Raw genomic sequence first — 72,089 nt, 5'->3', positions numbered from 1 at the left:
AGGACTGCCTAGACTGAACCTTTCAGTCATTTTTCAATGCAAACAAACTATTTCAAACAATGCTGGGGCCTTCAATCAGTGGCAAAGTATCAATTAGTCATGCGACATTATTAGCTCGTTTGATTCATTAGTTATAGAAACTAATCAACGACATTTATCGAGTCGACTATACTAATTATAGCAGGTAATAATCAGTCGCTCACATAAACAATATGTTCAGGGACCTAAAGGGCTTCGGACAACTTGGTCAGTCACTAGGAACCTATATAAGTTTATTCATGCGACGACTATACTAATCGGACATGCTTATCATAGGATACATTTAAATCATACACAGAAACCAATCGACCAAATAAAAGGTCTTTACAGAGATGAAGAAATCCGAATGAAAAATAACAAAAAATAACAAACAAACACAACGAAACATGCTGACCACTTAATCAAAACTAACACAAAAGAAAGGAAAACTTACCGAAAATGTTTAAATCAAACAGACCCAAATCTGATTCAACTTCGAACTTTTGAGGCCGAACAAACTTTAATCAGGGTGTTCTCACATGAGAACACCTTGATTAAGGTCTATTAGACCTCAAACCCATGTCCAAACCGGCCGGGTTCCCCAGGTGCATGTGTTTCAAGTTCTGGATTTCCAGATCTGGATTTTTAGGAGTTGTGGGTAGATTCGGACCAAACCAAGCTTGGTTTGGTCACGAGGAAGGTCAGGGGAGTGTCTGGTATGAAGATGGGATGGTTTGGCATAGATCCGGGTTCGACTCAAATCTTCAAATGAAGATTCGAGACGAACGGAAGTGATTCGAGGCTCGTGGTTAGTGGATTTGTGTTCAGGACAGTGAGGTGGTCCTAGGGTGTTCAGGAGGTGGCCACCGGCGTCCATGCCGCCGGGTTCTGGTGAAAGGGAAGCTAGGGCGGCTGCTAGGGTTTGGGGGGGCTTCAGTGTTTGGATGAAGACGATGAGTGGGGGGGGTTAGAATAGGGGGCGTGGGGTGTGATAGGAGGCTTATATACGGGGAGGCTGATTCAATCCTGGCCGTTGGATTGATTAAAATTGATGGCCAGGATTGGGGAGGCTAGACCATACGGTGCCGTTTGGTTAATCAAGGGGTCGGTCAAAAACGGGAATGGGTCGGGTCATGAGGGCTAATAAGGGCCATCGGATCAATGGAAATGAACGGCCCAGATTAACCGTCCCTGAAACGACGTCGTTTCAGGAGGTGCCTGGGCAGGCCTGGTCTGGACCGGACTTGTGCTGGTTTGGGCCCATTTTTTTGTTTTATTTCCTGGGCCTAACCCGTTTTTCAATCCCTCTTTTTGTTTTCTATTTTATTTTTTCTTTTAAAACAAAAAATGAAATAACAAACAATAAAATAATGAAATTAAAACCAACAACAATGCAACATTTTAACACAATTATCACAAAAAATATTTCGGTAAGTTAACTAAAAGCCTAGAACGAACGATGCACATATATTTTTTGAATTTTCTTTTACTGACCGAATTATGGTTTAATCACCCTGACATGCATATTTTGTATTTTGTTTGTTAATGATTAAATGCAAAATGGACAGATCCACAAATGACTAACAACACATGTCACGAAAAACTCGAACAATTGTACAGCGAAATCATTTGTCACTATTTTTATTTTCTTTTGGAGCGATTGCTCGTAAAGCAAAAATCACGTGCTTACAGCTGCCCCTCTTTGCACGAAGACACGAAGGGTTTTCGCGCAAATATAAGCGAGCGATTTTTGCCCGTCCGAATACTCCGTGTGAAGCATTTTTGAAAAAGATTTGACCGAACCTTTGCTTCAGAGGTTTCCTACATATCCTGGGCTGAAAACAGGAATCAGGTCAATGTAGTTCGGGAAATTTGGTAGCTGGGACTACCGTGTGACTGTAGTGCTTGTTGTTGTTGTGCGCTGTTGTATGCTGATGTAGGATGCTACTGCTCAACCGATCTCCCTATTACATTGCTCAAAGGAAAACAAGAAGCTAAGCTAAACTGAGGATCCTGAAATCTCATCCATCTTCAACTTGTTCTTGTTGCCTTGCTTTCTTGTCGGCTACCACTTTCCTCCGATGCCTTTATCTTGTGACTTTGGGAGATGATGCTGGTCCTTTGCTGACGTTTGAATGCCAGTTTCATCACTTTGCTTGATCCGCTGGGGACACGACTTTCTTCTTTAAATTTTCCAATGGTTTCTTCAGTGGTATGTTTCTTCATCAGCATCGTCATACTGGGCATGCTACAACGCTCCCAAACTGCTTCTTTTGAGATGCGTTCCTTTTTCCTTTTGAATTGCGCGCTTGCCTCTGCAGTTGTCTGCTTCTTGGTGCTGGGGATTTTATGGTTTCCTGCTTGGGGATCTTTGTTGTAACCTTCCGTCTTCAGGTGGGGCTACTGATTCCAAACTCTAGAGCTAAAATATATTCCCGCATTATACTGGTGGGCGACCTAGAACTTAAAAATGTATTCTCGCATTATACTGGTGGGCGACCTAGAACTTAAAAATGTTCCCGCATTATACTGGTGGGCGACCTAGAACTTAAATGTATTCCCGCATTATACTGGTGGGCGACCTTGAACTTAAAAGTATTCCCGCATTATACTGGTGGGCGACCTATAACTTAAATGTATTCCCGCATTATACTGGTGGGCGACCTAGAACTTAAAAGTATTCCCACATTATACTGGTGGGCGACCTAGAACTTAAATGTATTCCCGCATTATACTGGTGGGCGACCTAGAACTTAAAAATGTTCCCGCATTATACTGGTGGGCGACCTAGAACTTAAATGTATTCCCGCATTATACTGGTGGGCGACCTAGAACTTAAAAGTATTCCCGCATTATACTGGTGGGCGACCTAGAACTTAAATGTATTCCCGCATTATACTGGTGGGCGACCTAGAACTTAAAAGTATTCCCGCATTATACTGGTGGGCGACCTAGAACTTAAATGTATTCCCGCATTATACTGGTGGGCGACCTAGAACTTAAAAGTATTCCCGCATTATACTGGTGGGCGACCTAGAACTTAAATGTATTCCCGCATTATACTGGTGGGCGACCTAGAACTTAAAAATGTTCCCGCATTATACTGGTGGGCGACCTAGAACTTAAATGTATTCCCGCATTATACTGGTGGGCGACCTAGAACTTAAAAGTATTCCCGCATTATACTGGTGGGCGACCTAGAACTTAAATGTATTCCCGCATTATACTGGTGGGCGACCTAGAACTTAAAAGTATTCCCGCATTATACTGGTGGGCGACCTAGAACTTAAATGTATTCCCGCATTATACTGGTGGGCGACCTAGAACTTAAAAGTATTCCCGCATTATACTGGTGGGCGACCTAGAACTTAAATGTATTCCCGCATTATACTGGTGGGCGACCTAGAACTTAAAAATGTTCCCGCATTATACTGGTGGGCGACCTAGAACTTAAATGTATTCCCGCATTATACTAGTGGGCGACCTAGAACTTAAATGTATTCCCGCATTATACTGGTGGGCGACCTAGAACTTAAATGTATTCCCGCATTATACTGGTGGGCGACCTAGAACTTAAATGTATTGAAATTGCTTCCCCGTTTTTCGAGAAGATTTTCGACAATCGGCAGAAAATTTTCTGCCCCGGCTTTTGGTGACTTCCATGGCGTTGCATCTTGCTGCCATCATCAATTCTTTGCTCTCCTGCAACAGACAAAAGGATTTAGTCAGTTTTAATCGTGGTGGTGCCTTTCTGGCGAGCCATTTTTCTCTCTTCCCCCTTTCTTGCTCTTTGTCCCCATAATTGGTTGGCGGGCAAAGTTGCCTGTTGGGGGTCTCTAGCCTGCTGGGGATTGGTTTTCAATTTATCCCCTTTTCTGCTTTCTCTTTAAACACATGATGTGGGAGTCTGCTTCTAACTCCCGAAACCACTCCCTTTTGGAGCTTACTTCTTCCAAAATTTCCGGGCACAATCCCTGCATTGCCTGGGACCGGCCTTTAAGACTGTTTGTATTATCCTGCATTGGATGAATTCCCCTTTGGTTTCTGGTAGTAAGCTTTGAAAAATCCTTTCAAGACACATTTTAAGGAAAGAAATAAAAGATACGGAAAGGAGAAAATCTTTCTGAACCAATATTTTTTGTGGGAGGAGACAATCAAAAGAACTTATCTGGAGGACATGACTGGTCCCCGTGATCATGACGTGCACCATAGATTCCCGACCCAGTCTATTTGTATCAATCGATTTGCCGGATGGTCTGACTTGCTGGGGATGATAAAGGAGTGTCCGTTTTAGATGTTGTAGCTTTTGCCGATCTGTCTTGTCGCCTCATAGTGCCCTTCGAGGGGTTTTCACTAATGAGACTCTCTCGTTTCTCTCATCTCCCGGCGCCTTATGGTGCCTGTGAAGGTTTTCATCGATAAGACTCTCTCATTTCATATCCCTCATCTTACATCGCCTTTCGGTGCCTGTGAAGGTTTTCATCGATAAGACTCTCTCATTTTATTTCTTTCGATGAATCGGGGCGTTGTAGATACGACCCTCTCTTCTGGAGATTCCTTTGACTATCAATTCATTCTCAGTCTCACGATCCTCTTCTTTGCTGGGGATCAGTGTATTATTCTCGGTCTTATTTGCCGGATTTGGCATCTCTCGAACATTGATCGGGAGGTCTTTTGGATGTTGACGTTGGTTTTGGTGTGGGATTGAAGAAGGGCTATAAAAATGAAAACAACTTGAAGGGTGATGTGCTACAACTTTTGGAATCAGACCTTTGTTGGAATTTAAAACATAACCTCTGCCCCGGTTTTCTTGCTTGGGGAATTTATTTTTTACGCTTATGTTGAGTTACGTGCGTTGCGCACATTGTGCTATATTGTGCACACTATGTACATTATGCATCCTATATTTGCTATGATGCATACTATGTACATTATGCATCCTATATTTGCTATGATGCATACTATGTACATTATGCATCCTATATTTGCTATGATGCATACTATGACCGAGCCGTGAGGCGCCTACGTATCCTCTTTGAGGAATCAGGTCAAACGTAGTTCCCACGGTTTTGTATTTCTTGATTTTTCTTTTCTTTCTTTTCATTTTCTTTTCCTTTTTTCATGTCTTTTTCTTTTCTTTTCTTTTCTTTTCTTTTTCTTCTTTTTTTTTTCTTTTTTCGTATCTTTCCCATTAGTGATTCCAAAATAGGGGTATTGAAAGAATTTGCTTAAGGCTCAAAGGGGGAAGCAAGGGTTAAACAGTGTTTGGGTAGAAGAAAGAATTGCCTCCGTCATCTCATTATCCAATAAATGCCAAATACAAACAAACAAACCGAATAATTGCCATACTTAAAGAAATTACGCATAATATCTCTTGACTGCATCTGAATTGATAGCCATGTCGACACATCTACCTTCGACATCTGTCAAACACAAAGCACCGTTGGACAATATTCTGGTCACGATATAAGGCCCTTGCCAATTTGGGGCGAATTTGCCTTTTGCCTCGACCTGATGTGGGAGGATCTTCTTTAATACCTGCTGCCCTACTTCAAACTTCCTGGGGCGCACCTTTTTATTATACGCTCTTGCCATTCTCTTCTGGTACAGCTGACCATGGCACACTGCTGCCAATCTTTTCTCATCTATCAGGCTCAACTGTTCCAAGCGAGCTTTGATCCATTCATCATCATCAATTCCGGCTTCAGCGACAATTCGGAGGGACGGAATTTCGACCTCCGCTGGTATCACGGCCTCAGTTCCATACACCAACAAATAAGGAGTTGTGCCTATGGAAGTCCGGATGGTAGTGCGGTAACCCAACAAAGCAAAGGGTAATTTCTCGTGCCATTGTCTGGACCCTTCCACCATTTTTCGCAGTATCTTCTTGATATTCTTATTGGCTGCTTCGACCGCTCCATTCGCCTTGGGACGATATGGGGTGGAATTGCGGTGTGTAATCTTAAATTGTTGGCATACCTCTCTCATCAAGCTGCTATTAAGATTCGCACCGTTATCCGTGATGATCACTTTTGGGATCCCAAATCTACAGATGATATGGGAGTGAACAAAGTCCACCACTGCCTTCTTAGTTACTGATTTGAAGGTTTTAGCCTCAACCCATTTGGTGAAGTAATCAATGGTCACTAGAATGAACCTATGACCGTTGGACGCTGCTGGCTCAATGGGCCCAATGACATCCATGCCCCATGCTACAAACGGCCAGGGTGCTGACATCGTATGTAACTCTGTTGGCGGAGAGTGAATCAAGTCTCCATGTATCTGGCACTGATGGCATTTCCTCACGAAAGTGATACAGTCGTGTTCCATGGTGAGCCAATAACACCCTGTTCGAAGGATTTTTCTTGCCAATACATATCCACTCATGTGTGGCCCACAAACTCCAGCATGTACTTCTGCCATAACCGTTGTTGCCTGCCTGGCGTCTATGCATCTCAACAATCCCAGATCCGGGGTTCTTTTGTACAATATTCCCCCACTGAGGAAGAAACCATTCGACAAACGCCGGAGGGCTCTTTTTTGGTCTCCAGAGGTATGTTCTGGATATATCCCCATCCTGAGGTATTCCTTGATATCATGAAACCAGGGTTCGCCATCTGCTTCTTCTTCTATGGCGTTGCAGTAGGCGTGCTGATCACGGACCTGGATGTGTAGAGGATCAACATACATTTTGTCAGGGTGGTGCAGCATTGATGCCAAGGTGGCCAAGGCATCCGCAACCTCATTGTGAACTCTCGGGATGTGTTTGAACTTCACCGATCGAAATTGCTTGCTCAGATCATGCAAGCATTGTCGGTATGGTATGAGCTTTAGATCTCGTGTTTCCCATTCACCCTGAATTTGATGTACCAAGAGGTCCGAGTCTCCCAAGACCAAGACGTCTTGGACATCCATGTCGGCAGCCAGGCGCAGACCCAGAATGCAAGCCTCATATTCGGCCATATTGTTGGTGCAATAGAAGCGCAGTTGAGCCGTAACAGGATAATGCCGTCCTGTTTCAGAAATGAGTACTGCTCCTATTCCAACCCCTTTTGCGTTCGCAGCTCCATCGAAGAAAAGCTTCCAACCCGGTTCCTCAGGTAATTCCAACTCATTCGTATGCATCACCTCTTCGTCAGGAAAATACGTTCTTAAGGGCTCGTATTTTTCATCAACGGGATTCTCTGCCAAATGGTCTGCCAGTGCCTGGGCTTTCATGGCCGTCCTCGTTACGTAGATGATATCAAATTCTGTGAGCAGAATTTGCCATTTTGCCAACCTTCCCGTGGGCATAGGTTTCTGAAAGATATACTTCAACGGGTCCAAACGGGATATGAGATAAGTAGTATACGAAGACAGGTAGTGCTTCAATTTCTGAGCTACCCAAGTTAGGGCGCAACACGTTTTCTCGAGTTGAGTGTACTTGACCTCATGCACTGTGAATTTCTTGCTAAGATAGTAGATGGCCTGCTCCTTCCTTCCTGTGTCATCATGTTGCCCCAGTACACAACCAAATGAATTTTCTAAAACCGTCAGGTAAAGGATTAGAGGTTTCCCGGGCTTAGGCGGGACCAATACGGGTGGATTAGACAGATACCCTTTGATTTGGTCGAAAGCCTCCTGACACTCTGCCGTCCAACCTACTGCAGCATCCTTTCTCAGTAGCCGAAATATGGGCTCACAAGTTGCTGTGAGTTGAGCGATGAACCTGCTGATGTAATTGAGTCTACCCAGCAAACTCATTACCTCTGTTTTGTTCCTTGGCGGTGGCAAGTCTCGGATGGATTCAATTTTGGATGGGTCTAACTCAATCCCCCGTCGACTGACGATGAAGCCTAGCAACTTTCCTGATGGAACCCCGAATGCGCATTTGGCCGGGTTAAGCTTGATATCATACCTCCGGAGTCTTTGGAAAAATCTCCTTAGGTCTGCTACATGGTCCTCCTGACGCCAAGATTTGATGATCACATCATCGACGTACACCTCAATTTCCTTGTGTATCATGTCATGAAACACCGCAGTCATTGCTCGCATGTACGTTGCCCCGGCGTTCTTTAACCCGAACGGCATTACCCGATAGCAGTAGGTTCCCCATGGCGTAATAAACGCTGTCTTCTCAGCATCCTCTTCGTCCATTAGGATCTGATGATAACCCGCATAGCAATCCACAAAGGATCCGATCTCGCGCCCAGCGCAATTATCGATCAGGATATGAATGTTGGGTAACGGGAAATTGTCCTTGGGACTTGCTTTGTTGAGGTTGCGGTAGTCGACGCACACCCTGATTTTTCCATCCTTCTTTGGGACTGGTACCACATTGGCCAACCACTCGGGATATCGAGTGACCCGAATGACCTTCGATTGCAACTGCTTGATCACTTCTTCTTTGATTTTTACACTCATTTCTGTTTTAAATTTCCTTAGTTTTTGCTTGACCGGAGGGTATGCCGGGTCAGTGGGTAGTTTGTGAACCACTAAATTGGTGCTCAATCCAGGCATATCATCATAGGACCATGCAAAAACATCTTTGAATTCCCTGAGAGTTTCGATCAATTCTGCTTTGACATTCGGCTCAATGTGGATGCTAATTTTGGTCTCTTGGATGTTATCAGCGTCTCCTAGGTTCACAGCCTCAGTGTCATTTAGGTTAGGCTTGGGTTTCTCTTCAAATTGGCACAGTTCTCGATTTATTTCTTCGAAGGCTTCCCCTTCGTCACATTCGGATTCATTATCACAAACGACCTTTTGCATCATTGAGTCAGTTTCAGATTGATTTATTAGACTAGGTCGAAGATCCGCTGTGCATGCCATGTCATTAGGACCAGTAAAAAGAGAACTGTTCAGAAAGAAAAAGAACAAAACAAGAAATCAAAACGGGACAAAAGAAAAGAACTTTATTAAATTTGCAGGATAAAAGGGGTTCACACTTTTACAAAACGAAAGTAAAATTGGGATTACACCCTTGAATAATCCGATCAAACAAACAAACAAACAAAACATTAATCAAAGCCTACTACCAAGACTCCCCTCGGACAGGAAGAGGAGTAACCGTCCAATTGTTGGTCTTGGCCTCAGGCCCCACAAATTGTATCTCTGCCCTGCTGGAACCCTCTCCAGCTTCCACCACACTGACATCCGCGAATAGTCTCTCAAAACTCTGATTCAGGTCTTCATTTATGCCGATCAAAGGTCCTTGAATCTTTGGGATCGCTGACCCCTTGGTACTAGCTTTAACAAAAGACCTTGAGAGTCGTGGCACTGGTTTAGGCAGAGACCAGACCCTCTTCTTCATTTTTCGCGCTTGCTTCCTGTCTGCTGTGGTTGGTTTGAACCCCAACCCGAAAGTTTCCAGATTCTTAGGAAGGGAGACAGGTTGGACTATCCCTTGAAGTTCAACTCCCAGGCCTTTTCCCGGCACAAACCCATTACCCAGCATTTCTGATACCATCATGACTGTTGCGGCAGTCACCCTAGGGTGCGGGATGATTTCTCCTTCAGAAATTTTGTTGGCCGACCCTGTATCGAGAATCTGGTAGACCCAGGGACCCTTGTCATCAGTGGTCTCTATGAAAGGCACAATGGTTCCGCCCATGGTGCATGTCGTATCCTCGCCGTGCAACACGACCTCTTGTCTTTCCCACTCGAACTTCACTGTCTGATGTAGGGTGGAAGGCACCGCTTTAGCTGCATGAATCCAAGGTCGTCCTAACAGCAAGTTGTAAGATACCGTGGCGTCCAACACCTGGAATTCCATGGTAAATAGGACCGGACCAATGGTTAATTCAAGTACAACATCCCCCACAGTGGCGGTTCCGTTTCCGTCAAACCCCCGGACACAGATGCTATTCTCCCGGATTCTTCCACGGTCAATCTTTAACTGGTCCAGGGTGGATAATGGACAAATATTGGCGCTTGAGCCATTATCCACCAATACTCGGGTTACCACCGAGTCTTCACATTTGACAGCTAGGTATAGAGCTTTGTTATGCTCCGTACCTTCCACCGGCAGGTCATCATCTGAGAATGTCACTCTGTTCACCTCGAAAATCTTGCTAGCAATGGTTTCCAGGTGGTTTACAGAAATCTCACTGGGTACATGGGCCTCGTTCAATATCTTTAACAGGGCCCGACGATGTTCCTCGGAATGGAGGAGTAATGACAATAGTGAGATCTGGGCAGGTGTTTTTCTCAGCTGCTCAACCACAGAATAGTCTTGTACTTTCATCTTCCTCAGGAAGTCTTCAGCCTCTTCTTCTGACACTGGCTTCTTGGTTGCCACTGGGTTGGTTTTTCTTAACTCCACCGGAGCAAAGCATCGACCTGATCGAGTCAGCCCTTGCGCTTCACAACTGACTTCTTCCACCTGTTTTCCTTGGTATGTCACCACTGCTTTTTCATATTTCCAGGGCACAGCCCTGCTGTCAAGCATTGGCAGTTGGACCACCGGCTTTATGGTCACCCGTTCTCTACATACCCCTTTCAACATGACTGCCGGTGTGGGCAGAATCCCTGGTATTACCAACTTGCTTGGCTCGGGTTTGCTTGCTATGACGGACGGGCTCTTCCCCCATATTACTACCAGCTTGACGCCTTCTCCCTGCGACTGTACATTTGTTCCTCCACTGGTTAAGACTTCTTTTGGGGCAGCTTGGATCATCATCACTGTTTGTGAGGGTTTTCTTAATTCTCCTCCCTCACACACCAACTCAATCATGTGAGTTTCGTGGTGCGCTGGCAGTGGGTTTTGGTTGATGTTAGGAGCCTCTGGTGTCTGGACCTCGATCTTATTGGTGTCAATAAGATCCTGTATGGCATGCCTTAACTTCCAGCACTTCTCGGTATCGTGCCCGAGCATCCCTGAACAGTATTCACAACTGATTGAACGATCCAAATTCTGAGGCGGGGGATTTGGTTCCCGAGTATGGACAGGACTAACCAAACCCAATTGCCGCAGCTTGTGGAACACAGCGGTGTAGGTTTCTCCCAATTCGGTGAAGGTTCTTTGCTTCCGCAACCTGTCATTCCTAGCATCTGGATTTCCCCGGAAACCTGCCCCTGAAGGATTTCTATATGCCCTTGGTGGAGGGTAAGTGTTTTGTGGTGGTGCACATATGTTCTGGGGAGCCGGTGCGCGCCATTGTGGGCGAACCGGAGGCTGAGTGTATACCTGGGCTTGGTGTACGGAACAATGTGGTTCTCGAGGTGGATAGAAATTTTGTGGTGGGTTGTATGGGTAGTTTGACCTGTGAGGCCTGGGTTGGTTGTAGTGTGGCCTGCCAGCCCTGGACCAACTGCCTGCCTCGATCGTGGCAACCTCTTCTTTCTTTCTTCTTAACGCACCTCCCGTGCCGCTTTGAATAGCCTGGGTTGTGGCCTTAAGTGCCGAATAGTTTAAGATCTTGTCCGACCTCAAACCTTCTTCTATCATGACCCCTATTTTGACCACCTCGTTGAAAGATTTTCCAACCGTTGTCACCAAGTGACCAAAGTAGGTTGGATCCAATGTCTGCAAAAAGTAGTCTACCATCTCTCCCTCTCTCATGGGAGGATCGACCCTAGCTGCTTGTTCTCTCCAGCGGAACCCGAACTCGCGAAAACTTTCCCCGGGTTTCTTCCCAGTTCTCAGTAACGTGAGACGGTCAGGAACTATCTCCAGATTGTACTGGAAATGACCTGCAAAAGCCTGCGCCAGGTCATCCCACGTGTACCACCTGCTGAAATCCTGCCTGGTATACCATTCCAGTGCAGATCCGCTCAGACTTTGGCCGAAATAAGCTATCAAAAGCTCATCCTTGCCTCCTGCCCCTCTCATTTTGCTACAGAATCCCCGCAAATGTGCCATGGGATCACCGTGCCCTTCATATAAATCAAACTTGGGCATCTTGAACCCAGCCGGGAGTTGGACATCTGGGAAAGGGCACAGATCTTTGTATGCCACGCTGACTTGATTGCCCAGCCCGTGCAAGTTCCTGAAGGATTGCTCCAGGCTTTTGAACTTTCTTAACACTTCATCCTGTTCAGGGGCCTTAACCGGCTTCTCAACCTCTGCCGGTACTTCCAAATGGGGATTGTAAGCCTGTGGTTCCGGTGCGTGGAATGTAGGCTCAGGGGGATAGTATTGTGTATCGTGAGCCTGAAACAATGGCTCACTGGTCGTTCGCTGCAAAGGGGCTGATGCAGGTCCCACAAAAATGGGAATATTGGGTGTTGGGAGAGGTTGATGGGGTGGTGGAGCTTGGGAGTCATGAGGGCTTCTTTCTTGATGATAGAGGGGATTTGGGCGGCTTGTGGAAGGGCCAGAGTGAGGGTACTCCGGCATGTGTCCCAGTGTTTCAGGACTCTTTTGTGTTTTGGCTAGGGCTAGCTGCATTGCATGCATCTCTAGTCCCATCCTTTCAATCTTTTCCATTGCCTCTTTTAGCAACTGGCTCATCGGCCTTTCTTCCTCATTACTATTCTCTGAAGTAGTCATGCTTGTTGCTACCGGTCCTTTGGATCTGGTTTGGTATGAATGTGTTGCCAGAATTCTTTAACAACTAACTGTCTGGTATCAGACAACAACAAACTTTGTTAGTGTTAGAGCTTAACAGATTTGATCATAACACATAGAGGATGCAATGCACCTAAGCAGTTAACCGTTTCTACATGCTTTGCTTCAATCCACATGCGTCATCCCGGTTTGTTCATTCGTCTCTTTAAAGTATTTTGCGAAACCCTGCGTTTTATTCTATTTACATTTTCTCTTTTTTTTTTTTTTTTTTTTGAAAGCGGTCGAATCTTATGGGGATTGCCTACGTATCACGTCCCCGCGTGAATCAGACCAGGCGTAGTTCTGCCTTAAAGTAAAGAAACACACAATTCTTGTGAAATCATTGAATTCATTCTCAAAATTTTGCTATTACAAATTACATCAAGCAAGGAATAGCAATAGTACAGACTCCACGGTTTTAAACTCGGTTTAACGAAAAAGAAAACAACATATGGAAAAACAACCAAAGCCAAATAAACAGGACTTGACCAAAACTAATTCTCCAATTTAAGGGGCCGCGAGGCATCATCCGGCCTTTTCGCGGCTCTAGGTGTAAGGTCTCTTTGCAAGCTCTTCAACTCGTTCATAATCCGGCGGACGCAGCCCATGATGGAAACAAGGAGGGTCTTCCGAGGTGTTCGCTCATATGCCAAGCATTTCATGTAGATGTAATGCCCTATTTCATCAATCCTTCCCCGGATGTTGTCCCTTTCTGTGAACAAATGCCTTATCTGTTGGTTCTTCAATCCCAGTGTTTGCGCATTGTTGGCAAGCTGATCCTGGAACATCTCCATTTGCCTTTCCATTCTGGTCATTGCATCGTAATATTGCCTTCTGTCGGCTTGGGCATTTCGTGTTTGCTTGAGGATCCTTTCTCGAAGAGAGGCATTCGTTTCCCTTAATGTCCCGATGCTCAGTTCATACTCCCTTATGACTTGTTGCAGGTGCTGCCTCCGAGCCATCGCACCCTTTGCCCACTTGGTTTGCAATTTTGCTGTGCTGGCCCTGGCTTTTTCCAAATCTTCCTGGCATTCCGCAACCTGATCTTTTAACCCTGCTATCAATCTTTTATCTGCCCGGCTTCCTAGCTGGCTATTAGCCTCTTTTTTCATTCTCCGGATCTGAGCTTTGAGGATCTCGCCTTCTCTGATTAACTTGTTCTTTTCTCCCTTGTGGGCAGCAGACTGTAATTGGCACTCAAACTTCATATCCTGAACTTGTTGCTTCAGTTTGCCTGCTTTGACAAGATATTCCTGCTCTTTGGCCAACCAGCCCCACTGTTCTTGTGAAGATTTGGCAAATTCTTGCAGGTGAGGTCTTTTGGTCGGTCTTCCAGATGATGTCTCCCCTTTGTACCAGGCCTGATACCCGGGCGAAACTTCCCCTTTTGCCCGATTCATTACACAAGTATTTGCTTCTAAGTATTGACATTGGCTCCAAATTTGACGAACCCTTGCTTCAGGAAACTGGCCGTCGGGACTGATCTCGATTACCTGGATGCTCAGATCCTCGTCTTTCGGCACTATCTGATACCTCCCAAGTTGCCTTAAAACCCGATGCGGCGCGTATGGTTGAATACTTTTAAGTCCCATTAAGAGAAAATGGGGCCTGGCTGCTGGCATGTATATGACTTCGTCGATCGGTAGCCACCCTAGCGCCCACTGTATTTGACTGGCGTTGAGGGTATGGAAATATGAGGTCCATGCTATAACTCCTTCTGGTAGGTAGGTTTCATCAACTCTGGTATAGAACTCCTCTATGCAGGTCTTTCCAGCGGATCCATGGCTCAGAAACTGGGCTCGGTGACATAGGTGTTCGATCATCCACATTTGCAACAACAAATTGCAACCCTCGAAAAAGCTTCCTCCGGCTTTGCAAGAAGTGAGTGCCCGGAATATATCAGATACTATCATGGGCGCCAACGTACTATCACTCTGTGTGAGCAACGTACTGACGACCCCTGCTATCTTTATGTCAATATTCCCATCTTTTCTTGGGAATACTAGTAGTCCTAAGAAAGTTATCATGAAAGCAATTCGTCTATGTTCTTCCCACTTTTGGCGATTACCTTTGCTGCACAACTGGTTTTCTGGCTTGTCGAATCCTCCTATGTGACCATATCTTTGATATATGAAACTCATGCTGCAAAAACCTTTTGCCAAGTCAGGGTTATGAATTGTTCTGACTATCTTTAAGGAGTCCAGGAACCGGTGTACTGCTACAGCTCTTGGAGCAATCAGATATTTGTGCCTCAAAGGAGTCTCAGTGCTGCCGATATACCCTGCTATTTCTTCTAAAGTTGGGGTGAGTTCAAAATCTGAGAAACGGAAGACATTGTGCGCAGGATCCCAGTGGGGGACTAGTGCCCTTATGATATCTCCTCGTGGCCTGATATCCAACAAACTCGTGAGGCCTTTCAGATACTTCTTGATTTCGTCATGCCCCTCTTTGCCCAAATCATTCCACCAGAGCCGCAATTGGAGGGGAATTTTATTCATGATTGAAAAGGGTTCATTCGGAATCGTGCTCATTCTGCACATTTATTAATAAGATTTTAACAAACGACACTTATCCTGATAAAAACAAAAATATATGCGATTTTTTGTGAATTTTGAATTTTCGTATATATATATAAAAACTTTCTAAAGAAGTCAATAACGGAAAATATTTCGGATTTTTGTTTCGAAAACTGGGAGCCTGAAAGGACTTTTCTAGACCTTTAGCAAGATGAATACTTTTGCCACAAATAAAGATATATATACATTTTGAAGTAAAGCAAAACTTTTGAATTTTTCATATATATATATATATACATATATTTGCAACAAATAATAAAAGTAAAGACAACACAAGACTTTTTTTTTTATTATTATTTTCATAAAAAAACCAAAAAAATAAGATCTCTTTTTTTTTTGATTTTTATGACAAGACAAACTCTATATTTCTATTGATTTTTATTTTTGAAAGACAGAACAACGACTTTTCAAAATTTTGGCATAGTTTTGACAGTATTTGTTTTTTTCTCTTTTTTTCAACAATAAACAATCAATTCCTAACCGTTATTTCCCTTTTTTTCACAATATTCCAAATATTCAAACACCGATCAGCATGCGGGTATGAGACAAATAAATGCACGGAAAACAATAGGATGCATCAGAATGGTCTTTTCATATCAGGTTGCTAGTCCTAGACGGACCCAACCCCTGTGTTGAGTCCCGTAAGTCATATGCAACATGATGCAAATAAGCGTTCCTACTAGGGATCCGGCATGAAGTCACGTTATTCTATGCTCAAAACCTGGGTCGGTGTTCTAGACAGTGTACCCGAGCGGACAACTCGAGTTGAGGAAGGAGCTCCTTTCCGGGAACCAAAAGGCCAGCCGGCTTAGAAACTTTCCGAGCCTCTTTTACTTAGGGTATGACACTAACAGAATAGGGAGTCTCAACCAGTGAGCACATCCCCGGAGGTAAGAAGAGAAAGGTTCCGGCACAGTTTATATACAGTTCAAATAATATCAAAGCGGTAATAGCAGCATTTAGCACATTAGTCTCAAAAACATGTAATAATCAGATAATAAATAAAGCCAAATAATAACAATTTATTCTAAGCTCGAATACTTAACCCTGAACCATTGGTTCTGGGTAACCAATCCCCAGCAGAGTCGCCAGAGCTGTCACACCTCCTTTTGCCGCGCCCGAGGGGCGCAGGGGAGTTTTTTTTCCAATTAAAGGACAATCGAAACGGGATTTATTTGTTTATTTCAGAGTCGCCACTTGGGAGTTTTAGGGTGTCCCAAGTCACCAATTTTAATCCCGAATCGAGGAAAAGAATGACTCTATATTACAGTCTGCGTACCAGAAATCCGGATAAGGAATTCTGTTAACCCGGGAGAAGGTGTTAGGCATTCCCGAGTTCCGTGGTTCTAGCACGGTCGCTCAACTGTTATATTCGGCTTATTTATCTGATTTTAAATACAATATGAACTTATGTGCAAAAATTAATTTTAAACCGCTTTTATCATTTACTGTTATTTTATAAGACTTGCAACGTTGTGAAAGCATATCTCGAACCACGTTGCATCAATGCACCCGTGATTGTTGACATATTTCGACTTGGTTGAGATTTGGATTTGGGTCACATAAATGTGCACCCGAGTTTAAGGAAATTAAATTATTAAAGGCGCGCCTAAAGCGACTAGCGTATTTATTTTGGGTAGGACCGTGGAATTTTACTAAACGGTCCATCCCGAAGTCTAAGCAATTTTTAAGGCAAATATTTACTGAGGGCCCCGCAATTTGTATTTTTATTTGGCGAGGCTCATCTCATCCCCTTTTTTTTTAATGAAATTGCAACGTCATGGACACGCATCTCGAACCACGTCACAATCAATGTACCCATGATTAGAAATACATTTCGAATCCGTCGAGATTTGGATTTGGGTCACATAAATGTGCACCCGAGTTTAAGAAGGTAAGGTTTATTAAAGCGTGTCCTAAAGAGACTAACGTGTTGTTATTTTAGGAGGGTTGTGAGATTTGCTAAACAACCCGTCCTGGAAACTAAATGCTTCAATAATATACATTTAACAAGGGCCCCGCATCTGCGTGTTTTGTTTATTTTCATCGAGGCTCATCTTGTTCTTATTTTAAAAGGATATCCTATAGCAACTACGTTTCTTGTCGTGTTCGTCTCTATCAATTGAAAACGGTAGATAGTCCTAATTAATTACATGCTTGCAAGTTGTTTGTAAGGGAATTCGGAAATGCTTAACAAAAGTTGGGACCGAAGCTGCGTGCACAGTCGGCCAAACAAATAATCCTGGGCCCAAATCCAGCCCACGCGCGGTTGGCCAGACCTGGGCCACTGCTCGCTCGATGCGGGCCTGCCTGATCTGTCCTCGACCTGGGCTCGACCCTTGTGAGGTTGAGGCCGTGAACTTGTTCTGGGTTCTATTGGCGTGGTTTATCAGTTATAAAAGGATCGCCTATTAAAGGGAAAGAAATTAACTAGTAGTGGATAGTTTTCATGCTTGGCCTATTAAAGAATATACTGCACAGTTAAACTAAGTCTAAGATACAACCTATTATATTGGGAATATTTTCACCTAACAACATACATATATAAACTAACATTCAGCTAATCTACATTGATATATACTGGGCATACAGGCTACTTCCATTATCAAAACAGGAATGAAAATTATTATACAGTACATGATATCTAATGTAACAATCTATGTATAAAAGTCACTCTTCAGGTCTTTTCTTTTGTATTCATGCTCAACTTTCCAATTACATTTGACAGAGTATTAGTCATGTACCTGGTATAGAGAAACAAAAGAAGAAGGAAATGATCAGCTGAGTGGTACGCAGCAAGCACAGCAGCAGCAGATAAACAGCAATAACACAGCAACAATCCAACAACCACAAATGTTTTCCACAGCCCACAAACAACCAGCAATATTTCCCAGAACAAAGAAAACCAGCAAATAGTCGAGCACCAAATGAGCAATCCCAGGAAAGAGTGATGAAACAACAGCAATACCAGAGTATTCAATGCAGTAAAACTAACAGTTCAACAACCAACAAACAACTCAGCCAATGCAAGCAACAGAACTTGGCCAAGACAGCTTTGACCAATATGCACTCTTGTACAACTTTCAGGCAGTGTTTGGTTACAATGTCTATTGGAAACTACCTTGTGTTTACGCTATTGTGATTTGGGACTCACTAGACCTCTCTTCAGACTAAAGTTTTTTCTTTTTGAAGACTCAAAAAGTCCAGCCTCGTTTAAGTTCTCAAATGGCTTATTTATAAGCCAAAAACCAGTGCAGTTAAGCTGCCTTTTTTGCTGCAACTTGCAGCCTGCCCATACTCTTTAAAGCCCATGCCTAAGCATCTTTTGGTGTCAGCCCCCTTTATTCCCACGCCTGGTTTTGTTTAATCAGGAGTTATGGGCATCATTTTTTATTCAATTTAAGTCCCATACTCTTATGTCTTGTTCCCCATTGGCATTAATTTAATCCCAAATTAGTACCCTACTTGTCAGCTCATTTAAACTAATCATTTTTGTTCTTTGCAAACCCCAGACTACCCCTGTTAAACCCTGGTTATCACTGTCTTGACCCTTTGCAGCATCAGGGCATTTTTGAACTGATGAAAGTTCAAATTCAGGACTGCCTAGACTGAACCTTTCAGTCATTTTTCAATGCAAACAAACTATTTCAAACAATGTTGGGGCCTTCAATCAGTGGCAAAGTATCAATTAGTCATGCGACATTATTAGCTCGTTTGATTCATTAGTTATAGAAACTAATCAACGACATTTATCGAGTCGACTATACTAATTATAGCAGGTAATAATCAGTCGCTCACATAAACAATATGTTCAGGGACCTAAAGGGCTTCGGACAACTTGGTCAGTCACTAGGAACCTATATAAGTTTATTCATGCGACGACTATACTAATCGGACATGCTTATCATAGGATACATTTAAATCATACACAGAAACCAATCGACCAAATAAAAGGTCTTTACAGAGATGAAGAAATCCGAATGAAAAATAACAAAAAATAACAAACAAACACAACGAAACATGCTGACCACTTAATCAAAACTAACACAAAAGAAAGGAAAACTTACCGAAAATGTTTAAATCAAACAGACCCAAATCTGATTCAACTTCGAACTTTTGAGGCCGAACAAACTTTAATCAGGGTGTTCTCACATGAGAACACCTTGATTAAGGTCTATTAGACCTCAAACCCATGTCCAAACCGGCCGGGTTCCCCAGGTGCATGTGTTTCAAGTTCTGGATTTCCAGATCTGGATTTTTAGGAGTTGTGGGTAGATTCGGACCAAACCAAGCTTGGTTTGGTCACGAGGAAGGTCAGGGGAGTGTCTGGTATGAAGATGGGATGGTTTGGCATAGATCCGGGTTCGACTCAAATCTTCAAATGAAGATTCGAGACGAACGGAAGTGATTCGAGGCTCGTGGTTAGTGGATTTGTGTTCAGGACAGTGAGGTGGTCCTAGGGTGTTCAGGAGGTGGCCACCGGCGTCCATGCCGCCGGGTTCTGGTGAAAGGGAAGCTAGGGCGGCTGCTAGGGTTTGGGGGGCTTCAGTGTTTGGATGAAGACGATGAGTGGGGGGGGTTAGAATAGGGGGCGTGGGGTGTGATAGGAGGCTTATATACGGGGAGGCTGATTCAATCCTGGCCGTTGGATTGATTAAAATTGATGGCCAGGATTGGGGAGGCTAGACCATACGGTGCCGTTTGGTTAATCAAGGGGTCGGTCAAAAACGGGAATGGGTCGGGTCATGAGGGCTAATAAGGGCCATCGGATCAATGGAAATGAACGGCCCAGATTAACCGTCCCTGAAACGACGTCGTTTCAGGAGGTGCCTGGGCAGGCCTGGTCTGGACCGGACTTGTGCTGGTTTGGGCCCATTTTTTTGTTTTATTTCCTGGGCCTAACCCGTTTTTCTTTTAAAACAAAAAATGAAATAACAAACAATAAAATAATGAAATTAAAACCAACAACAATGCAACATTTTAACACAATTATCACAAAAAAGATTTCGGTAAGTTAACTAAAAGCCTAGAACGAACGATGCACATATATTTTTTGAATTTTCTTTTACTGACCGAATTATGGTTTAATCACCCTGACATGCATATTTTGTATTTTGTTTGTTAATGATTAAATGCAAAATGGACAGATCCACAAATGACTAACAACACATGTCACGAAAAACTCGAACAATTGTACAGCGAAATCATTTGTCACTATTTTTATTTTCTTTTGGAGCGATTGCTCGTAAAGCAAAAATCACGTGCTTACAATCATCTCATGAAAAATCTCAATCCTTGGTCAAATGCAAAATCTAGGAATCCACCAATATTACATATATACATGCCTCCAGCCCAAACTGATATAAGTCTGACTCTAAAATCTGGATGTCGTTATTGGACTCCTCTACTTGGCGCAAAGCCATGGGAAACAACGTCTGATAATCCACAAAACTACTCTTCACAGCTTCGCACAACACAAATCACAAGGTACTCCAATACCGCCAACTACTCCCAATCTACACCCACCTCGTGGCCTTGCCAAAAATTGCGACGACTAGTCAACCAATTAAACCTTCCTAGCTCGCACTCATCAACCAGATGTCGGAGACCGCTGCGCCTCCATACGAACAATGGAATAGTCTCTCAATACCTCTGGGTCTTCAGTTTGAACAACATGTTGAGACAATGTCTGAGCATCTCTGACTCCTTCGTAGTTCGTTTATAGCATCACGAACCACTGGCGTATGGCGAACGCTAAGAGCGTAATATTATACATGAGTGGATGTAAAGGAAGATAAGTTATATACTTCGAGCTGAATCAATATTGCACGATAAGAAATGAAAAAAAAAAGGAATTTCCTAATAGTTCTACAACCTCTCGAAGATAAGTACAGACGTCTTTGTACCGATCCGCAAGACTCTACTAAACCTGCTTGTGACTCGTAGCACCCATGAACCTAAAACTCTGATACCAACTTTTCACGACCCAAAAATCCCTCCAAAGAGTCATGATGGCACCTAGTCTCTAAACTAGGTAAGCCTAACATAAACTGAAATAACATTGATGCTTACTAACTTTAAATTAACCAACTCTAAATAAATCAAAATTCCCAAAACCGATGGTACAAGTCACAAGCCTATCTAAGAGTGATTTCACAAAATAATACATCATTGTCCCGAAACAAAGGAGAAAATGGAAGTAAATACAAATGAAGGTGACTCCGAGACATGCGAACGTTGTAGCAGGTTTACCTTGAGTTTCCACAGCGACGACCCGAACAACTACTATCAATACACCTAGATCTATACATAAAAATATACAGAAGTGTAATATGAGCACACCACGGCGGTGCCCAGTAAGTATCAAGACTAACCTCAGTGGGGTAATGACAAGGAACAGTCAGGATACCTACTGGTCAAATAAAATGAACAGGATATAATAATAAAACATCAAGATAAAGATAACGAAGTAATATCAACCATGGAAAGAAAATCCAAGTACAAACAGTATAATCAATAAAGGGAGAACACGGATAGTAACAAACGGAAACCAAGTAAATCAGATAACCCAAGCAACTCAACACTGACGTAACAGAGACGGAGAAAAGTAAGAATGTATCCAATTAAAGAAAACAATGTCAACTCATCAATCACATCATGTTTAATACACCATCCCGACTATTTCAATCCTCGATTTCTCATATCATAATCTCAACTTTCGAACTTTCAGCACATATGGCACCTCATGCCCACATATTTTCCATCTCACTCTTAACAACAAAATCCACATGATATACAATACAAAATATCCTTACAAATGAACTTAAGATGTTCGAGAAGTCATATTTACATGATATAAATTAAATTTCAATTTCTAAATAAGTTTGGAAAATCGACGAAAAAAGATGAAGTTATTTTTAGAAATCATTCGAGTAAGAAAGTACCCCTTTCAATTTAAAATACAATATCAGAAGAATTATTACCTTTAACGGGGGAGTTGATAACTTAAAGCTTAGTAGAAATTCCTTTTTAAGAAAAATACACCCTCAGACGGTTTAAGGAAATATAATTGAGAAACTAATTGAATTAAGGATGTAACAATTATTGAAGTTTGAAGTATTGGAACGTATAAATAAATATATATATAAATACGGTGAGGTATTGAAAACATTGTGGGTTCTAACACAAAGGATCGCAGCAATAAAGGGATTAAACAGTTTAAACGTTTGAATTGATAACAACAAATACACACAGCAGCAGAAAGTGCACGGCATCACCCTTCGTGCTTTTACTCTCGTTCTCACCATAAGAACCAATATTCACTTTTATTGTTTCTTGTTGCGGCATGCAACCCGATCCCAATCATATATTACTGTTACTGCGTGCAACCCAATCCAAAGCATATAATATTGTTGCGGCGTGCAACCCAATCCAAATCATATAATGATGTTGCGCCATGCAACTCGATCCATATAATATTGTTGCGGCGTGCAACCCAATCCATATAATATTGTTGTGGCGTGCAACCCGATCCATATAATATTGTTGTGACGTGTAACCCGATCCATCTAATATTGTTGCGGCGTGCAACCCGATCCCAATATACAAATCAACACCAATCATGAAAGAATCCCAGCAAAGGAGTCAACAACAAGAATAAACACGTCTCGGCAAGGGAACCAACAGTAAGAATTAAATATGTCCCGGCAAGGGAATCAGCTATAACCAAACTTGTACCAACAATTAACTTCACAATGAAACCTCAAATACACAACAAGACATAGTAAGCACGTGATAACTACACCGGCAACCACAACAATTGGACATGTAACCTATTTGCACGAAGTCATAGAGGAACTCACAACCAAGAAGTATCAAAACAATAAGGAAGGCAATCACTTCAATTAAGGAAATTTAGGGTCAATGTAACACGTAAGAATTAGAGCAAAACTAACAACGTCATATGGAGTATATAGAGGCAATTTAAGAAACTAGAAAACTCAATCATAACAGGATACTTTCCACATAAGGATCTAAGAACACTAGAGGCAAATTTCCCACAAATAAGTCCGAGCACACACTCGTCACCTCGCATGCATGGATTACAATTAGCATAGAAGACTCAATTCCTAAGGGGAAGTCCCCCACAAAAGGTTAAGCAAGATACTTACCTCAAAGACAACAACCTGATACTCTAAAATAAACTTCTCGAGCGAAAAGACCTCTAGACAGCTCAAATCCAACTTTAACAACTCCAAAACATACATAAATTGAATAAGGAACTATTCTGAATAATAAGTTTCAATCTTTACAAAAATATAAAAATCAACCCAAAAGTCGACCCCCGGGCTCGCACCTCAGAACCCGTCAAATTTTACGAAATCCGATCACCCATTCTAAAATGAGTTCAACCATACAAAATTTATCCAATTCCGATACCATTTGGTCCCTCAAATCGTGATTTTTCATTTTGAAATTTGTTTTCAAAAACTAACTCTTTCCTCAACCCAAAACACAATTTAAATGATAAAAATAAAGACAAATTCATGGATTATATTTAATTCTAGTTGAAGAACACTTACTCAATTGAATTTCGTGAAAACCCCACCAAATATCGCCAAGAACCGAGCTCTAGAAGTTAAAATATGATAAAAATGGTGTAACCCTCGATTTTGGAATATATTCTGTCTGCCCTGGTGTTTGTTAATTGCGATCGCGGGAGAAGTTATGCGATCACGTAGAAGAAAATAGCTTCTGGCCCAAAATGTTCTATGCGATCGCGGTCAAATTAATGCAATTACATAGAAGGAAAATGTTGTTGTCCAAATTTGTGCTATGCTATCACGAACAAATCAATGCAATCGCATAGAAGGAAAATGTTGCTGTCCAAATTTGTGCTATGCTATCGTGGACAAAGCAATGCAATCGCATAGAAGGAAAATGCTATTGTCCAAATTTGTGCTATGCTATCGCGGACAAATCAATGCAATCGCATAGAAAGAAATACCAGATAGCAGAACAACAGTTCAAACATAGGGAAAATGATCTGTAGCTCATCCGAAACACACCCGAGGCTCCCAGGATCCCGTCTAATCACACAAACAAGTCATATAACCTAACACGGACTCGCTCGAGGTTTCAAATCACATTAAACAATACCAAAACAACGAATCAAACCAAAAATCAAACTTATGAATTTCCCAATCTTCAAATATCAAATCTCATGTCGAAACCTATCAATTCAACTCGAAATAACGCCAAATTTTGCAGACAAGTCCAAAATGACATAACAAAGCTGCTCCTACTCTCAAAATCGCATTCCCGACCACGATATCACAAAAGTCAACTATGGGTCAAACTTCTCTGTTTTCCAAACTTCAACTTTTCCAACTTTCGCCGAAATGCCTCAATCTACCCTACAGACCTCCAAATCCTTATCCGGACGCGCACCTAAGTCCAAAATCACCATATGAAGCTGTTGAGATCATCCACGACCCATTCCGGAGCCGTTTACCCAAAAGTCCAATTCCGGTCAAATTCTCACCATTTAAACTTCCAAAGCTAGTTTCCTTCTTCCAATTTGGCTCTGAATCATCCGTTGACTGAATTCAACCATGCACGCAAGTCAATACACATATTATGAAGCTGCTCGAGACCTCAAACTGCCGAACCGGGCACAATTGCTCAAAATGACAAGTCGGGTCGTTACACAATCTCATCATCGCTAGCCACCAGAATATGGGATTGATGTTAAAAACGTTGAAGGACTTGAATCCTTTGCGTTCATTGTTGTTCCTCATAAATGCTGAATATGAAATGGTGGAAGCTAAGTAACAGGCTATTTTTGTAACATAATAGTTAGCAGTGGCGGACCCACGATTTTGTGCAAGCGGGTTCAGTCGGAAAAGTCCATAGCTAACATAAGCGGTATAAGCCGTATAAGCGGGTTCAAAAATAATTTTTATACAAAATTTACCTTACTTTAGCCATAATTTATACACATACACAATATTATTTTTTGACGAAACGGGTTCAATTGAACCCACTTCTCAACACTTAGGTTCGCCGCTGATAGTTAGTAAGCATTAAGTTTATGAAACGGTGGAACCGTAACCGCCATTTTTGGAATACAGCCGTTGGTAAATATTTCCTTTTTCATGTGGGTAAACACATTAATAGTTTAAAGAGTAATATAAAATTAGACAATAATGGAGAGTCAAGTCATTATTGAGCTAATATATATATATATATATATATATATATATATATATATATATATATATATATATATATATATATATATATATATATATATAAAAGAGGCAATAGAAAAGTGAGTTGACAACTCTCTTTGGCCAAAGATCCCATTTATCTTTTTTCTCCTTTTTTTGGCTTATTCTCTCATTTTTATAAAAAGGAGAAAAAAGATAAATGGGATCCTTGGCCAAAGAGAGGTGCCAAGTCACATTTTCTATTCCCTTATATATATATATATATATGAGAGGATAAAGAGGTAATAGATGCAATATTTTTATTATTATACATTTTATTACCTTAAAGTTCAGTTCTTTAACATTTGATATTGTTATATTTTTTTTCCTTTTAGGAAACATTCAATACAGCTTCTCTATTTACGATGTATATGTTATTTAAGTCCTATGTTTTAATTAATATTGTCATAACTAGCAGTTCAACAGCATTAGCTTCATGAAAAATATAATACTAGTAATTATTATGCATGTTAATGAGCTTCGAGACGTGGAGGGAAGCAAGTTCCAGAAAAAGTATGAAACATAATTGATACTACCCTATTATTGTTTAACCAAAAAATAGAAACTTCGGTTAAAGCATAATTTTAGAAGAATTCGAGTTACTGATAATCAAATAAAGAAATAATTGTTTAACAAGAAAATAAACAAGTAGCCGAGTAAGCAATATAAAGCAATGTAAGTAAGTATATTCCAATAATAATCACTGTTTCCATACAAATGTTATTTCTCTCCCTTTTATAGCCACTTCTAAGTACTACGTGAGATGACTCAAAAGGTCATCACTTGATTTACAAGTAAATTCTGTGTTCCGAGGCCTTAAAAACCTCGTTTTATCTCACCTCGATTTGCATGTGCGGTCCGAACGTATATCCGGAATGCTTTTATATGAAAATTTGATAAAAATGCTAATTATGCCTTTAAAATTAAATTTAAGTTGACTTCGGTCAACATTTTGGGTAACCGGACTCGGACCCGTGATTTGACGGTCCCTGAAGGTCCGTAGAAAAATATGAGACATGGGCGTACGCCCGAAATTGAATTTCGAGGTCCCAAGCCCGAGAAATGAATTTTTGAAGAAAATTGTTTAACTGTAATTATAAGAGTTTTTGGAAACTTAAATGTGTTTGAATTTTGATGGTATCGGGCCCGTATTTTAGTTCTGGAGCTCGGTACAGGTCTTATATGGTGTTTAAGTTATGCCTGTAAAATTTAGTAAGAAACGGACTTAATATGACATGAATCGGACCCTCGATTGTTAAAATTTGAACTTAAGAGTTATGGATATTTTTCTTCGATTTTGATGCTAAACTTGTAGTTCGAAGCGTTATTTTGGTGATTTGATCGCACGAGTAAGTCCGTATGATGTTTTTAGGGTTGTGTGCATGTTTGGTTTGGAGCCCCGAGGGCTCGAGTGAGTTTTGAATAGGCCACAGGATGTTTTTATACTTGGGAAAATTGCAGGTTTTGTTGCTTCTGATGCAAAGACATTTTGTGCATTGCGATCGCGTAGCAACTCTCGCGATCGCGAAAGGGAACTGGAATAGGGGTGGAATTTGTTCTATGCGAACGCGAAGAGAGGGACGCGAACACGGAGCACTGGGGGGCTACTCTACGCGAATGTGACCCATTTCCTGCGAACGCGTATAGTAAATTGGAGGTGAGCTGGGTAGTCGTCGTTTCTTCTACGCGAACGCGTACACCGGTCCGCGAATGTGAAAGTCAGGGGGCTTACTCTCCGCGAACATGTAGCAGAACTCGCGATCGCGTAAGTCCCCAATGGGAAGCTCTTCGCGAATGCGGCAGCCCCATCGCGAACGCGATGAAGGCCTGCCCAGTCTTTTAAAAACAGTAGCAAAAACGGGCAGAACCCATTTACTCCATATTTTCGAACTCCCAAGACCTAGAGACGATTTTCTTCCCACAAATTCATCCCCAAAGTGTTGGTAATCAATTCTATACCTTACTCTTTCAATTACCTAATGTTTTTCATCACTTTTTAATCAAGAATCAAGAGTTTTCATGGTAGAAATTAGGAATTTGGGTAGAGTTAGGAATTTTTGAATAATTGGAATTTAGACCTCGTTTTGGGGTCGAATTTCAAAACTAATTATATATTCGGACTCGTGGGTGAATGGGTGATCAGGTCTTTGTCCGAACCTCGAGTTTTGACAAGGGGGCCCGAGGTCGATTTTTGACTTTTTGGGAAAAATGATAGAAAACCTATAATTAAGCATTGGGTATGAATTATTTAGTATTTATTAATGTTGTTAAATTAATTTGGGCTAGATACAATTGAATTGGAGGCAAATTCTAAAGAAAAAACGGTGTTTGAGGCTTGAGTTGGCCGCGGAAGTTCGAGGTAAGTGTTTGGTCTAACCTTAGCTTGAGAGAATAGGTATTTTGCTTTATTTGCTATGTGTTAGTGTAGTGTACGACGTATAGGTATGGTCACGAGTACCTATACGTTGGTGTCAAGCATGCCCGTGAGTCTTAAATTGTGATCGTAGTGTTTCTTAATAAGTACTACGAATGTCTAAATTGTTGATTATCCATGTTAAGCAAGAATTATGATTATTTTCTTGATATTTGGTTATTGTTGAGCATTGCCTCTAGTTGAGGTTCAATTGTGAAGTTGATTATTGGTACAAGTTTGGTTATAGCTGATTTCCTTGCCAGGACGTATTTAATTCTTATTGTTGATTCCCTTGCCGGGATGTATTTATACTTATTGTTGATTCCCTTGTCGGGATATTGTTGTTGCTATTGGTTGGGTAGGAAAGACTGATAAAGCTCGAAGGGTGATGACGTGTACATTCATACTTATGCATATGGTGAGGAAAGAGTGATAAAGCACGAAGGGTGATGCCGTGTACATTTACATTGATATTGATACATATAGTGAGGAAGAGTGATAAAGCACGAAGGGTGATGTCGTGCACATTTCTAATACTTATATGGTGAGGAAGAGAGATAAAGCACGAAGGGTGATGCCGTACACATTTTCATTACTTGATTACATTGGTGAGGTGTTACACCCCGTAAGTTTAACAACCTTGATAACGTTAGAGATTATATTAGTATGGTATTTTTTTTAAGTAAAGTATTTTAGTAAAAGTTTTATAAGTATAATTTTGGATAGTTAAACTTATTACTACTTCTGAATATATTTTAAATTATATACAATAATATAAGGATATTTTGTTAGACATTATTTTAAGACGGATGAGTCTGAATAGATGATGACATCTTTGTCATTTCAGTAGTTTTAGTTCATGAATTGCTTAAATATACAAATCCCTATTTCATATATATATATATATATATATATATATATATATATATATATATATATATATGTTATTTATAAGAAGAAACAAATTTACAAACAATCAACGTGCAAATTATGCTGATTTTTAGTAAGGAGATTGATTCTTTTTGTTACCAAACAATGTACTACTGGCTATGCCGAGTATAACTAAAACTTATTTGACTGACTATACGTAACATAATTAAACTTATATGGTTTCGTTGAAAGAATATTTTCAATTAATTGAAGTGCTTTTACATATTGCAACTATATTCTTAATTGATGACCAAATGACTTCCATACTCTTAAATTAAGTTAAATAATTTGTTGTCGAGACTAAAACAAATTAAGATAGTAATCTTTTTAATATTATCCAAAAATTTAAAATTATTATCACGCACAAAGTTGACGTTGAATTATTTTGTTTATATATTTAAAATGTATTTTAGTAACAGTACTTTGCAAACTTAAGTTTTTATCAGATCCAACAAAAGGATTAAACTTATATATTATATCAACATCTCTTCAGTTTTGGAGAAAAAGAAAATAATTTGCAAGTTTAATTTTGTTCAAACAAGTGATGGATATTATCAACTCCATTATTTTATTCCAAACTAGTGATTGATATAATATTAAGATTACAGTAATTCATTATTATTTTGACAAAATAGTGATGCTAACTCAATTATATATGTAAGTAGCGACCTTATAGGAAGGGGTATCACTGTTACGGGAAAATACACTATGTAGTATAATATGAGAAACATTTATGAGATTTTCTTTATTATAAAGATAGATATTATTTTGTCACAAGAAAAGAAGGTTATTTTTTTACCATTTTAAGAATTGAGCATACGAAAAATTATACTCTTTATATGAGATTAGGAAAATTATAATTTAAGAAATATATGTATTTTTTTATATGAATATTTTAATGAAATAATAGTGTATGTATTTATTTTATATAGTACCGCATGACCATGATAGTAAGTTATATAAAGTGTATTAAAAATAAGTAGAATTTTAAGTAATTTAAGATAATTCTTAATTATGTGAATAATGAGTTAATTTTTAATTTTTAATGATAGATTAACTAATTAATTATTATTGTTGGATAAGCTTAACCTCCCTTAACGTGGCAGCCCCTCCAATTCCAAAATTTGATGACTCTTAATACTTTTGGTAACGTGGCATTAGAGATGATTGGCTAATTGTTGCCTTGAAATGACTCACAATGGATAAATGAGCTTAGAAATGAAACGGAGGGTTCCCCGCATATTTGCTATAGAATTGACATACAATTGGCATGTTTGGCTCTAAGGAGAAAGTTCACTTGGGTTCAGACGTTATAAGTTGTCAAATGGTAGTACAAAGTATTGATTATCCTCTAACTCCTTCAATTCAAATGGGGTTTCTTCGATGAAAGTGCACTGGACTTCGATAAAATGGGATATTCAGGTGGCCTTGTTGTGGCACATTGCTTCTTTGAGTAGCATGTTGCTTGAGGTGCTTCATTAACTGGAAAAAATTTAAAGAGATTTCACCTTTTAATTTCCATAACATCTAGAGGGTTGTACTTTCTTAACCGTCTATAATGTGGAACTGCTGTGGAGTCGAGATTTTCTGTTACAATCTTTCTCAAGAATATCGTAAAGATTTTTCCCTACTTAATCCGGCATTACGTGTTCTTCGCAAAAGATGTATTGTCCAGAGAACCATCTCAGTTATATTTAGGTCATCCCTTCTTTCTTTTGGCATGGTCCAAATTGTACACAAGAAACGAGCAAACGCACAATTTCCACAAATTACTCTATTCATAGAGATACTAGGGTGTATATATTCTTGACTCCCTATGAAAAATATTATTATCTTCTGTTCATGAGTCTCAGAATAATACATAGTTAAAAAAGTTTACCCGGAAAGAATATTGAGATTATTACGTATTTTTCATGCATTTCACTCATTTATACATGTGCATTGACCATGACCAGATGGCGTTATATACACGTATATATGTAAATATATGTATATGGGATATGAAAAATGGTTATGGCGTTATATACGCATCACCACCTGATCAGCTGGTATATGTTGATGATGTTGCCCACAGTGGCCGAGACGATATGATGGGATGCCCTGAGAGGCGTGATGATGTTATGACGTTATATATATATATATATATATATATATATATATATATATATATATATATATATATATATATATAGGATATGGTAAAGGTTATGGCGTTATATACGCACCACCACCTGATCAGCTGGTATATGATGATGATTGTGCCCATAGCGGCTAAGATGATATGATGGGATGCCCTCAGAGGCTTGATGATGTCATGAACACATGTACCTATGCACGACATGACGTTCATACGCATATGCATGACACTATAAGTATTAAATGATATACAGAGTTACCCTTCCCCCGTTACTTTTTAGTTACTTTATTACTGTTATTCTGTTAGATAGCTGCAGGTTATTGGTTGTTGTGTCCTAGCCTCATCACTACTTCGCCGAGGTTTGGCTCGACACTTACAAGCACATGGGGTCGATTGTGCTGATACTACACTCTGCACTCTTTTGTGCAGATCCTGGTACATGAGCATATGGACCTTAGCTAGAGGTTGCTGCCTTCAGTCCATCAGGAGACCTGAGGTAGACCTGCAGGCGTCTGCAGGCTTTGGCGTCTCCTTCATATCTAGTTTCTTTCTATTTTTTTTATATTCGAGAGATAGACATGTACTTTCTTGTTCAGACTTTATTTGTAGTTTTCTTAGATAGTCTGTGAGATTGTGACACTAGTTCTGGGTGATTTATGTTTATGGATTCGTATCGGTATTAACTTAATTGTTAAATTTCATTCTTTCGCTTTATTATTTTCGCTGCTTATAATATGCTAGCTCACAATTGTTAAGAAATTAAAAATAAAAATGGTAAATTAATCGGAATAGTTGGCTTGCCTAACTTTCACTAGTAGGCGCAATCACGACTCCCGAGGGTGGGAAATCCGGGTCGTGACAAGTTGGTATCAGAGTTCTAGGTTGCTTAGATCTCACAATTCACGGACAAGCATGATAGAGTCTGAGGGATCGGTACGAAGACGTTTGTGCTTATCCCCCAGAGGCTATAGAGTTAGGAACGGTTTCATTTCTATTCTTCTCTGTCGTGCGATTTGTGTTTCTCAATGCTAATTGAACTTCTACTCTGTTCTTTCGCAGATGTAGAGAACACGTGCTTCTTTATCTGCCGATCAACAACCTGAGCCCCCAATAGCAGCTCCCACGAGGGGCAGAGGGCGAGGCCGAGGCAGGGGTAGAGCTCAGCCTAGAGTAGCAGCACCAGCGACGAAGCCTCAGGTTGAGTTTGATGATGAGGTTCCGGCCCAGACGGTTCCAGTGGTCCCAGCTCAGGTCCCAGAAGGGTTCATTGCTACCCCAGTACTTCAGGATGCTCTGGTCCATCTAGTGGACCTTATGGAGAGTGTCACTCAGGCAGACTTACTTCATGTAGCACCAGCCGTCTCTCAGGCTGGGGTGGAGCACAAACTCCCTCTACCCGCACTCCGGAGTAGATGGCTCCCCAGTTTCAGACTCCAGCAGCTCAGCCAGTTGGAGCAATTCAGCCGGGTGTAGTAGCTCAAACCGGTGATGGAGAAGGTATGTCTGCCGATTCTTTGTGGAGGTTGGATAGGTTCACCAAGATTTTCACTACTACATAAGGTGGTACGTCTTCAGAGGATCCCCAGGATTACTTAGACAACTATCATGAGGTTCTTCGGAACATAGGGATAGTGGAGACAAATAGGGTCGACTTTCCTGCTTTACGTCTGTCCGGTTCCGCTAAGAAATGGTGGAGAGATTATTGTTTGGCCAGACCAGTTGGATCACCAACTCTCACTTGGGACCAGTTCTCGCAGCTCTTTCTCGAGAAGTTTCTTCCCCTCACTTAGAGAGAGGAGTATCGTAGGCAGTTCGAGCGTCTCTAGGAGGGTTCTACGACTGTCACCCAATACGAGACGAGGTTTATTGATTTGGCTCGTCATGCTCTTCTGATACTCCCCACCGAAAGAGAGAGGTGAGGAGGTTTATTGAGGGACTCCCTCAGCCTATTAGACTGTAGATGGCTAAAGAGACAGGTAGCGAGATTTCTTTTCAGGATGAGGCCAATGTGGCCAGGTGGGTTGAGATGATTTTAGCTCAGGGGAGCGGTCAGGGGTCCAATAAGAGGCCTCGTCATTCTGGTAGATTTAGTGTTGCCTCGTCTGGAGGCATGTATTCTTTTGGTAGAGGCCATCCTCCTAGGCTATTTCAGTCAGCACTTCAGGCTTCTCACGGTACTCCAAGTGACTGTGGTTCTCATAAATAATATTCTGATCAACTGCCCTACAGTGCACCACCAGCTCCTATCAGTGCACCTCCGCTCCAAAGTTTTCAGAGTGGTTATCCAGGCCGCCAGGGTTAGTTTCAGGGTCAGCAGTCTCAACAGCCGAAGTCTTGCTATACTTGCGGCGATACGAGGCACATTGCTAGGTACTTCTCTCGAGCCTTGAGCAGTTCTTAGCACCAGGGTTCTCGTGCTATGGTTCCAACACCGGGTGTTCCACCACCCGCTCAGCCAGCTAGAGGTAGGGGTTGAGGTGTTAAAGGTGGAGGTTAGGCCACTAGAGATGGAGGATAGCTAGCAGGAGGTCGTCCTAGGGATGCAGTTCAGAGTGGTAGGCCCCAGTCCTGATGTTATGCTATGCCAGGCAGACCTGAGGCTGATGCCTTCGATGCAGTAATCATAGGTACGGTTTCAGTGAGCAATAGAGATGCTTTAGTTCTATTTGATCTAGGGTCCACATATTCTTATGTATCATCTTATTTGCCCCTTATCTAGTTGTGCCTTGTGATTCTTTGAGTGCTCCTGTATATGCGTCTACACCGGTGGGTGATTCTATTGTGGTAGAGCGTGTTTATCATGCTTGCATGGTCGTTATTGGGGGTCTTGAGGCCCATTTAGATCTCCTACTTCTTGACATGGTGGATTTCGATGTCATTATATTGGATTGTCATGCCAAGACCGTGACCTTAGCATTACCAGGGTTGCCTCGTTTGGAGTGGAGAGGGACTCATGGTCATTCTACCAGCAGGGTTATCTCATATATGAAGGCTCGGCGTATGGTTGATAAGTGATGTTTGGCCTATATGGTATATGTTCGCGATTCTAGTGTTGAGGTTCCTTCTATAGATTTTGTGCTCGTTGTTCGTGAGTGTCCAGAGGTATTTCCTTCAGACCTGCTGGGAATGCTACTCGATAGGGATATTGACTTTTGCATTGATTTGGCTCCGGGCACTCAGCCCATTTCTATCCTGCCATATCGTATGGCCCCGCCAGAATTGAAAGAACAGTTGCAGGATTTGCTGGATAAAGGCTTTATTAGATCGAGTGTCTTGCCTTGGGGTGCGCCGGTGTTATTTGTTAAGAAGAAGGATGGGTCGATGATGATGTGTAAAGATTATCGACAGTGAAGAAAGTCACCATCAAGAACAAGTATCCATTGCCAAGGATCGATGATTTATTTGACCAGCTTCAGGGTGCCAGGGTATTTTCGAAGATTGATTTGAGATCTAGCTACCATTAGTTGAGGATTAGGGCATTCGATGTCCCTAAGACAGCTTTTCGCACTCGGTATGGGCATTATGAGTTCTTAGTGATGTCATTCGGGTTGACAAATGCCCCAGCAACTTTCATGGACTTGATGAACCGAGTGTTCAAGCCTTATTTGGATTCCTTCGTGATTGTCTTCATTGATGATATTTTGATTTATTCCCGCAGCCGGGAGGAGCACGAGCAACATCTTTGAGTCGTTCTTCAGACTCTGAGGGATAGTCAGTTGTATGCTAAGTTTTCAAAGTGTGAGTTTTGGTTGAGTTCAATTGCATTCTTGGGTCATGTTAGCAGAGGGTATTCAGGTAGATCCGAAGAAGATAGTGGCAGTCAAGGATTGGCCTAGACCCGCATTAGCTGCAATATCCGGAGCTTCTTGGGTTTGGCGGGCTATTACCGTCGGTTTGTGGAGGGGTTTTCATTTATTGCAGCCCCGATGACCAGGTTGACCTAGAAGGAAGCCCAGTTCAGGTGGTCGGATGAGTGTGAGGCGAGCTTTCAGAAGCTCAAGACAGCTTTGACTACGGCGCCAGTGTTGGTTTTGTCAACAAGTTCAGGGCCATATATAGTATATTATGATGCATCGCGTATTGGACTTGGTACGATGTTGATGCAGAATGGCAAGATTATTGCATATGCTTTGCGATAGTTGAAGATCCACGAGAAAAATTATCCAGTTCATTATTTGGAGTTAGCAGCCATTGTTCACGCACTGAAGATTTGGAGGAATTATTTATATGGTGTGTCGTGTGAGGTGTTCACGGATCACAAGAGTTTGCAATACTTGTTCAAGCAGAAGGAGCTAAATTTGAGGCAGAGGAAGTGGTTGGAGCTGTTGAAATACTATGATATTACCATCTTGTATCATCCGGGAAAGGCCAATTAGTGGCCGATGCATTGAGTAGGAAGTCAGCCATTATGGGCAGCCTTGCGTATATTCCAGTCGGGGAGAGACCGTTTGCTTTGGATGTTCAGGCTTTAGCCAATCAGTTCATGAGGTTAGATGTTTCTGAGCCCATGCGTGTTTTAGCTTGCACAATCGCTCGTTCTTCATTATTTGAGCGTATCCGATATCGGCAATATGATGATCCTCATTTGCTTGTCCTTAGAGACACAGTACGACACGGAGGTGCCAAGCAGGTTACAGTTGGAGATGATGGAGTTTTGAGGATGCAGGGTTGTATTTGTATGCCTAAGTGGATAGACCTCGTGAGCTGATTCTAGAGGAGGCTCATAGTTCTCGGTATTCTATTCATCCGGACGCCGCTAAAATGTATCAGGATTTGCGGTAGCATTATTGGTGGAGAAGGATGAAGAAGGACATTATTGCCTATGTAGCTTGATATTTGAATTGTAAGCAGGTAAAGTACGAGCATCAGAGACCTGGTGGTTTGTTTCAAAAGATTGAGATTTCTGAGTGGAAGTGGGAGCGGATCACTATGGACTTCGTTGTTGGATTCCCACAGACTCAAAGGAAGTTCGATGTCGTATGGGTAATTGTTGATAGGCTCACCAAGTCGCATTTCATTCTTGTGGCAGTCTCCTATTCTTCCTAGAGGTTAGTGAGATCTATATCTGGGAGATTGTTCGTCTTCATAGTGTGCCCGTGTCTATCATTTCGGATCGAGGTATGTAGTTTACCTCGCATTTCTGGTGGGCAATACAGTATGAGTTAGGTACACAGGTCAAGTTGAGCACAACATTTCATCCTCAGATGGACGGACAGTCCGAGCGTGCTATTCAGATTTTGGAGGATATGCTCCGAGCATGTGTTATTGATTTTGGAGGTTCTTGGGATCAGTTTTTGCCATTAGCAGAGTTTGCCTACAACAACAGCTACTAGTCGAGCATTCAGATGGCTCCCTATGAGGCATTATATGGTAGATGGTATCAGTCACCGGTTGAATGGTTTGAATGGGGAGAGGCTCGGTTGTTGGGTACGGATCTAGTACAGGATGCCTTAGACAAGGTGAAGATCATTCAGGATAGGCTTCGTACTGCTCAGTCCAGGCAGAAGAGTTATGCCGACCGCAAGGTTCGTGAAGTGGCATTCATTGTCGGAGAGCGAGAGTTGTTGTCACCCATGAAGGGCGTGATGAGATTTGGAAAGAAGGGCAAGCTCAGCCCTACGTTCATTGGTCCTTTTGAGATTCTTGATCAAGTGGGAGAGGTGGCTTACAGACTTGCATTGCCACCGAGTTTATCAGCTGTGCACCCGGTGTTTCATGTATCTCTGCTTCGGAAGTATTACGACGATCCATTTCACATGTTAGACTTCAGCACTGTCCAGCTGGACAAGGACTTGAGCTATAAGGAGGATCCGGTAGCTATTCTAGACCAGCAGGTTTGTCAGTTGAGATCGAAGAAGTTCCCTTCAGTTCATGTTCAGTGGAGAGGTCAGACTGCCGAGGTAGCTACCTAGGAGTCCGATTCAGATATGTGGAGCCGATATCCCCATCTTTTCCCCGACTCAGGTACTTCTTTTCTATGTCTGTTCGAGAAAGAATGGTTTTTATCAAATTGAAAAATGGTTGTTTACAAGTAAATTCTGTATTCTGAAGCCTTAAAGCCTCCTTTAATCTCACCTTGATTTGCGTGTGCGGTCGGGGCGTATATCTGGAACGCTTTTATGTGAAAATTTGATAAAAATTCCAATTATGCCTTTAAAATTAAATTTAAGTTGACTTTGGTCAACATTTTGGTTAAACGGACCCGAACCTGTAATTTGACGGTTCCGGAGGGTCCGTTGAAAAATATGGGACTTGGGTGTATGCCCGGAATTGAATTCCGAGGTCCCAAGCCCGAGAAATAAATTTTTGAAGGAAATTATTTAACTGAAATTATAAGAGTTTTTGGAAATTTAAATGTGTTTGAATTTGATAGTATCAGGCCTATATTTTGGTTCCAGAGCCCGGTACAGGTCTTATATGATATTTAAGTTATGCATGTAAAATTTGGTAAGAAACGGACTTAATATGACGTGAATCGGACCCTCGGTTGTTAAAATTTGAACTTAAGAGTTATGAAGACTTTTCTTTGACTTTGATGCTAAACTCGTAGTTCGAAGCGTTATTTTTGCGATTTGATCGCATGAGTAAGTCCGTATGATATTTTTAGGGTTGTGTGCATATTTGGTTTGGAGCTCCGAGGGCTCAGGTGAGTTTTGGATAGGCCACGAGATGTTTTTACACTTAGGAAAGTTCAGGTTTTGTTGTTTCTGATGCACAGACATTTTGTGCATCGCGATCGCGTAGCAACTCTCGCGATCGTGAAAGGGAAATGGGTTAGGGGTGGAATTTGTTCTATGCAAATGCGAAGAGAGGGACGTGAACGCGGAGCATTGGGGGGCTGCTCTACGTGAATGCGACCTATTTCCCACGAATACGTATAGTAAATTGGAGGTGGGCTGGGTAGTCGTCGTTTCTTTTACGCGAAGCGTACACCGGTCCGCGAATGCGAAGGTCAGGGGGCTTACCCTCCGCGAACGTGTAGGAGAACTCGCGATCGTGCAAGTCCCCAACGGGCAGCTCTTCGTGAACGCGGCAGGCCCATCACGAACGCGATGAAGGCATGCCCAGTCTTTTAAAAACAGTAGCAAAAACGGGTAGAACCCATTTACACCATATTTTCGAACTCCCAAGACCTAGAGACGATTTGCTTCACACAAATTCATCCCCAAAGTGTTGGTAATCAATTCTAAACCTTACTCTTTCAATTACCCAATATTTTTCATCACTTTTTAATCAAGAATCAAGAGTTTTCATGGTAGAAATTAGGAATTTGCGTAGAGTTATGGCTTTTTGAATAACTGGAATTTAGGACTCATTTTAGGGTCGAATTTCGAAACTAATTACATATTCAGGCTCATGGGTGAATGGGTGATCGAGTTTTGGTCCGAACCTCGAGTTTTGACCAAGCGAGCCCGGGGTCAATTTTTGACTTTTGGAGGAAATGATAGAAAACTTATAAATAAGCATTGGGTGTGAATTCTTTAGCATTTATTAATGTTGTTAAATTAATTTGGGCTAGATACAATTTAATTGGAGGCGAATTCTAAAGGAAAAGCGGTGTTTGAGGCTTGAGTTGGCCGTGGAAGTTCGAGGTAAGTGTTTGGTCTAACCTTAGCTTGAGGGAATAGGTATTTTTCTTTACTTGCTATGTGTTAGTGTAGTGTATGACATATAGGTATGGTGACGAGTATCTATACGTTGGTGTCAATCATGCCCATGAGTCTTAAATTGTGATCGTTGTGTTTCTTAATAAGTACTACGAATGCCTAAATTGTTGATTATCCATGTTGAGCAAGAATTATGATTATTTTCTAGGTATTTTGTTATTGTTGAGCATTGGCTCCAGTTGAGGTTCAATTGTGAAGTTGATTATTGGTACAAGTTTGGTTATAGCTAATTCCCTTGCCGGGACGTACTTAATTCTTATTGTTGATTCCCTTGCCGTGATGTATTTATACTTATTGTTGATTCCCTTCCCGGGATATTATTTTTGCTATTGGTTGAGTGAGGAAAGAGTGATAAAGCACGAAGGGTGATGCCGTCTACATTCATACTTATGCATATGGTGAGGAAAGAGTGATAAAGCACGAAGGGTGATGCCGTGTACATTTACATTGATATTGATACATATGGGGAGGAAGAGTGATAAAGCACGAAGGGTGATGCCATGCACATTTATAATATTTATATGGTGAGGAAGAGAGATAAAGCACGAAGGGTGATGCCGTGCACATTTCCATTACTTGATTGCATTGGTGAGGATTGAGAGTAAAACCATGAAGGGTGATGCCGTGCACTTATTGCCTGTTTATTATGATTTCTTGCTGCTTCGGTTCAAGTACCTTAATTGTCTTATTCCACTATTACTGTGATTCATTATGTTGGTATTTCCCCCGTAGCATGTTACCCTTCCCCCGTTACTTTTGAGTTACCTTTATTACTATTATTTTGTTAGATACTGTTTAGCTGCAGGCTATTGGTTGTTGTGTCCTAGCCTCATCACTACTTCGCCAATGTTAGACTCGACACTTACCAGCACATGGTGTCGGTTGTGCTGATACTACACTCTGCACTCTTTTGTGCAGATCCCGGTACTGGAGCATACAGACCTTAGCTAGGGGTTGCTGCCTTCAGTCCATCAGAACACCCGAGGTAGACCTGCAGGCGTCCACAGGCCTTGGCGTCCCCTTCCTATCTGGTTTCTTTCTCTTCTTTTTATATTCCAAAGACAGACATATACTTTCTTGTTCAGACTTTATTTGTAGTTTTCTTAGATAGTCCGTGAGAATGTGACACCAGTTTTGGGTGGTTTATGTTTATCAATTCGTATTGGTATTAGCTTAATTGTTAAATTTTATTCTTCCGCTTTATTATTTCCGCTGTTTATAATATGTTAGCTCCCAATTGTTAAGAAGTTAAAAATGAAAATGGTAAATTAATCGGAATGGTTGGCTTGCCTAGCTTTCACTAGTAGGCGCCATCACGACTCCCGAGGGTGGGAAATTACGGGTCGTGACACTACGTTTCTTTCCTCTCATAATAGAGCCATTATGAGTAATTAATGTCATTAATGAAATGTTATAATTGACAATCGTAATTGTTTCATAAAGATTCTATAACGTTCCCCATCATTTATGCTCATTAACTGCAGATATTACATATCTGTACTTTTTGCTGTCGTGGTTCATTCCACCAATGTGTCTCTTCAAATTATCAAGAGACCCGAGTAACCGTTCCTTATTGTTTTCTTGACCCTTCACTCGTACCTATTAAGACCCGCGTCTCTTTGTACTCTTTTCTAGCTGTCACTCTTCTATTAATCCACGTGTCTTGACATGTCAGCCACATAATTAATTCCAAATGTTAACTCAATTTTCCCCAATACAAATAGTCCATCCACTTGCCATTTATTCAACAATTGAATATTTGGGAATTGGATCTCATTAAAGCGGGAATTTTTGTCGACGTTCCCTCATACCATTATACCTTTTCCTGAACTGATGCTTTGCATGTCACTTTCATTTAATGCATGTGACATGTGGTGGTTTTTGATTGGTTCTGCAGTTCCTCAGCGTCTTTTAAGGTTTTTTACGGCTGCATCAATCACGAAGTGAGAGTTTTCATAATGATGTTTCCATCATTACCTTTTTGTTTGACGGTTGCTTCTGAGTATAAATATACCCTTTATCTTTTCTTTCACGAAAAAGTTTCTCATATTTGCCATTCAACCTTTACTTCACCTTCGTATAGCTATGTCTTATTCAAACCCTGATCCTCAAAAGGTCCTTATCGTAGATGAACTTCCCCCCACTTCTACCAGAAGCAGGAGAGGTGGTAGGCTGCGTAGTTTAGGGTTAGTCTCCGTTCGAGGTTCTTCTTCTCACCCTAGTTCTACTCCTCCATCGTCTTCTTGAACTAGGGCTTCTATTTCTAATAGGTCTTCTGCTAGAAGTAGGGATTCCAGCGAGCCGATTTGTGAGCTTACAGTAGACGAGATTATCCCCCTGAGCTTTCTTTTTATACTAAGAAAGAGTCGATTAGAAACCAGGTTTCCTTTATGTCCTCTTATGATCATTCTGATGTTTATCCTTCACAGATTACTGAAGGTTTGATCATGATTGTTCGTAGAGATTGTCATTTGAATTTTGATTTCCCAATTCTGATCTATAATGCAAATCAAAGGATCACTTCTTTCAAAGCTGGTTTTTCTTTTGTGTACATGTACCCCTTTACATTAGACTTTAGACCTCCTATTGATCCAGTCATTATTGTATTCTGCCGCTTCTTCAATGTGTGTTTAGGACAAATTGTTCCTATTGTATGAAGGGTTGTTGCATGCTTAAGGTATTTGGCTTAGTTGCCTTTCACCTTCTACCATTTAATCCACCTTTATTCTCCTAAATTATTCCGTCATGGAATTTTCACTCTGGTGGCGAGGAGTAAGAGGGTTTTAGTTAGCTCAAGGACGATAAAGATCATGGATGGTACGCCCGGTATATTTTTGCTCCTACGAAAGGGTTAGTAGGTGAAGAAAATATTCTCTTCCTTGAGAAGTGGAACTTTGCACGTAAGTTTTCTTTCCAACTTTTTTTTAAAGAGATTGTACTTCCCTTAACTACTTTATTTTTCTTTTTCAGCAACCATGGGAACTGTTGAAGAGATTCTCAATTTTCGTGGTTGTGTATAAAAATTGTTGAGAATTGCTCCGATGGAAGTAAGGTCTTGGAAGTACCTTTCGAATAGGTTTGGCTGGAAGGTTAAGACTTACGGTAAACTTTTTTATTTTCTCCCTTTTTTCCTTTGCCTACTCTATCTTTAGAATTTATTAACCCTTTTTTTATCAGGGTTTCCTATTCGAGGAGTGAGTGCTGAGTCAGTCGTAGCTCCTAGACTTTCCTTGGCAAGAGCTCAAGAGATAATCTTGAGTTCTTCATCGAAAAGAAAGGCTGATAGACTACAAGATTTTGAAGATGACGAGAAGCGAGATGGAGGCTCTTTAGTGTGTAAACTGCAGGCTAGAAGGCGCGTCATTTCGGATGACGATGCTAATCCTCCTCCTCGTTCAGTTTCTGTGACCGAACCTGCTGAAGCCATATTGGCGAGTTTTGATGAAGAGACGCCTGTAGCACCTCGTGACTCTGCTGAGCACCTCTTTTCACGTGGGTTTAACAATGAAAATTTTGATTTGGTTTTTGAGGAAACTCCTCTTGCCTCCTTTCCAGTGTCATTTCCAATGGAATCCCATGTGCCCATTCCCACTGTTGCTATTTCTGCCCAACCCGAAGCTATTATAACTTCTTCAACCATTCCTGCTACCAATACTTCTCGTCATGAAATTGGTTCTTCAAGTGGTAGCAGGGCAATGAAGCAAATTACCATTGAGGTTCCTGCTGATGGTAATTTTCTGAAGAAGTTAGGCCAAGCTGATGTATGGCTAAAACCCTTGATAGGTCTAGTGAAAAAGTCAAAACTGGAGAGTCACAGTTCTTTGACTTGGATGAATGACATCGTGCAATCATCATTGAAGGTATAGCCTTCCCTTTTTATCTTATATAATTTCCTTCTATTAGGATTCTTATCCTTTTCTTTTTATGTAGATTAATCTCATTGTACGGATATGATAAAAAGGGTTTCCCATATGGAGCAGTTGATGCATGACTATCAAATTGAGGCTGATAATTGGAAAAAGCAATATGAAAGTCTCCAGCTTGAGATGGAAGTTTTAGAGGAGAACAAGTGTACCTTGGAGCAGCAGATAAGAGTCATGGCAGCGGAGCTAGCAGTTGAGAAGGCCTCTTCCAACCAGGCGGGCAAGGATAAGCACCTTCTTGAGTCATCTTTTGCTGAACAACTCTCTGAGGCTATAAAAGAGATCAGAGGTCTAAAAGCCTTGCTGGATGAGAAAGAAGTTTATGTTGGTGAGCTTGTTCAAACGCTCACTCAAGCCCAAGAAGACCTCCGAGTGTCTATCGATAAAGTTAGGTTTTTGGAGAGTTCACTTGCCCTTTTACAAGCTTCTTATGATGCTGCTTTAGCTGAGAGAGAAGAGCTCAAGAGTGAAATTGATCATTGGGAAAGAGACTACGAAACTCTTGAAGACAAGGCCGCTGTTGAAGCAAGTTGGGCCATTTTGAACACGCGCCATGATACTCTTATGGAGGTAAGCCAAGAAGGTTTTAACTTGGACGCTGAGTTACCAAAGATTAAGGAGACAATTGAAAAAACTCAACAAGGCCAAAAAATTTCTTCACCCATGGCTGATTCTCCCAAAAATGTTGAAGCTAATCCTGGCGTAGTAGATGTCCCAGCTCCTTCTGATCAAGTTGATCCTTCTGCTGCTGATGATGCCAGCTTGAATACTGGTTCAGAACCTGCTCCATAGTGAAAGTTTAGTTGTGAAGTTAACTAGCTTTGTTTTTGTTTTGTTGGTGAATAATTGGTGGTTTTACCCCTGGTCCCATTTAGGGGTAATATTTTTTGGTAACATCATACCTCCAGTCCTTTTCAGGGGTTTATAATGACAATTAGGTTAGGACTAAGTTCATACTTAGTTTTAACTAAGTTATTTAAGATATCAAAAAGTTTGTGCTCAACTTTTATGATACCTTTAATTTGAGTTTCTGTTTTACTCTTTTAGTGGTTTGCCCTTACTTTTTCCTTTTAAGTTTAAGGCTTTGTTTTCCACTTCAATTTTAATATGTGGGTTTTTGCTTTACCCTTTTAACTTTTGCATTTAAAAATGCTTAGCTAATTTCATGACTTTTTTGAATCAAGCATGAATTATAAAAGAGGGCCCTTTTATATACGACACTTAATGAAGAAGACGTCTCAACTTCATAATGGTGTAAACATACGAAAGAAGAGATAGGAACACACATGTTTCTTGAAATAACTTTGCGAAAAGTTTTATTTCATTCGAACTGAATAATACCTTACATGTATTTAAGTATCTTCTATAATTCTTCCGTAACTGTTTTCTTTACAACAGATTTGTAAAAAAGAAAATCCAAGGGTTTCTTTATGACCCATGACTAAATACTACCTTTAACCTAAACATTCGTAAGATATTTGAAATTTACATCCACGAGTGTATTCTTCACAAGTTTTTGAATCGGGCTTGCATTTTTGGCTCGTGACTTTGCTCTAAACTTGATATTTGTTGAGTAGACTTTAGGCTTGTCTTGAAATTTAATCGTTTTAGCCTTCTTTGTCTTCCTTATACATATATTATATAGTCCCCCAAGTGTTTGAGTTTTGAAGTATGAAATCTCGAGCACTTAATTATTCCTTCCATGCGGTCCTTTTCCTGAAAAGGAAAAACATACGGGACTTGGAGGTATAATTTAGACGAAGACTGCTTAACCCATTACATTTTCATCAGAATAGTTGTAACCCTAGACCGGAAATTATGTTTCTTCCGCGTGTCTTTCAGGTCTAATTTCATCATTTGGTGTGGGCTACTTTTTTTCCTATCGTCTAAAATTGTTAGTATAACTTAACAATTCAAAAATAAAAATTGTAAGTGGGGATACCTGACCGTTGGTATTTCCTTCCCTTAGAAATAGTACTTCTTCAGATGAACATCATTCCAACTTGAAGGTAGAATCTTTCCATCCAAGGTTTCAAGCTTATATGCACATTTTCCTGCGATACCACGAATCTTGTAAGGCCCTTCCCAATTTGGACTTAACTTTCCTGCATTGGCTGCTCTTGTGGATTGGAAAACTTTCTTGAGTACGTAGTCCCCAATTTTGAAGTATCTGAGACGAGCTTTCCGATTGTAATATCGCTCAATAACTTGTTTTTGCGCTGCCATTCTTATTAGAGCAGTTTCCCTCCTTTCTTCAAGCAAATCCATATTTACCCACAACTCTTCTTCATTTGACTCTTCAGTAGCTTGAGTATATCTCGTACTTGGGTCCCCTATTTCAACTGGAATTAAGGCTTCAGCACCGTACACAAGTGAGAATGGTGTCTCTCCCATACTTGTTTTTGCTGTTGTTCGGTAAGCCCACAAGACTCCAGGTAGTACCTCTGGCCACTTGCCATTTGATTCTTCTAGTTTTTTCTTCAAATTGTTGATAATAACTTTATTTGTTGATTTAGCTTGTCCATTGACCACTAGATGATAAGGTGTCGAGGTAATCCTTTAAAATTGCCAACTTTGGAAAAATTCTATGATTTGTGCACCTATGAATTGAGGGCCGTTATCACACATGATCTCTTTTGGAACCCCAAACTGACATATGATGTTTCGCTAGATGAAGTATCTGACCTCTTTTTCTCGTACCTGTTTGAAGGCTCCTGTTTCTACCCACTTAGTAAAATAGTCAGTGAGTATTAATAGAAATCTTACCTTGCCTTTGGCTTGTGGTAGTGGACCTACGATATCCATTCCCCACTTGATAAAAGGCCATGGTGCAATAATCAGATGTGTTAATTCAGCTGGTAGATGCATGTTGTTACCATATCTTTGGCACTTGTCACATTTAGCCACAAAATGTTCCGCCTCTTCTTCCATATTTGGATAGTAATAGCCAACACTAATTATAGTTTTTACCAAAGATCTTCCTCCAGCATGATTTTCACAATGTCCCTCATATATTTCTTTCATCACATATTCCGTTTGAGAATGCCCGAGACATCTTGCTAGAGGGCCACCGAATATTTTTTGATATAAATTGCCCCAATCTAAACAGTAACGAGCATCCTTTTGGCGAAGTGTCTGATCCTTTTTCTTATCTTCAGATAGTATTCCATATTGTAAAAAATTGACAATATCGTTTCTCCAATCCTAAGTTATATTATTGTAATTTACCTCGTTTTTATCTTGATCAGGCACTGAATGAAATAAATGTATTACAAAAGTGTTTTCTTCATTTGTTACTTCTATAGCGGATGCAAGATTAGCCAAAGCGTCTGCCTCGGCATTCTCTTCCCTTGGTATCTGCGTAACTTTCCAAGTTTGGAATTGTCTCACTAAGTCTTGTGCATTTTCCAGGTATTGTTGCATCCTTGCCTCTCTAGCTATATAATTCTCCTGCATTTGGTTAACTATGAGCTGTGAATCGCTTTTGATTATAACCTGCTCTATTCTAAGCTCTCGTGCCAATTCTAAACCTGCAATCACAGCTTCATATTCTGCCTCATTATTAGTAATAGGATGACATTTTATGGCTTGTCGTATGGTTTCTCCCGCAGGTGGTACCAAGACAATGCCTAGACCTGCTCCTTTTACATTTGATGAACCATCGGTAAATAAGGTCCAAGTACCTGGATTAGACTCGTTAAATACCTGCAGTTATTTTTCTGCCTCTACTTGTATCCCTGGGCTAAAATCTGTCACAAAATCTGCTAAAACTTGTGACTTTATTGCAGTTCTAGGTTGATATGTAATGTCATATTTGCTTAGCTCTATAGCCCACTTGGCTAATCTACTTGATAACTCTTGTTTAAGCAATATATTACGTAAGGGGTATGCAGTTACTACAGAGATAGGATGGCATTGAAAATAAGGCCTTAATTTCCTAGATGTCATAATTAATTCTAGTGCAAGTTTTTCTAAATGAGGATATCGAGTCTTAGCATCCAATAAAGACTTGCTAACATAGTAAATCAGAGATTGTTTACCTTGGTCCTCTCGAACTAATACGGCGCTTACCGCAACTTCTGAAACAGCAAGGTAGATGAGTAGTTTTTCAACATCTTTTGGTTTGGCTAGCAATGGTGGATTTGACAAGTACGCTTTTAAATTTTTGAGTGCTTGTTGACATTTTCAGACCATTCAAATTGATTTTGCTTTTTAGGGCTGAAAACAATTGAAGCACTTTTATGATGACTTGGAAATAAACCTTCCCAAAGCAGCTATTCTTCCTGTCAACCTCTGTATTTCTTTTTTGCTTGTAAATATATCTGAAATTTCCTCAATAGCTTTAATCTGCACGGGATTTACTTCAATGTCACGATTAGAAACAAGGAATCCCAAGAACTTACCCAATGACACGCTAAATGCACATTTCTTAGGATTTAACTTCATGTTAAATTTGCGAAGAATCTGAAATGTATTTGATAGGTGTTGAATTTGGTCTCCTGCTTGTTGTGATTTGACCAACATATCATCTATATACACCTCCATGGTTTTTCCAAGATGGTCTTGAAACATTTTGGTCACTAGCCTTTGGTACGTGGCCCCAACATTCTTTAGGCCGAACGAAATAATATTGTAACAGTAAGTCCCCCTATCTATGATAAGGGAAGTTTTTTCTTCATCTAGAGGATCCATTTTAATCTGATTATATCCTGAATAGGCATCTAAAAAACTTAATAATTCATGTTTTGCGGTAGCATCAATTAGTTGATTTATGTGCGGTAATGGAAAATAATCTCTAGGGCAAGCTTTATTTAGATCAGTATAATCTACAAAAACTCGCCACTTACCATTCTTTTTGGGCACTAATACGGTATTAGCCAACCAATCTAGATACTTTACCTTGCGGATGGACCCGATTTTTAAAAGCTTTGTACCTCATCTTGATTTACCTGATTCTTGAAGGAATCTTGCTTCCTTTTTCTTTTGTTTGATAGGTGAGTATGATGGATCTTCATTTAATTTGTGGGTCATTACCTCCGGTTGTATACCTGTCATATCTGAATGCGACCAAGCAAAACAATCTGCGTTAGCCTTTAAAAATTCAATCAACTTACGTTTCATCTCCGGGCTGAGGTTGGTTCCAACGTACACTTTTCTGTCCGGCCAATGTACAAATAGTACCACATCTTCTAGTTCCTCGATTGTTGTTTTGATGTTTTCATTTTCTTCTGGTTCTTGAATAGTATCATGCCTCGAGTCTACATCTATTTGCCCGTCTTCAGTTGAGGCTTGTGTTGCCGCATCCTCAACTGAATTTTGTAATTGCTATTTTTCGTCGCTTTTTGCGCTTGAATCTGCCACAAAGTTAATGCTTCGAGAAGCTTGTTGGTCACCACGGATTTGCCGTATTCCCCATTGTGAAGGAAACTTGATAACTTGATGTTAAGTAGATGGAACAACATCCATTTTGCCGAGAATCATATTGTAAGCCATGTCCATTTCTATCACTTGAAATTTGGTGTCTTTGACTACTTCTTCTGCGAATGTGGTGAGTATTATCTCTCCTTTTGTTACGACGCTCGAGTTGTCAAAACCAGATAAGGTGTGTGCCTTGGGTATCAGCTTATCATTGGCTTGTATCTAGTTTACCACTCTCAACAGAATGATATTCACAGAACTACCTGTATTGATCAAAACTCGTTTTACATTAGTGTCATGTACAAGTAAAGATATTACCAGTGCATCATTATGCGGGGTCAGCACGCTATCTGCATCTGCATCATCAAATGTTATATGATATTCTTCCAAAACCTTTCGAACTCGCTTCCCATGGGTGACTGTAATTTTTGACATCTTCTTTACTGTCGTATATGTTACGCCATTAATATTCTTCCCTCCACTTATGACATTAACCGTTCTCTTTGGTGAAGGAGGTTTTGGCGGTTCCTACCTATTCTTTATATATGTTTGCTTTTCCTTTTCACTAAACAATTTAGTTAAGTTACCTTGTTTTAATAAATGCTCTACTTCATCTTGTAACAATCTGCAATCCGCCGTTTTGTGACCGTGATCGTTGTGAAACTCGCACAAAAAATCAGGATTTCTCCTGTTTGGGTTTGATCTCATTTCTTTTAGCCACCGTACCCTATCTCCCATGCTTCTTAAAACAACCACCAACTCGGATGTGCTAACGTTAAAACTGTAGCCGTCGATGTTTGCTTTTGAACTTCTATCATCATCTCGCATATCTCGCATGTTTCATTCTTTTCCGAACCTTGATGATGAACCTAACTCTCTATCTCTTGATCGAGGATCATACCTTGGGTTTTCCAGTTTTGAACGTGAATCCCTTCATGCTGGTCCCATATAAGGTTCGTACCTATTTTTACCGGACCTTTTTTTTAGTTTCAGCTCGTCTTGAACTCACTCTTTCATCTTTCCGGGATTGAATGATAGTATCTTCTTCTATCCGCAGCTTTGTGTTGTATCTATTATAAACATCATTCCAAGTTGTTGCTGGAAATTCTCGAGTCCAGAGCAAAGATTTTCGGCGGTTACATTGTTGTTTGGAGGTGGTGTCGGTGGTATATTTGGCAACTGGCAAACAAAAGCCAGAAGAGCATTGCTGACCTGTTGAGCGATTAATTTTTTCAAAGCTTCATCAATAGACTGATCATTCTCAAAATGCTCATTCATATTTGATTCAGACCCATCAGGAGGTCCCTCTCGAGATTGTCGAGGAGAATTTCGCTATAAGGGAACTGGAGTTCCATCACCTTGTTGATTCTCCTGATGTTGTTGATTTTCTTGGTGCTGTAAGTTTTGTTAGTTGTTGTCGTTGACGTTCGACATGATTGTTTTGACAAAAGAATTGATTTAGAAAGTAAAAGATTATCAGATTCCCAATAACGAAACCAATTTCTTTAACCAAAAAATAGGAACTTCAGTTAAAGCGTAATTTTAGAAGAACTCGGCCTACTGATAATAAAATAAAGAAATAATAATTTAACAAGAAAATAAAATTGGGCTAAGAAGTAGCTGAGTAAGCAATATAAAGCAATGAAAGTAAGTATATTCCAATATAATCATTGTGACCATACAAATTTATTTCTCTCCCTTTTATAGTTATTTCTAAGTACTAAGTTTCTTTCCTCTCATAATAGAGCCATTATGAGCAATTAATGTCATTAATAAAACGTTATAATTGGCAATCGTAACTGTTTCGTGAAGATTCTATAACGTTTCTCATCATTTATGCTCATTAATTGCAGATATTACGTATTTGTACTTTTTGCTGTCTTGGTTCATTCCACCGGCATCTCTTCAAATTATCAAGAGACCCAAGTAACTGTTCTTTCTTGTTTTCTTGACCCTTTGCTCATACCTATTAAGACCCGCGTCTCTTTGTGTACTCTTTGCCAGCTGTCACTCTTCTACTAATCCACGTGTCTTGACATGTCAGCCACATAATTAATTCCAAATGTTAACTCAATTTTTCCCAATACACTTATAAATGCTTGACATTATCGTCTATAAAGAGCAGAACAATTAAATTTCAATTTGTAAAGCATATTATAGAGAAAACTTAAAGTATTTTGGGTCAATAATCTAAGAAAATGGGGAGATCGATGATTATGTTACATATTATATTAGAGTGAAGTGGATAAAATGGAAGCTTGCATATGGTATCCTATGTGATAGGAGTGTGCCACCAAGACCTTAAAGAGAAGTCTTATAGCGTGGTTGTTAGACCAACTATACGGCAAAGTGTTAGCCAGTAAAAAACTCATACATTCAGAAAATAAAAGTAGCGGAAATGAGTATGTTTAGATGGGTGTGTGGGCATACTAAGAGCAGGGCCGTCTGGAGCCTAAGGCCACTAAGGCAATGGCCTTAGGGCCCCAAAATTCATAAAAAAATGTATATAATATTTAATAATTACGCATTATTGATAGAATTTTAAAATCACTTGGTTAAAATAATTATAGCTAAAAGTTTTACACATTTTAAATTATTGTAGTTACTATTTGTTTCATGTCTTTAATTCGTCCCATCTTAAATCGATCTTTTTATATTGTTAGTTTAGAGTAATTTTTCTTAGTTCTTTGAGTGCCTTTGTAGACATTTTTCAAGCTACTTGATAAGTTACTATTAAAATTCTTCCTTAACATTGAATGTCTCTTGAAACATAGTAGTTTACTACAATATTATTTGTATTAACTTATATTTAGAATTAAAAGTGATAAGAGAAACTGTATAAGTAGAAGAATACTTTATTGGGCAAACTCGGTCACGTAAAAAGTGTTAATTCAATTACAGTTAACAATTTCTATATCAATTGCCTCGGTTGAAGAAAAAAAATTCAAAATTAAATCAATAAAGTTCAACATGACAACGCAAGAGAGCATTAAACAAATTGGTCCAACATTGGCAATAATTAAAACTGATTATAACTTCTTTAGATTTTGACAAATTATAAGAGTAAAAAAAAAATTAAGGTCTCACTTTTTATTTTCGCCTTAGGCCCCATATTATATTGAGCTGCCCCTGACTAAAGATAAGAATAGAAATGAAGATATACAGGGTAAGGAGGAAGTTACCTCTGTGATGGACAAGATGCGTGGAAAGCGAGACTGAGATGGTTTAGACATGTGAAGAGGAATGGGCAGATGCCCCAATAAGGAGATGCGAGAGGTTGGTATTGATTAGACACATGTCACATCTTCAGCTCATTGAGATCTGACCATAGATAGGAGAACATGGAAGTTGAGGATTAGAGTGGAAGGTTAGTAGGCAATCGAGCGATTTCTCCCTTTCCTCTTTATCAGTATTATTGTTATTATTCTCTCATATATATATATATATATATATATATATATATATATATATATATATATATAATGTAGATTTATTAGCTCATGTTTTTTTTGGTTATCCTACCTCACATTAGGGTTGTGCACGGATCAGATCGGATCGGATTTAGCACATTTCAGATTCGAATTTCGGATTTTGGATTCTAAAAAATGCAATCCGAATCTGACCGAATTATATCGGATTGGATCGGATTTTAAAGTTTGGATCGGAACGGATTTCGGATCGTATTATTATGCCTCAAAGTTAAACTAATATGTATATTTTCTTTGTAAAAGAGACAATACATTAAGAAAAATTCATGTTTATGCAATTATGAGAGTATTATGGTGCCAATAAGCTAAATCTAGCAATTGTAAAGGTAATAACTTGGAACTTGATGTAAAGGAAGTACTGACTATCCGAAATTAAAGTGTAGTATTTATATATGCCTTAATAATTTCGAATTTAGGATAAGATCGGATCGGATTAAAATATACCAATCTGAATCCGATCCGAAATCCAAAATTTTAATAAACACAATCCGAAATCCGATCCTATCCGAAATCCAAAATCCGAAATTGAATGGATCGGTTCGGATTTCAGATATCCGATCCGAATGAACAGCCCTACCTCACACATGATAGACATAAAATCTATGTACACCCCCACTCTTCCCAGGCCCATTTGTAAAAATACACTGGTATAATATTGTTATTGTTGTAAAACATAGTATAACAAAAAAACAAAAATAGAAAAGCAAAAAATATTCTTTTTCCCGGTAAGATGTCAAAAATCTCCAGCCCGCAAAAGAAACTATTTTTTCTGGTCCGCTTTAATTAACTTTTTGATTGTTTTTACGCATATTAAGGAATCAATCTTTTAGTATTAATTAACAATAAAAGTTATCTTATTAACCTTAATTTGTTCATTGAAAATATAATAGATACTCTAAACTCTTCACTCAAAGGACAATTTTGAAAAAAGAAAGTTAAGTTCTTCTTGATATATAAAAAATTCAAATATTCTGGGCCACAAAAAAATAAAAAATCAATTAAAGTGGACCATAAATGTCATTTTTTATCAATCCTCTAAGAAGAAGATGGTATAATTCTAAATTTAAAAATTATTAAACTTAAATTTCTCATTTTATTCTTAGTGGTGCATGTTACAAGTTTTGACATATTAAATTTTACAAGTTTCAAAAATTTTATAATCACACAAATATTACTCCTAACATATTTAAATTACAATTTTCTTTCAAACCAGTATCTTATCAAATCAGGCCGTATAAACTGAATTGAATTGGACATTAGTATGATCCATGTAAGATATTCCTGTAAATCCCAGAGGCCAAAATGCAAAATTTTCCAATAGTGGTCATCACATAAAAATAGGAGAAGAAAATAGAAACAACACAAAAACCCAAAACCCCCCTATTGCTTCTTCTGCTCCCTCTCCGTCCCGTTCCGAATGTTCATTTAGCCGACAAAAATCACGCCTATCAAGATATACATACTCCATCCAATACATTATTTTCACCATTAATTAAATCCATATATATGGTGTCTGTCAGTTGCATTTTCAATTGAATCAGCTTTCACATTACAAAAGTTTCTGAACCGTTACCGTACAGCACCCCACCATCCCCAGAAATCATTCCACCATTCACATTTTCTACTCTCAGTGGCAGATTTTGAGGAGTTTCTGCGGATTTGCCACAATTTATAGCTTTAAAAATATAAGTACAGATTTAACTTATATATACAAAAAAATTATGAATCATGGATCGAGCACTGGCTACTAGTGTACTTGCTTTGAGCTCATAGGGTTTGGGTTTTACACTTAAATTATGTGAAACCCTAGCTTGGAAAAGGTTAAATTTGATTGCAAATGGGGAACTGCTGTAGATCTCCGGCAGCTGTAGCTAGAGAAGATGTAAAGTCATCTAACTACTCCGGCAACGATCACGGCCGGAAAGAGAAGTCCGGCAACAAGCAGAAACAGAAGCAGACCACTGTGTTAACTGATATAAAGAAGGAGAATATCGAGGAGAGGTATATAATTGATAGAGAATTAGGCAGGGGTGAATTTGGAGTGACTTACCTTTGCATCGATCGTAGCAATAGGGATGAATTGGCTTGCAAGTCGATTTCGAAGCGGAAGCTGAGGACGGCTGTGGATGTGGAGGATGTAAGGCGAGAAGTGGCGATTATGAAGCATTTGCCAAGGGATTCGAGTATTGTGAGGTTGAAGGAGGCGTGTGAGGATGAGAATGCGGTGCATTTGGTTATGGAGTTGTGTGAGGGTGGGGAGCTGTTTGATAGGATCGTGGCTCGGGGGCATTACACCGAACGAGCCGCTGCTGCTGTCACGCGGACGATTGTGGAGGTTGTGCAGCTCTGCCATAAGCATGGGGTGATCCATAGAGACTTAAAGCCTGAGAACTTTTTGTATGCTAATAAAAAGGAGAATTCACCTTTGAAAGCTATTGATTTTGGATTATCGATTTTCTACAAGCCTGGTAAGTAGGAAGCATTTAATAGGCGCACGGTTAGGAAAATGTATTGTTTGAATTGTTATACCTGTGGTTGGTAACTTAGTGATGTTTTTGCTCAGGATTTTAGTTTAGGATGTTATGTCAATTAATCAGACCTTGAAAGTGGTGCTTTTTTTAATCCAATGTGTGGTGAGAAGAACTCTTAGGATTCGGTTCCTTCTTGATGCTTTTTATGAGATGTTGCTTTTTCGAAGTGAGGATAGAAGGGGAATCCATTAGTTTGAGTGATGGGTTGGTTTCATGAAAATGAAAAAGGAATGTTGGTTAGTTTGACTACAATGTTATTGCAGTAGCACGCTCGCGACTAGCAATTTTGGCTGCATTAGTTAGAAGTTCTGTTGTATGATGCTCATCGCTTGATGTCTTCTAGGTCTGTGAACACTCTTGTGCTAATTAAGAGGCTCACGGCTAATTGAATAGGTGAAATTCAAAAACTGAAATCCTAGCAGACAATTACTACAATTTTGCATGGAAATGGTAATAAGGCTGTCTATTGAGTATTGAATGCTACGTGCTAAAGTGCAGATGAGTTCAGCTATTAGTGCCCTGCAAATGTGTGCTTTTTTTTCTTATAAGTGTTGAAATGCATGACCTTCTCATCTAAAAACTTAAACGGTTAAAAGAGTGCACACTTTAATTACTTAATTATGTTCTTAACATACCTCCTCATGTGCGGGCCTGATTGTTTTTCATGAGTCAAGGACGTGAAAATTCATTCTGATAATGACCGACGGTTAGACTCGAACCCAAAATCTCTGCCTGATCCAATACCATGTTGAGATGTATGGCTATTTCATCTAAAAGTTTAAACTGTTAGAGAGAGCATAACTATAATTAATTAATTATGTCTTCAACATTAAGCATAGATATTTCTATGTGACTTCTTTGACCCTTGTTAACACATTGACATCAGCAATGAATACTGAATCTAGTGTAACAATTCACGATAAACTTGTACTAAAAATTTATTATAAACTTGTAATAATTTAAAGTCTTTTGATCAGTTGATGCTGTGAACAAAAACCTTCTCCCTTTTTTACACTCATCTAGTGCTAAACAAGCTAACCAATGAACAGCTTAGCAGCGGAAAAATGCTAAATTGAAGTTTGTTTGATGGAAATCTATGGTTGAATGGAGATAGTGTGCTTTGATGGGAATTGGATTAGTTAAGAAGGGGATACTTTTGACAAACAAATGAAAGCCTAATGGTTGGCCAAACTGTTTATCATGAAGATAGAGGGTTGTGCTTCTTTCAATTGTAATGAGACTCTTTTGAGGCTTGAGATTGATTGTATCACGTTTGACGAATTGGGGTTGCTGTGTTATGATGCATTGGGCTTGCGTTGACATTTCAAATTTATGCATTAGAATTTGGAGCTCACTGTGATTTCTCTTATTCAGTTTGTGCTGATGGGATTGTGCTAGTTGCAAAAGGTTAAAAATACTTTTGTAGGAAGTTTCTAGGTCTCCAACTTGTGAAACTGAGAAGTGCTGGACATAGGCTACATTGAAGAATTGCATATCAGCTAAGTTTCAATACAGCATGCTTTTGCACTGATTGCCTGCTTGATGCAAAGGCCATATAGAAGAATCAAACTCATGCCAAATGCCAACTTGCACTTGTTTGGTCCCTTCTATCAACTTATAGTTCCACTAGCTATTTATTTTTCATACCATCATATGTGATGATGCTTGAAGCTTATTCTGCCTAGCGCCTCCAAAAGTTATTAGAAAAGCCTAAGCTACTATATCTTAACTAAAAGTCAAATTATAGTAGATATACTGTTGTCTAAGAGCAGGATTGTGAAACTCTCTGCTTGCATCATACTGCTAGAAGCTCTGAATGATGCGAAGAAGTTATTGATGTGCATGGCTAACTTTAATGTATGTTTGCATCACTGAAGTGAGCACTTTATAGATTCACCTTCATTTGAATTATGACATACTTCTGATGCTTGGTTATTCTGAAGTATCATTGTCGAATATATTGAACTACAGTTTCCCGTGATGGGGCAAACATTTGAAAAAATTAAGAATGGAAAGATATCATTGTTCTTTATCCTGTATTTCTATTATCTGATTATGGATAGTGAGTGACCTATAGGATGGCATTGCACAATTGGTGATGTCTTGATTTGCCATATTGTGAGCCCTATGCTTGCAACTTGCTGATGGCATGAGTTGCCATATTGTGTTCTCTATGCATCATAGACACACATACATGGAATACATGCAACTATTGATAACATACCTTGGGCCTAACTCAACCCCAAAGGTTAGCTTATTAGGTGAGGATTGCTTAAGACCATATATGGAGACCAAATACCCCATCCATAGCCGAGGGCATGCCCAAGACTGGACATCTAGAGCATGGGTAATATAATACGGGGACCAACATAGGGTAAATTGGGATGAGTATGGCTCTAATACGATTATAAAAAATTGACTTTGAACTTAAGTCAACCCCAAAAGTTAGCTCATGAGCTGAAAAATTGGGACCATCTCTTTCTTTTTTTTATGGGGGGGGGGGGGTTGTAGAAAATGTGAAAGGTCAAGAGTTTTTGCTGTGAGCATTGTGTGCAAAACTTCAGTTTGCAAACAGTAACATAGTCCTTTTGGAAGATCCCAGTTCTTTCTTGTCTCTTAAGTAGTTGTATTTTCTTTTGGGTTGTCTTTATAGCATCCTCTTTATTTTTCCTATTTATTCTTAATAATGGGGTAGCAAAAGTCTAGATTACTAGCTACATTTTAGGATAACATTTTTCACATTTTCAGCCTCCCAAATACAGCTTTGTAATAAACATCTTTCCTATTATCTGAAGCGTAGCTCAAGCCTCTAAGATTTGTTCAAGGAATTTAGTGTCTTTTTGCTTGAAACATCTTTTGACATTTTTTCTTAATTTCCTCCTATAGCTAAGCTAACTTTTATATTGAGCAGACATTTAAGTCGATTCTCTGTCTCTGTTATCAAAATGACTTTATGGTTGCACCAATTGTTTGGTCCTATAGTCGAGTTGTTTTTCTACCAAATCTATGACTAGTGTAACCATTTTTTGTCTATTAATTTGGGTAAGATGTTATCTCAAATCATGTATAATCTTGAAAGTTTTTTTGGTTGTTAGGTGAGAAGTTTTCTGAAATAGTTGGAAGCCCTTACTATATGGCTCCAGAGGTGCTCAAACGGAACTATGGACCAGAAATAGATATATGGAGTGCAGGAGTCATTTTATATATTTTGTTATGTGGAGTTCCTCCATTTTGGGCCGGTAAATGCACTTCTCGTGATGGGTTATTCCTTCCCCTTTTTCAATTCGGCTGTTCCCTCTCACTTGCTTTCTCTCATTTGATTAAAGGGACTCTTTTGTTGCAGAATCTGAGCAAGGAGTTGCCCAGGCCATCTTACGCGGGGCAATAGATTTCAAGCGTGAGCCCTGGCCAAGTATTTCAGACAGTGCTAAGAATCTTGTACGGCACATGCTGGAGCCAGATCCAAAGCTACGACTGACTGCAAAAGAAGTACTTGGTAAGTTGTGTTTTAGTTGTTTTTTTTATTCTCAAGGTGTTTGTTATGATCTTTGAGAAAACCTTGCCTCATAGCATGACACATATTTTTAAGAAGCATATAATGAGGTAACATCTTTGGATTGTTCAGGCAAACATGCGTGCACTTTAAATATTACCTGGGTCAAAGGGATGACTTGCTAAAATATCATTTTGACTTTGTACTAATAAGCCAGTTGGAGGGGTCAGTAAGTGAGGTTTGAGATCTCAGCAACCATTGAAATCGAACAATGGCAGACACAGGCTAATTACCATGTGATGAATGTCCTATACCTTTTTTACATTGGTTTGACTATCTAAAGTTAATATCTAAACTAATACGTGGTTCACTCAGATTTTTCAAGAGGTGCTCTTGGTACCTTGTTTGCTTGCTCTTTATGTTTTGCCTCAATGGAGCTTAAAATGTTGGAGAAAATTAAGGAGATACTTTCAACCTCAAACAACCTGTGCAACTTCTGATAAAGAATGATGGGGAAGGGAAAAGGAGGGGGAGGGAGGGGGAAGGGGGAAACTAGGGAACATTCAGAAAACTTGCAACATGGGGGAAGCTAAAACTGGCTAAGATCCTTGATGACAGAGGAATGAAAACGTAAAGAAATAAATAAAATGTCATAGTTTTCTTGCAAACTACTTTATTGGGATTTCCCGAGTTGTTTGTTTTGGTGAACTTTTAACTTTCTTAGTTTTATCTTATCCCAAAAAAACAAATCATTTTTATGGCTGCCAGAGGTTTTCATTAAATGGACGCTGCTGAATTTGATGAATTGAAATATGTGGAAAATTTGCAATAACCTCCATTTCGAAGCTTGAATGCTGTTTTGTTGTATTTTGTGTAATGAACGTTTTCTCTTGTAGAACATCATTGGCTTCTAAATGCTAAGAAGGCTCCAAATGTTCCTCTTGGAGATATGGTCAAGTCAAGACTTAAACAGTTCGCACTGATGAATAGGTTTAAGAGGAAAGCTCTCAGGGTTAGTTTATTATGATGATTTTGAACTATATTAAAGTTTGTGCTCTTAGAAACGCTAAAAGGTGCACTGTCAAATGCAGGTGATTGCTGATTTCTTGTCTAATGAAGAAGTTGAAGACCTCAGAGAAATGTTTAGCAAGATAGATACTGATAATGATGGCATTGTTTCTGTTGAAGAACTAAAAGCTGGACTTCACAAGGTCAATTCACAGCTGGCGGAATCTGAAGTGAAGATGCTTAATGAAGCCGTGAGTACACCTGCCTGTTCCTTGATGAAAAACATTTATAATATCTGCAATCCTTGTCATCTCACATGTTATTGTTATATAACCTCCTCCATAATACCTACCAACAACAAAAAAAAAAAAAACTCATGGACAAGTAGCAGTGTAAAAAATGAGAAGTTTGGAACCTAGAGGAGAAGGGAGAGGGACTTCATTTATCAGTAAAAAGGGGAAAAAGAAGGAACTGTTAGGAAAGGAGAGATGAGGAAAGAAAAATAAGCGGAAAAGAATTACACAATCTTCCTTTTGATTTTGGATTTCTTGGGGAAGTTTTACTGTCTTCTTTTCTATAGATTGGGAGTTTATCTCTAAAATGAACATAAGTTGACTTATCTCTAGAGTAATGGATGACTAACTTTTTTTTTTCTTTCTTTTGGTTAGGACAATGGATGACTACCTCTGTTCTGTCTGTGACCATTTGTTGAACTGTTCTTTCTGTTTGATGTATGACTGTGATTTGATCCCTAAGCTCGTTTAGATGTTTCTATTCTGCGAGGTTTTATAATTATTAACTATTGCGAAGTAGTATGCTTTCCACTTATAGTTTGTTGCTGGCATTATCATTAAAATGCAGCTAATGATCAGAGTACTTAATATAAAAGCTAGTAAAAGCTCTCTCCTCTTTTCCCTAATAGAACACGTGAAAAGAAACAATGGCAGAATGGAACATAAAACGATATAAATCATGTAACAATGCCACAAATATTAATAAGGCAGGTATTTCCTAACAGATTGATACTAACGGGAAAGGGACTCTGGACTATGGGGAATTTATCGCTATTTCACTCCATCTTCAAAGGATGGCAAATGATGAACATTTGCACAGAGCTTTCTCCTTCTTCGACAAGGATAAAAATGGTTATATCGAACCAGACGAGCTTCGGCATGCATTGATGGAGGACGGATCAGAGGACTGTACCAATGTTGCTAATGACATATTCCAGGAAGTTGATACGGACAAGGTAAACAGCCCAGCATACAAATCATCTACAACTAACGATGAATACAGAGTAGTGTGATTACTTATATATTCCCTTCTCATATTTGCAGGATGGCCGCATCAGCTATGACGAATTTACAGCGATGATGAAAACTGGGACAGATTGGAGAAAGGCTTCTCGACATTACTCAAGAGGGAGATTTAATAGTCTGAGTGTGAAGCTAATGAAGGATGGTTCACTTAACTTGGGGAATGAGTAAAGCTTAGAGAGGCCACTCTTTCATTCATCAAAATGAAGTACTGTATCCGATGTGCATTGTTATCGTACTTCAGTATCTTGTTATTGTTTGTGGGGTTCGGTTTAGATTGTTTGTGAGTAAACCAATTAGTTTATAGCTGTTGGGGAAGGCCAATCAAAAATACATATTCTTTCCTCTACTCTTGACAACTTATATTCTCCACCAAATCAAAAACTTGGAAACTTAGTAGACCATAGTTTCTCTACCTCTCTCTATCTACTGAGTACGATTTATATGAGCTTTCCTTTTCTTCTTTGATTTGTCTCATTAGAGAGTTCAATTTAATGGATTTAACCAGAGGTTTATTTCGCATAAACACGTTCTTAAGGGAAAAAAAATCATGACGAATGTGTACTTCGGCCTAATACAATTTTGATATTAAATGTCATATTTAACATTTTTATTTTATTGTTACTTCTTCAAAAGTCAGATGCAATTATCTTTTCGTGTTGATATTTCTGTCTAACGACAAATTCTAATATTTTATATTTCTCTTCATTGATGAACTTGCATATAAAGCGATAGGAATTAGCCATATTTGTCGTGAAGCAGTGATGAGATAAGTGTAAATCTAATCATCTCGAAGTTGTTCAAAGCCAAATTAGCCGATATTGGATAAACACCGATACTCAACTTTATCTTGTGGAAGGAAAGCACATGCTTTTTATTGCACAAATCGTTATCAAGTTGTCCTCGTCGTGTTCCTTCTTTTTTTCTTCTTATTTTAATCATAGCATTCTGTTTTTCCCCCCTTTTCCTTGACAAATTCATTTTTTTTTACTGCTTTCAGAATGACTTTGAGGGTGTTTTCTCTGTCCATTCATATGCGTGCATCCTTCAACATTTTTCTCCTTTCATGATAATATCATTAGAGAGTTTTATCGATTGTAGTTCTCAATGCCGGCTCAAGTTGTCACGCCATGAATCTGGGTCTGGACGTAACACGACACTCGATGCCTGACTACATGTGACCGAGCGAACTAACTGGCTGGCTGAATCAACATGTGATATCATAACATACTGAATACGAAAGATAAACTAACACATGTTGATATACTGAAAGTCTGAATGATATAAATCAAAGTACATAAATATTAATACAATTTCTGAAACGTATTTGCAGCAAAAATAGCTTAACATGAAAAACTTGAGACTCTGTCTAACTGTTACTCTAGTCTATGAAGCCTCTAATGAAGTACTGAAAACACTGTCTGTCTATAAATACTGAAAGACTGTAAAGTAATGATAATGCCCCGAAAGAACTGGGGATCACCAAATAGCTGGTACGAGAATCCTAGCGCTCTGAATCGTCGACCTGTAAATCATTACCTGCATTGTGAGATGCAGGCCCCGGGCAAAAGGGATGTCAGTACATTTGAATTGCACTGGTATGTAAAGCAACTGAAAGAAAGAACTATAAATGCTGAAACTAATACTAAGTTGATAACTGAGAATTGATAATTGATAACTGAAATGATAACTGTTGAAACTGAAATGATAACCGATAGCTAATAACTTATAGATAATAACTGAAATGTTAACTGATAACTGATAACTGATAACTGAAATGATAACTGATAACGGATAACTGAAATGATAACTGATAACTGAACTAAACAAAGGAAGTAAGGTTATGAATACTCCCTCTTCTGAATGATGAACAACTTGTTTATCTGAATATAAAACTGCGGCCTCAGGCCCAATATATATGTGCACAAACTGCGGCCTCGGGCACAAGTTTACGTATACATAACTGCGACCTCATCCCTAAAGATCCATAAAGCATAAACTGCGGCCTCAGGCCCAAAGATACATAAAGCATTAACTGCGGCCTCAGGCCCAAATACAGGTGTTCGACATTCAGGGATTTAAAATTAGGAATTGAGAATCATATTGCAATACATAATAGTGAAGTACTGAATCACGCTGAGTTACATGATACTGGAATACTAGATCACACTAAGTTACATAATACTGGAATACTGAATCATACTGAGTTACATAATACTGGAATACTGAATAGGACTAGCATGAGACATGTATTCTTGAACTGATTATGAACACTGAAACTTCAACTGTTTATGACATGCTGAGTAAGCTATACTGAGACTTAGGGACATCAAACCCAAGTCTATATTGAATGTGAACTGAGCTCACAACGTTTAGAATGAAAGTCATGAACGAGTTATGAAGCTAGAGAATAGAAGTTCTACAACTATTCAAGGAACTAGGCTTAACTATATTTATGAGGCAATTGATACGTCGTAAAAGAAACGTAGTGTAGGGAGAATCATTAAAATTCCCAACACATGAAAAGTTAGCCTCACATACCTTAACTTCCTGCTCTTAAGCATAATACAACATTCGCCAACCCTTTCAACTTTAATCTATATCAATACAAGTCAAAGGGATTCCAAATTAGCAACAATAGCCATGTTTTGGTCACTTAGGCATTTTATCAAACACTTGGTGGCATAAAGCTTCATAGCCCTTATTAATGGTGTTTCTGCACCCAATTACCCATTCTCTTGCTCCTAGATAAATTCTAAAGTCTCAAATGGTTAAAATCAACATTATTCTTTATCACCCATAAGGCAATCAACACCCATAACTAATAATCACCAATCAACAACCCAAACCTATCACCGTTCATGTTTTTCTATCAAACCCATCAACTCATATCTCATGAACTAGAATCTATAATTATTAATTCAATAATAGAATCAATTAGAGGGTGAAAATATTACCTTTTTGAAGTTCAATCCTCTTGAATTTGAGTTCTCGGGTTTCTTCTCTCAATAATGATGTCCCAATCGAATATTTAATGATATGGAGGGTTTACCCATGTTAATAAGATGTTGGGAAATTGAAATTAACTTAGAATCACCATTAGAACTTACCTTGGGTGGTGGATGAATCTTTAAGGAGTTAGGTTTTTGAGAGCTTTCCTTTCTACAACAAGTTTTTATATTTTGGGGTTGTGGGGGACGAAATAGGACTAAAAAAAATGACTTCCCAAGTCGGCCACCGTGTCCCAGTAGTCCTGACCGCGGTCCCGACCGCGGTAAATAGCTGGAGCACTGCCTTACGACTGCGGTCGCGGTCAAACGCGGCCGAACGCGGTGGTTACATATTGTTCTGTAAAACGGACATAACGTTTTGCACAGAGCTCCGTTTGGACTCCACAATATATCGTTGGAAATCTATTTAAAAGGTCTACAACTTTCATGCTTTGAGGTTTCCCAAATTTCTTACACATTTTCACTAAACCCTACTGAAAGACGGATCTTCTGTAAACTTAGTCGATTTTGTCAAATCTTATGCACCTCACTTTCCATCTTGATTTTGAAACAACTATTTTCACTCATAATCATCCCGATAGGACTTCACATGTCCAAAATATCAAATTAATACCCATTTAACATATCCACATCTAGTACGAATGTACGGGATGTAACATAAGGCATCTCAAGCAATTACTTTAGTCCCCTAAAGTTTAGGGGCCCCAATTATTACTAGTAGTACTTTTTAAGAATTGATATTTTTCAAAAAGATTGAATATTTTGAACTAAAAAATTATTTAATAGAAAAAAGAAGAAGGAAACTTTGATTTGTTAATGATGTCGACCATAGAGATTTGAATAATCTGAAGCGTGATAAGTATTTATAATTTTTAATTACTGGAAATTTTTGAAATCACTAGGTGATAAGAATCTGAGAAACATTCTGATGGATAGTTTAGATTATTTTTTAAATTAAAAACATTAAAGGAAATAGTATAAGTAGAAATAATACTCTAATCGATATACTCAATCAGCTAACAAGACTTGAAAAAGTAAGACTTGATTCTTCTTCAAATACCTATATTTCTTGTCGAATAATATTCCTATAACAGTTGTATTTGCGGGAAGAAGTTTATTAAATTTTAATGTAATACAATCTTACCTAGGATCAACAATGTCTCAAGAGACATTAAAATGGATTAGCTATTATCAAGCGAAAAAGAATTATTAGAATAACTCGATTATAGACAAAACATTAGTAAGAAAATAAACTTAAATCAAAAAAATATATAAACAAATTTTTTTAAAAAAAATCTCTTATCAAGATTTGACTTTACACCATCAACAATGTTGATCCGAACCTGAGTTGACTGTAAAGTAAGGTTAAAAGTGCAAACTTGTTAGTGTCATTAGCGTGCATGGAGCAATGAATATCGAGAAACACGAGTTCAAGTGATTTAGAGGGCATTTGCATCTATACCCGCTTTCTGTATCACGTTTTAATTTGTATTCGCTTTGCAAAAAAAAAATGTAAGCGTACCCGCTTTTTCGCATAACTTCAGTATACGGGACTGAAATAGCAAAGGCAATAACACAAAACTTCAGCATTCTAGTAGCCGGGCCTGAAGTTCAGCTCTAGAGCTGAAGTTTTTGTTTTTTAACTGGCAAACTTCAGCTCTAGAGCTGAAGTTTTTATTTTTGTAACTGACGAGCTGAAGTTTTTGTTTTGTAACTGGCGAACTTCAGCTCTAGAGCTGAAGCACCACAATTAGCAATGATTTTTTAAGAAAAATAGTGTACATCTTCTCAGCTCAAACACGAATAAACATACAAAAACTCAAAAGTTTTACAGCTCATCCTACTGGTAACTTAAACTTTTTCCTAAAACTAATTTGCTGTAAATTTGGAGCAGAAGTACAACTGCTGAACTGTTCAATTAAAAAAAATTGACCTTATAACTAAAGCAGCGTTGCTTCTGGAGATAAATACCAATTTGTTTTGAAACTTGAAGAAGATACGAAGGAGGAGAAGGAGGAGGAGAAAGGGGGCTGAAGTTATTTAAAAAGTGAGTACAAATTAAAAAGTTTTAAAAAAATGGGTAAAGGTTAAATTGGGCGACCAAATAGGGCGCAACGTTCAATTTTTACGTGATTTAGACATTCCTATTATTTGTCTTTATTAATGAATTAACCTTAATAATCACCCAACATCACATGTCAACGCATTAATTACGTTAAACACCGTTGACGAGAAACGTGAATTCATCGATTAATCTTTACAAAGAGAAAGGTAAAGAGAACTTGAAGCTTTTTTCAGATAAGGGGAAGGGCGTTGAAGAACAGTACTAGTACTAGATATTCAAAATCCCCTTTTTATTCTTTATAGAAGAATTAACCTAACATTTGCGCACTCGACCACTTAAACTAAAAATAATCGGTGAACGTATAATATATGCATAATTTATATATTATATGTATATAATTATGTATAATCAATGTATAATTTATATATATGGCTAGAAAAAGTAAACAATGAATATGACCGGCTATTTCTTCATAACAGCATATGCCATCATATATATTATAGGGTTTTTTTATTTTTAGCCCGCGTTACAAATTATTTATATTTGGTAGCCGAAAAAGTGTATAAAATTTGTATATAACATACAAAATATTTATATATACAAAAAAATATACATTTTTCGGCTATTATTTTGAGAGGGGCTATACAATGTCATTTTTCCTATATTATACGGGCTTTTAGGTAAGGGGCCTGTGAGCTAGTGATATACTCCCTCCGCTCCCATTTAATTGTCATGTTTCGTTCTCGAGAGTTAAATTATATGAACTTTTTAACATGTAAATTTTCACCATATTGACATGAGAAGAATCAAAATTATAATACTACTTGTATAATTTTCGAATATTTAAATATTAACTTTAAAATATTGAGATAATTTAATCTATTTTAGCTTAAAGATGAATCAAATTGACTATCTAACATGACAAGTAAATGGGGAACGAAGGGAGTACATTGTATTTTCAATCAGGGGCGGATTTAAACCTAATTTATGGGGCCCTGAACTCATGGTCTCTCCTCCAAACTAGATATTTTATGTACATATTTTTTAAAATTGATCTAATATTATATGCTGGCATCCATGCTCCAAAAAGGCTAAATAGTCTTAGTTATTCATCTAGGAGCATGAATCAATTCCCAATAATTACTACTTTTTTTCCTCCTTTTTAATAGTGCATCCATATTATAAAAATCACTCTATTTTCAATTAAGGTTTGTATGCAGAAGGAATTGACATTAATAATAAAAATCGTGGCTTGAGATTGTGTTATGTTCGCTGCCACCAACCATCATATGAATTCTATGTTGATGCTTTGTTGAATAGAAAAGACAGTATTTTCAATGGAAAATTTGTCATAATTCACTTTAGGTTGATCTGTTATGATGTTCGACTGTGATTATTTGGAATAAAGCTTGCTTTATGGTTTAAGCTGGAACGTTTTACTTCTTCATCACCATAGAAACCATTGCTATTTGTTGAAAGTGCTCAACTTTTCATACTTTTCACTCATAAATAAATACTACTTCCTCTGTTTAAATTTAGAAGTCCAACTTTACTTATTAGTTCGTTCTAAAAGAATGATACAATTCTGCAATTGAAAGTAATTCAAATTTAAACTTTTTATTTTACACATTTCGCGCTTAATGATAAGTGTTTATAACAACACAAATATTATAATCTTACAAAGTTTTTATCCCTTAACCTTTTAAAACTACAAATTTTAGTGTCGATCCAAATTAGCTCGTCTAAATTGAACTGACAAAATAATGGAAAGGTGACAGGCCAACAAAGGATCACAGGCTTGCAATGAGCCATGAGCAACTAGATAGACTTTGACTAGCTGCAGACTAGAAACGAAGCTATATGTCTATCACTTACAATAGGGCATATGCCTATAAAAATATGCAGTAAAGGAGAAAAGAAAAAAATGGCAGACAAGTATGTAAAATTCCTAAAAATATTTTTAAATATGTCTACTCTATTTACAATAGAAGGACAGAAAATAAGAGCAAGTCACTTACATTAAACATCATCTTCTTTTTTCCACGTTTGTCTATTCAATTTGTCTTTCAATATGACAATGACCACTAGGGGAAGTTCTATCACTTACAATAGGGCACATGCCTATAAAAATAGATCACGTGACATGTTCTGTCGGCCAAACATATATCTTTGATAAATAAATATTTGTTATAATTTATACAACGTAATTTGATTTATCATGTAGTTAAAAAATAATTAAAACCTTTTATTTTAAAAGCAGGATAATTGCTTTGGATCCAATAACATTTGTCTTGGTTATAACAATTTCTTATTAAGAATAGAATAAGAAGTATAAAGTTAAATTTGTATGGGTCCAAATTTGGACGACCATGACCGTGGATGAATATGACAAGCGACGAGATCCTCGTAGCTCGACGTTTTGCAGGGGACGACAGACAAGCTAACAAGAGACTGCACGACTTTTACAATAGTGTAAGCCCATTAGGGGGCATTAGGAATATTCTTTCGAATATTCTCTGTATTTTGTCTTTTAGGGCTTAGAAGGGGTTTGTCCCTTATATATATAGCGTGAAAACAACCTTGTAAGGGCCTCTCCTTCTTCCGTTTTGTCAACTAAGAACACTTGTTGTAACACTTGCTTACAAAAACGATTAATATCATTATTGTTCGATCATTCTTCTTGATAAGGTCAAGAAATATTATCCTTTGTATTCATCTCGCGTATATTTTGTTCTAGAGATTATTATACTTAGCTAAGATTTACCCCTTCATTTCCTTAAAATGATTTATTCAAAAAGATCCCAATATCTTTTGAGTCAAATAATTTGGCGCCGTCTGTGGGGATTTCTATAGCTGAGATTTTAGTTTCGTCTAGATCTTTGAAAGAAATAATCATCTCTTCTTAGCGTAGCAAAGGCCAACAATGGCAGGAAAAGGAAAAGCAATATTAAAGGCAATAGCAGGTGTCACGAACAACGTTCTGGACTTCCTCAACGAAGCTGGTAGGGAAGACAATGAAAATGCAACGCCAAGTGCTACACCTGAGGGAGATATCTCACCCCTCCCGCACGAGGGTGTGACTGTCTCGCGCGAGAGGGAAAACTCAATGTCCGCAGTAGGAGAAGCACCACCGACTGTGAAAAGGCTATTAGAAGAATGGTTGACAAATACCTTGAGCAACATACTCGACAAACCCACTCAAAGGGATATCGGGGGCACAATACCCGAAGAAACCACAACTGTCGCCGACGAGCCAGAAACTTCACGCACAGGTAACACTCATATTGTCACTGATGCAGGTAACGATGCACTTGCGACCATCTTAAAGAAAATGGAAGAGATGGAGAACGAGAACAAAACGCTCTGCAATCAGATGAAGGAGCATCAGAAAAGGGTCGATAAAATACCAGGCGCTCCGAAGCTGGTACCAAAACGTGACGTAGGTTGGTTTATCGAACAGCCATACAGTGAAGGGGAGTCTCCCCATTCTATTCCGAAAACCTTTAAAATGTCGCCATATTTGAAAATATATGATGGCACCATGGACCCGGAAGATCACTTAATCCACTACGTCACTACAATAAAAGGCAACGATCTATCGAAAAAACATGTGCCATCAGTGCTGCTGAAAAAGTTCGGTGAAACTCTGACAGGGGGAGCGCTGACATGGTATTCCCAACTACCAGCACGATGGATATCAACGTTCGAAGAAATGGCATATAAATTCGTTATCGCTCACACGGGAGCAAAAAAGGCAGAGGCCAGGGTAAATGACATCTTTGCCGTCAGGCAAACGACATGCGAGGGACTTCGGGATTTCCTTGCCCGATTCAACAGGGTAAGAATGAGCCTATCAAACGTATCAGAAGGGATAGCGGTAGCGGCCTTCCAAAATGGGTTAAACATAAACGGGTCAAAATCAACCAAAAAGCTGCTAAGTAGACTCATGAAGTACCCTCCCACCACGTGGGAATAAATCTATAATACCTATTGAGCCGAAGTAAGGGCATGCGAGGATGACCTAAATATCCCGATCCAACGGCTAACATCGGTCCAAACCGAAACAAGGAGAGATTGACGTAACGATGGTCGAAGGGACCAACTATCCCGTTTCAATCGAGAAAGGCATCAGCCTTATATCCGAACATCCAACCCACCTTCTCCACGACATGCAGAAGCCACGGCTCGACACACTGCGCCACCTCAAAATGAAAGAGGTATGCATCCACTATTATCTGCTCATAACTTCTATGTTTCTCCTTCAGAAATGGTGTGTGCGCTAGAAAAGCTAGGCACAAAAGTGCAGTGGCCGCAAAAGATGAAGTCAGATCCGGGCACTTGGAGGTCGAAAAACTGCATAGGTCTGCAACAGGAAGTGGTAAGAATGCTAAATCATGGATACCTGAAAGAATTGCTGAGCGATCAACCTCAAGGACCTCCAAAACCACCGTCACCAATCGTACCATACAAATTATCATTGGTGGCGGCAATGATACGGTGATCAACCATGTAAAATTCACCACCAAACACAAACTCAAGCAGACAGCCGCCCATGAACGGTATGATGACCTTGAAGATAGTATCATCTTCGATAAGTCGGATACCAATAGTTTGTCTTTCCCTCACTATGATGCTTTGGTAATAACTTTACGTATTGCGGATACTTATGTAAAAAGAATAATGGTGGATGACGGAAGCGGCATGTGTATTATTCACCCACGAGTCCTCATATAGATGAGGCTCGAGGATAAGATAGTACCGCATTGCATAACACTAACAGGGTTTAATAATGCAGTGGAATGAACCTCTAGAGAGATAGTGCTACCCGTTCTGGCAGGAGGAGTCACCCTGTAAATGACGTTCCACGTCATGAACCAGGATACAACCTACAACGCCATCATAGGGCATCCGTGGATACACGCCATGCGAGCCGTCTCGTCAAGTTTCTACCAAGTAATCAAATTTCCTACCCTATGAGGGATATTCAGCATCCGAGGCGAGCAACGCACCACTCAGGAATGCTACCGAATCGCCCAGGACTGTACACACACCCAACAACTAAAGGGGGCAAGTGCAGAAGCATAGCAATCAGCCATATCGGGAACCAAACCCGACATACAAATAAAGGCCATCAAAGACCCGGATGTCGTAGAAGCCTGCAAGGCAACCGTAGAAGACCTCGACCCCGTTCAATTGGACAACACCGACAGCACGAAAAAGGCTTATATCGGACACAACCTCTCGGAACCAGGTAAGTTCCATAAGTTCTTAACTAACAATGCCGATTTGTTTGCCTTTTCCCATTTAGATATGTTGGGAATCCCAAGGGACATCGCCACATAGGCTGAATGTCGACCCTCTTTACCCGCTAGTATGTCAAATGAGAAGAAAATTCAATTCCACTATCAATGAGACAGTCAGTGAAGAAGTTGATAAGTTGCTCGCTAATGGTTCCATCCGAGAATCAAAATATCCTCAGTGGGTTGCCAATGTGGTCATGGTAAAAAAGAATAACGGGAAGTGGCGGATGTGTGTCGACTTCACCGACCTGAACAAAGCATGCCCAAAAGATTCCTTTCCATTACCACATATCGACCAGCTCATCGATGCAACAGCGGGACACGAACTACTAAGCTTCTTAGACGCATATTTTGGTTACAACCAAATTCTAATGGTTGAAAAAGACCAAGAAAAGACCACTTTCATCACTCACCAAGGAACGTACTGCTACAAAGTCATACCGTTCAGACTCAAGAATACATGGCGACGTATCAAAGGTTAGTCGCCAAGATGTTCAAAGAACAACTCGGTAAGACCATGAAGGTTTTTATCGATGACATGGTAGTGAAGTCGAAAAAGAAAGAGGATTACATTGGTCATCTGAAAGAAGCCTTCGAGATATTGCGGCGATATGGAATGAAACTGAATCCCGGAAAATGCACCTTCGGTATAACCTTAGGAAAGTTCCTTGGTTTTCTGGTGTCACAAAGGGGTATCGAATTTAACCCGGATCAGATCAGGGCCATCGAAGGAATATCGGAGACATTAACCAGCAAAAAGCGGGTGCAGAAATTAACAGGACGAATAACCACCCTATCGAGGTTCATTTCACGATCATCAGACAGATGCCATAAATTCTTCAATGTACTAAGGAAAGACCACGAGCTACAGTGGAATTCAGAATGCGTCGACGCCTTAATAAAACTGAAAGCGTATTTGTCCTCGCCACCACTACTCGTCAAGGCAGACCCGGGCGAATGCCTCCTGATGTACCTAGCAGTCTTCGAAGTCGCAGTAAGTGTAGTCTTGGTCCGCAAAAATAAAGGTACGCAATCTCCAATTTACTATATCAGCAAAACCTTAATTTATGTCGTAACAAGGTACCCTCACCTTGAAAAACTAGCTCTGGCATTAGTCGTAGCTCCACAAAAGCTTAGACCATATTTTCAATGTCACCCCATAAAGGTGGTGACAACCTTCCCCCTCAGGGGCATCTACACAAACCCGAGCTATCAGATAAGTTGGCCAAATAGGCTATAGAATTAAGCGAGCACGATATAACATACCAACCGCGAACTACTATAAAGTTGCAGGTGCTCGCCGACTTCGTCGCTGATTTCAGCGCGGAAATATTGCCTGAAGTAGAGCAGGAGGCGCTCCGCGCTTCCGCATATTCCAACCTCTGGTCTTCTACATCGACGGCGCATCTAATGCATCAGGATTGGGACTCGTCCTCGAGGTTCCTACGGGCGAAGTAATTTGCCAGTCCATACGATGTCCCGAGATGACTAACAACGAGGCCGAGTATGAAGTTGTGATTGCAGGATTGAAATTAGCCCTCAAATATGGCGCTCGAAGATTCATCCTCCATTGTGACTCTTAACTCGTAGTGAACCAAGTCACTAGGAATTTCCAAATCAAAGAACAGATACTACAAAAGTACCAGTTAGAAATTCACAAACTATTGCCAGAATTCGATGAATGCCGCCTCGAACAGATACCGAGGGCGCAGAATATCGAAGCAGATGGTCGCGCCAAGCTAGCGACATCCACCAAAAATATCAACAAGGAAAACGTGGTCACTCTTCTGCATTCCTCAATAGACCAGGTCGAGGTACATTCTGTAAAGCTAACTTGGGACTGGCGCAATCGTATCGTAACATATTTGCAGGTTGGAATGCTCTCACAAGATAAGAAAGAAGCCAAAAAGCTTCGAATATAGGCAGCTAGATACAACCTCATAAACTGTGATCTTTACAAGAGAACGTTCGGCGTCCCCCTGGCCAAGTGTCTTG

General features: G+C 39.6%; 1 protein-coding gene across 1 annotated transcript; it reads left to right on the top strand.

Moving 5' to 3' along the window:
- The first annotated feature begins 52,699 nt into the window (after positions 1–52,699).
- On the top strand, positions 52,700–60,183 carry LOC104230162 (calcium-dependent protein kinase 13-like). The gene is made up of 7 exons (XM_009782898.2): positions 52,700–53,838; positions 56,997–57,140; positions 57,245–57,397; positions 58,291–58,406; positions 58,486–58,653; positions 59,421–59,651; positions 59,740–60,183. Exons 1-7 carry the CDS (start codon positions 53,208–53,210, stop codon positions 59,887–59,889), a joined length of 1,593 nt encoding a protein of 530 aa, XP_009781200.1. The 5' UTR covers positions 52,700–53,207; the 3' UTR covers positions 59,890–60,183.
- Positions 60,184–72,089: the final 11,906 nt, after the last annotated feature.

The sequence above is a fragment of the Nicotiana sylvestris genome, chromosome 12, assembly GCF_000393655.2.
Source record: "Nicotiana sylvestris chromosome 12, ASM39365v2, whole genome shotgun sequence".
Classification (NCBI taxonomy): domain Eukaryota; kingdom Viridiplantae; phylum Streptophyta; class Magnoliopsida; order Solanales; family Solanaceae; genus Nicotiana; species Nicotiana sylvestris.
This window is presented reverse-complemented; position numbering and strand designations above follow the sequence as displayed.

What these genes read in the sequence shown, in the direction of transcription:
- LOC104230162 (XM_009782898.2), top strand. Translation starts at nt 53,208, where the DNA reads ATGGGGAACTGCTGTAGATCTCCGGCAGCTGTAGCTAGAGAAGATGTA. An exon ending in TGAAGATGCTTAATGAAGCC is followed by an intron (nt 58,654 to 59,420) that starts GTGAGTACACCT and finishes ATTTCCTAACAG; the next exon opens with ATTGATACTAACGGGAAAGG. An exon ending in AGGAAGTTGATACGGACAAG is followed by an intron (nt 59,652 to 59,739) that starts GTAAACAGCCCA and finishes TCATATTTGCAG; the next exon opens with GATGGCCGCATCAGCTATGA.